The 72,089-nt window shown below is 38.8% G+C and overlaps 1 protein-coding gene across 1 annotated transcript; it reads right to left on the bottom strand.

Annotated features, from left to right (window-relative positions):
* Positions 1-41,185: 41,185 nt before the first annotated feature.
* Positions 41,186-52,288, bottom strand: STK33 (serine/threonine kinase 33). The gene is given in 5 exon segments (XM_075427129.1): positions 41,186-41,265; positions 48,134-48,218; positions 51,008-51,129; positions 52,163-52,256; positions 52,259-52,288. Coding segments are annotated over 5 exon segments (411 nt in total).
* Positions 52,289-72,089: the final 19,801 nt, after the last annotated feature.

The raw sequence follows: 72,089 nt of genomic DNA on the forward strand, positions 1-72,089 counted from the left end.
GTGCGACAGACAGTAAATCTGGTGTCAGTGCAAAATGCAAGTTTTAAATCTGGGGCCAATTTATACATTAATTTTTTTCAATAATTTTTTTATGAAAGTCAAACCGCCTTACAAAGAAGTTCCTGATGCTGAAGTTACAAGAATTATCCTCTAGTAACTGAAAGCTGAACATCACCCTGCATAAGGCATGTCCTGACAAATCAGATGAGCTGTCCCTGTCCATGGCCCACACCAACTGCGCTAGGGAAAGGAGAGGAAACTCCCTTTTACCTATCAGGAAAATTTCTTACAATGTCTTGCAAGCTGTGTGGCCTGACGACACCCAGCTCTTGGGGAAAAGTATTTCATCCAACCTAACTGTGGATTTATTTTATCTGTATGCATGTCTATTCCACTTTTTCTTATTTAACATCATGGACTCAGTAGTATGCTCCACCAATGGGGTCCACAGGCCAAAATATGCTTTAAAATTTTACTGCTGCTTGGGTTCTTCAAAAATGATAATCAAAGAATGAGTTAGGTTGGAAGGGACCTTAGAAAATCATCTGGTCCAAATCCCCCCAATTCCCCAAACAAAGCCAAATTTGATGTTGATTCAATGATCACTAGAAAAGTAAATAAGCGTTCCTAATATTCTATACTTCTCTCGTGACCCCTTACGGAAACTAAATAATCTGTTTTCAGTTTTGTGTGATTAAAATATTTGTCCTTTATGCTTTTTTCATACCTCTGAGTACTTTCACCTTCCGACTTATCTGATACTTATAGCGGGAACTGATCACCAGGAATAATTCCTTCCTAAACACACACATGACAGCATGCAGCACCTGATGAGCCAGAGTGCCTCTGTGATGCTTTTAAAGCTATCATTTTTCTCCTCATCACTACAGCCCCATCTCGCTTCTTCCAATATTGTTTCGTTTTGTTCTACAAGATCCTGCAGGTTATGCTTTAAAACGATAACATGACTCAGTGGCAAAACTGCCTACAATGTCCTCGTACATGAAAGTAGCATTTCTCAAGTCACAATCCTGGATAGCCAAACAGGTCAGACTCGGCAGACAGGAGGAGGCAAGCAGCCAGCAGGCACTTAACGCTTGATTTCACAAAGGTTGTTTTACCACTGTCTCACATACACTTTGAATTCACTGCAGTCCTGTTCTCACATGTCAGTGACTCAGTCCACTGACCATATCTTCTGCAGATTTCACAAGTTCCAACTGAAGTCAGCCTCTTCCTTTAGCCAGTGGCTTTTGGTATTGCATATCCCAGATAGGAAAATTTGCAGGGGTAGCTATAAAACAAACCATTAGTCACCATAAACCCCATTCTCCAGATGAACATAGTCCTCTCAGGGATCATCTCATGCTGGAAGCACCCACACTTTCTAAGACTTCAAGGACATCTTCTAAATTTCACTGAAGTGTTCTGTCCTAAACAAAGTCTGTTTTATAGTAATTTTTCCTGTTTTGTTTCATTTTTATTCTGTGTCTCCCTCTGCAGAAGTGGGTTTGCAGTAAAGTAAGACTTACACAAAACTAAAAAAAGATGAAAGAATATTTAAGTAACTAAGTAGTAACGAAGATTAGGGTTTTTGATATACCAGTTTATCTAAAAATTCAGAGGGAGAGACAACACGCAATCAATCCCTGAGAAAGAGGCAAAGGAATTCAGAGAATGCAGGAAGCTGGCAAATGGTTTTCTGATGCACATCAAGTTACAGATGGGTGAAAATTGTATAGAAAATTAAAAAAAAGTTAAATTTATTTGCACCACATATGCTCATTTTCAAGTTGTTGAAGTTTTCCTAACAACACTAGCTACACGACTTTAGTCAGAAATTCTGATCCTAAGAAGTGTTCCTACGCAATGGTTTATCTCTTAGGTTATTCCTCAGATACAAATAAATTTGTTTTATGGAATTTCAAACACATTTGAATATTTTGGGTCACACGAGGGAGAACAAGGAATTAACAAACAATAAAAATCACAACTCCGATACACACAAGTGCACCCCTTGCTAAAATATGGCATGGCATTTCTTTTGCCACGTGGAATTACCTCAATCACAGCAAAACAATAAGTTTTCCCAATAGCCAGAAGATGGAGCCTGACTGGAAGCCCACAGAACCCTTAGTGACCACAGAAGTGTTAAGGTCCTATAGCTAAACTGCTCCCTGGCTAGCACTGGCATATTAGTTCCTGAAATACCGCCAATATTGTGTTATTCCTGTAGGAAGACTAATGGAAAGCTATTCAAAATGAGAATCCTTCCTGCAGGTGGGAAGGTATTTCTTCAGTCTCAGGGTTAATTACATCTTGGCTGTGACCCGGAGCACACTTGTTATTTAAGTCCACAGCCTCCCAGGATCATAGAAATCATGCTAAGTTATGGTGCATTTGTACTGTGGAAAATGACTGCTAGGTGTTAGTGCTGAAACTATGGCACTCTTATTCGTGACATAAAGAGCACTTGAAAACAGATTTCTCCCTTCTCCAACCACAAAAATCTTGCTCACTGACTCACTTCAGCCCTTTTTCTCCCCTCACAATTTTCCCTGAGTTACATGGAATTTCAACCACTTAGAACCAGAAGTCATGATTTCCTGCTTTTAACAACAATTTAAAAGAATAGCTCCTAGAGCCAGGGGACACATTCTGCTCTCAGTTACATCCAGATACTACCGAAGTTCCACCAAGTCTCTCCAGCTGCACTTGCAAAACTGAGTGTAGAATCTATACTTGGAGGATTTAAGTCTGCTCAGTATAACGAGCCCCCCATGCTTTGATTATTATGAAGAATTCTTTATTGATTCTTTCACTGACATTAGCTGTCAGCAGGGACATAACAGTATAAATGGAGAAGGGGAAAGTAACAGAAATTAAATGATAGCCTGCGACCAGGCAAAGAGAGACCTGTGCTGACATTATACTTTGGAGTTTGAAGGCTTGTGGCCAAAAACCATAAAATGTCTTTCAGCTTACACAATACATAACCTAATGAAAACCCTAAAGTGACACTTTTGCCTGCTCTGTTTCTCTTTCTGTAACCACCTTCCACTTTTCATAGTTTACAGGTCTGAATGAACAACCTCAGAACAGATATTTCCTCACTTCTATTCAGAGACCTTGCTGTATTCTTCAGCATTTTAATATTTAGTTTCAAAAATGTTTCTAGCCTATTTGATTGCAAAGCTAGCCTCACGTCTTTAAATCAATACCCGGCTGTCTCACTGAGTCTGCTGGCAGAGCCCAGGAAAAGAATCAAATCTAGCAAGTTGCTCCGCTCTCCCTGTTGGCCTGATTCAGGGTAGGATGTTAATGTCAAAATCTAATTGCAACAACTTACAGCAGCCACCATCGACAAGCAGACTCTCCTGCAGGTACTGCCAAGTCAGCAGGTTCCTCCTGTACCAAACAGCACGGCAAAATGGACCTTCCCTGCCGTGCTCGCAGTACGCAGGGCCTGTAGGAATGAGCCCCACACTCTGCAATGATATCTACTTTATATGTTAATACTGTCAAAACAGCACACTAGGAAAGAAACTATGGTCTGGATTCTAACTCCAGCCACTGTCTAGAAGTAAGAACAAAAAGACACAATACTGTCAGCCTTGCTGGTTGCCAACTCAGTGAACCAAAGCAAATCTATTGCATTGTAATTATATTTACACTGTAAATCTAGGCAATAGCTCTTCAGGTGGTATAAATTGGCATTAGCCCATTACAATCAAGGAAGCCTTACTGATTTACATGAGCTAAGGCTCTTATAAGAATTTTCTATCAGTTACCAACCTAAAGCTACCTCCATACTTGAATCGACCCATCAACAGTACACTTCTGGAATGTCTATAATTACTCTTCACTGTGTATTTTTTATTACTGAGAGCTGAAAGTTTTGCCCATGGCGTTCAATTTCTGATGACTAAAATCTGTGCTAGGAACAGGTGGCCATAACTTCAGGTCTCTTCACAACACCAGCCTTAATTATAACAGCAAATTACATGATTTCAGGCAAGTCTGTGTCAATGCTTCTGATTTAAATGTTGAATTTTCAGCAATCTGAAACATGCCCATAAGTTTTCCTTGACAGTGGAACTTTGTTTACAAGCTCAAAGCTGGCACTTTACTTACTTGTTTTGAGAAAACAATGGCTTTCACATGCTCCCACAGAAGCAGGCAGTAACCCACCAGAAACTTTTTTTTTGCTCCTCAACAAATTAAAAACAGCTGAGACCCAAAGAAAAGTCATATGGACATTGTGTGTTCCGTATTCCAAATCTGAACTATTAAGCTACTGAAACTGAAAACACGCCAACGGCATCGGAACAATATGTTTTCTCAGTCAAAATTTTACCAGGTTAAGCTCACGAGCCAGAGGTAGTTTTCCAATACTTCTAGTATCACATGAGATATGAAACTTTCCTGGGTAGCTCATTTACTGCATGCACAGAACTTTTGCATGTGTCAACAAATTATTTTCTCTTCTAAAAATACATCCTGAAATACTCACTTTAAATATGTACGCTCCAGACTGTGTACATGTACCCAGGGCAGAAGACATCTTTCTACTTTAGTGTACCCTGCTAATCACATACCATCTGGTAATATATTATGTATTCAAAGATACACATAATAAAATCAAAACACATACTGTAGGCATATTATGGCGTGAGGAAAGGAGGAACATATCAGATGTATTCACACAAGTGTAAATAACTCCTCATCCAAGAGAGCAGAACAGCTTTAAAGTACAATGACATTTTGAAAGATCTGCATTATATCTAGAAATTAGATTTTTTAAGTGAGTCTGAGCACTCAGTGATGCAGTAATTAAAGACTTCATCTGATACCCATAAAAATAATTGCAAAGATCTGCTGACTTCACCCATCTCCGAATCAGGCCCAGTAGCACATTAATTGAGGGTGAGTTTACATCCGTAGCAAGATGAAATTAGTTCTCAGGACAGTAAATCACAGTTTCACGCATTAAATACTGATGTGCAGTTAATTTTACTTTTTGAAAGATCTCAGTTAAAAAGCATGCATTCAAAGCTGCTCAATACTTAGTGTTTTAACACTTAGAAAAGCTTTATTATATTGGTAGGTTTCAACTACATGCACGAGCAGGCAGTGGTCTCTTCACAGGCAAACGTAGATGTTAAGTAATTTGTCCATAGCTAAAATATGAAAAGTGGTAGCAGTTGCTCTATTTCTCTTTAAAAAAAAAAAAACAACAAAACACAAAACAAAAAAGGCTGTGATTTTTTTAAATCGGTAGCATTTAAACTCTGTTCTATAGTAAACACATAACTCCCATCTCCTTTGAGATTCTTATAGTGGTTGGACAGACACTCAAACACTTGTTTTCCACCTCCGTATCTTTTGTTGATCCCATCAGATATACATTAATATGCAAAGAACAGTATTGTTCAAAGAACAGCTGTGTAGGATTTTGATTTCAATTACATTTTCATTGCCACTTATTTCATCTCAAAGAGAGGAAACTTTCCTGCTTACATATAAATACAGTATAACAGCTTACAAAATCACGGAGGACTCATTAGCATAGAGCAGAAAGGAAGCTATCTGAAGGTCTTTTTAAGAGAAATAGAGCAACTGATACCAGCGTGAGCAACTCCGGGGCACCTGTGGGACAAGAGGAAATGGTCCAATTCCACTGAAATCTCAGACTTTAGGTTTACTTTCCCTCTGACACTGCAGATTGCTCTGGAGTTCATTGGTACAGATAATAACAAAACAAGATCCACTAAGAAACTACATTTACCTCTGCAAGACAATATGGAAATATCGCCGAGGACAGAGACAAGCACCAATAAGCTGCAGCCACGGAGATCAGTATAAAAGGAAACATGTACAGTACACTGGAAAACTTTATTTCCTAGGCATTCACTTTTAACTGTCTTGCTGGGAGACAGAATTTTTAGAACAAACCAGCCTCCATTTGCAGATGAGTTTACTGATGCCTAATCTAATTTTTAAGTGACCTGCTTGTGACACCATAGAGAGGGCTGATTTTTAGTGGTGTCTGAGCAGTCCCCAAATCTCAGCCCCTTTTCAGGTTTTTCACAGTGGGCTTCAAGCATCTTACTGTCACTTTTACATTGCATCTTATTACTTACAGCAGAGTTAACCCATTTCATCTTCACACCAACAATCCACGCAAATGCTGTCTGCAATTCTAACATCAAGGGTTAGAGATCACTCCTTAAACCAGCACAATATTGTGGTAAAGTAAATGTGGGAAGAACAGAGGAGATCAAAGAGCGCAGCCATACTGTTTAGTTTGGGTGAAATACTGGACTGATCAAACTACACCTGTTTATGCCTGGACTATTCCTTTTCATGGGTTCAATTTTAGATAAAATTTGGGTTATAGATATGCAGTTTCATTAATAGATGAACCTTTGAAGGAACATAACTGATGCTTATTAGATCTTTGAGGAAGACACTGTCTCACAGTGTTCATTTCCTTCTTCTCCCCCTTCCCGAACCCATCTGCCTTCTTACCTGTCCACCATCAGCAGATTCAATTGTTCAGAGATCAGATTTTGATTCCTACATATGCCAAATTTTAGCATCTCTAAGTACAAGCAAGACACTCCGACACTCTGCAGGTTGCTGGCTTTCTCGGTAATTACTGTTCCATCATTGTCCCTAGGGGGAAAAAAAAAAAAAAGATCTGCTGTTGCCCCATTACCAGCTGTCTTCTGATATTACTGTAACTCCCGTCTCCCTCAAGGTATTCTTGCTACTGTTGACCCTGTATTTTCTGATATAATTTGTGATCTTTTTGATATGAAAAAGATCACAGACATGTATTTGTACATACAGCTCACTCATCTCTAAGCCAGGTCTATAACTTGTGTTCAGGCTGCCAGAGTCTGAAGTCTGCTTCTAATATCTCCTCTATATGCTGCATTTCTTCCATAAATCTTTGCTAAAATAATACTTTTGCAACTTTAACCTTATTGTCACAGGTTAAAATCTTCAATGCAGTGAGCCTTATAAGGCTCAGAGCATGCACCATCCTCCCTGGAGTACAGGGGAACTTGGATTCTCTTTTAATTCTGTTTTCTTCCCTCTGCTCCATTCCCAATTCTCGAACCTTGGAAAAAAGAAGTTTGCTACCTTTGATATGAGGTAAGAAATAGAATCCCTTTCTTTTTCACTTAAAAGTGCTGTTTCCTCACTTCCAGTTTTCCATTATCCCCACAGCTCATTCTTAGAAGATTGCCACGATGCTAGGGATGGTGGAGTCTGAAGCCTGACAATGGGCCTGTCTTGGTAGCACTGCAAGACAGCAAACGTCAGTGTGTGAATCCCAATCATGAAGGCTGTTTTACGTAGAGGACTTCATAAAAACCTAGATTTCTCTTCTGTTTTCTGCTTGTGGAACAGGTCAGACACAAGTGTGTTCAATATCCTAAAGGAAATCTACCCTTGGCTAAGATCAAACAGTCTTTCAACAATCTCAATCTCTATACTGAGAATCAACACGGGCACTGAGTCCAACTTAAACCTTCTGCATCAATGCTTCAGTAGCATGCAGGCCCTCAGCACAAAGGCAAGTTTTTATCATTAACAAAGCTAGAACATTGCATTAATTATTTTAAGAGATCATTTTTCTTTGGATTATCCTGGTACGTAAACTTTAATGATCCTGGCTTGTGCTAATTATCTCTAGTCTTCTCCTCTCGCATGCCTCATCTGGATACTAGCCATCTATTTTCACAATTGCAAACAGTTTTTCAAACTGTGCCTGCTGAAATACAGAGGTGAAGAAAAGGGGAAGAGAATGAAATAAGGTTGTCTTCCACTAAGCATGTTGCACCAGGCGAAGCAACATCATCTCTTGTCATCTCTTCATATTGCATGTGTATTGTAGCTTATTGTGCTATACATTTTATACATATATATGAGAAAGGGTCTGTTCCAAGCGCAACCCAGCAGGAAGTCTGTTGACTGACCGAAAGGCACTGTTCATTTTACTGTTGCTTCTGTTGATGGACACAAAATGCAGAGTCTCAATTTACCTTGCATTTAGGTCATTAGATATTATAAAGCATTAAATGGGTCATCACAGAACGGTAGGGGTTGGAAGGGACCTCTGTGGGTCATCTAGTCCAACCCCACTGCCAAAGCAGGGTCACCTACAGCAGGCTGCACAGGACCTTGTCCAGGTGGGTTTTGAATATCTCCAGAGAAGGAGACTCCACAGCCCTTCTGGGCAGCCTGTTCCAGTGCTCAAAGAAGTTCTTCCTTATGTTATGAAATATATTATTTACCACTACAAGGTGCTGAGAGTACAGCTAAAGAAAGGAAGAGGGGAATGCAGTGGTTTCTCTTCAGACTAGTTCACCCTTACTTTTCTTGAAGCAATTTATTCTTTGTGATTATTTACATTTCCAGCCTCTGTAAACAAAGCATTTGTCTCAGTCATGTGCTGTTTACAACCATGTGAATTGTTCCTGCACCTTTTTTGACTGAGCTGAACATTTTAAGCACACCATTACACAATCTTTTAAGACTGGGTTTTCAAACGGGTTTGAAAGGAATAAAGTGGCAGGTATCAACTGACCTCCAACAAAAAGCAGCATCATTTTTCTTGTCGCTTTGGAAAACAGAGTCAGCTGGGTTATACTAAGCCAATGTACTAATACTCATGGAACCCTGTTGTTTCCAAGCATTTACTGAGCAGCTTTGCTCTGCTGTTCAGAGCTAACATAGGGCTCCCAAATCTTATCAGGCAATACAATACTTTTATTAGGAGTCTATTCTAAAATAGATTATTTAAAACTCACCCAGATCCTACAGAGATGACAAATTGCACACAGTGGTGTAAAATTGATTAAAGATCGCAGCCCGATTCATATATAGGCCAGTATGCAAAACAGCTCAAATAAGAGATTTGCACTACAGGGTAGTTTCAAGACTGAAGTTAAATACACTGCAGGAATGATGCTAAACAAGCATTACTAAAAACCGAAAAGAACAAAGCTGGTGAAGGTCCTGGATGTGTAAGATTCTGCAAATACCTCCACAAATAAGAGAAGGAAGCATCTTGCCATTCACACAGAGAGGGAACAGTGCCTATGTCTGCTGACCAATACTGCATGACATCAAGAAATTGGCTGTCTATATGTTTATCTGAAATACCTTGCATGGTGAAACCCTGATCTTGACCATAGCTTCTAGATGCTGCTAAGATAATGGCTAATACCTCTGAAAGGGTTAGCAGCAAGCTCAGGACTTCTTCAGTACAAAGAAAATGCAGCATCCTATTCTAAGCTATGCAGCCTTATTTCCTACAAATGTTTTATATAATAAGAATTCAAAAGCTACAAATATTTCCCAGCTACAATCCTCACTTTCCTAGAGCTAATTAGACCATTCCAGGATTGAAGAATGACGAATTCCAGAAAACAGGGAAGCGGCAATGGTGGTGGCAATAGGATCACATCGAATGCTGATGTAGAAAGATTCACATATAAGCCTTCCCAGTTTTTCAGCTGCAATAGACATTCACTGCATATAAATTCTTCAGTCAGTGCAGGCAGTATGTATTCTTTGAGAACTCAGACTCTGATCTGTATGCAGACTGCTTTTGTTCTGAGCCTTTCTTCACGTTCTCCCTCTCTTCTTAATTAAGAGAAAACAGTTATGAATATTAAAGAAGAAATTAACAACAGTGTAAATAATTTCTGCATGTTTGTAGATTCCATATTTAGTTTTTAATTAACCCCCACTGGTTTCAAAAAGCTGTTTAAGAAAATGATATCCTCTCAAAATTTCCCTTGTGTTTAAAAAAGGAAGAAGAAATAAGGTAAGACCATAAAATGGCAGTTTGACATTGCAGACACCAGTATCATATAAGGATGTTACTCTGACGTTATTTCTCCTCCACTTAGCTTGGTTTAGGACCAGGTTTCAACAGAATAATTGACCTACCTCCTCCCTCTTTTAACAAGCAAAATGCAGGGGGTCTGGCCAAACACTGTGTAAATATGATAGCACAATTCTACAGAGTTAAAAACATCCAACTATTTGATTCCTGCTGGATAAAACCAGAACACAGGAACTGGTCAACTTCAGAGGTCAGCTGAATCCCATGATGTAATCACTGACCACAGCTAACACCAAATGCTTTTGAGGAAGATGCTAAAGGCCCTGAGGTAGCCATTACAGAATCTACCTTTTTATGGGAACACCCCTTTGTCACCCAAACATTTTGGTTCTGTTTGTATAATTCTTCACACGGCAAATTTGTATGTCCTTGCTAGCCATTTAAACATTCAGGCTTTACAGCTGATCTGCTCAATCTATCCTCCTTCAACTCTTGTCAGCAATCAAAGTTACAGAATAGGCTCTTCTGGATTGAAGGAACGGAAATTTCTCACCAATTTCTTAGTGGTCTTATTTTTCCAGTGTTTTGGCATTCATGTAACCTGAAAGAGCATGCCTTGAAGTGATTCACTACCACATACACAGGCAAGCATCTGTATATCATACCAACAAGAGCAATTTACCTCTGTCTATATCATACCTCTTGGAAAAAATACAACAAAGAAGACATGCCTTACCATCGATCTGTGTGCAGCAAGCCCTGATGAGTCAGTGGGAGTTCTGTGTGTGAGACAACTCAAAGACAGATGCTCCAAGAATTCTAATTTAAAGATGCCTCAGGAAGGCTTTAAATTGCACTTCCCAGTGCATGCAAAGGGGTAGATCATTCTCTCCCTTGTGCATAACACCCATTAGTGTTAATTTGAGTTATCCATGTTCACAGGGAGGAGAACACGGCCTGGTGCTGCTAAAGGAATTCCTCGGTTTCTCACCAACACGACTTATCCCCTCTGCTTCCTCACAGAGCCGTTGTGCACGCATGTACTAGAGAAATATTCCATGTTCTGCACTCAGCCTGGAAACTGCACAACAGGCAGAAATTTCTAATATGGCAACCGAAAAGATACATTTAGACTGACTGACAGATACTGATGGGTCTTCTTGCCTCTGGAACAGAGAAGTGACTGTATACTCACATAAAGATGACACATAGAAAAAGATATTACATTTGAAATACTATTTTAAAATACAAATGTTGAGGTCTTATTTTTAAAAAATTCTTCTTGAGGGAAAAAAAAAACCCACAACACCACACTGCTGGGTCTATACAAGCACTTCTTCCATCAGGAGGAGTCAAACAACTGCATTCTTTGACCCAAAATTAACACATTTTATAAAAAGGAAGATAAGACATGTATTTTATCCCGTCTCCTGCTTTTTTTTTTTTTTTTTGAGATTCCATTTTATCCTAAGAGGACAGTTATATAGCAATATTAAAACAGCATGCACTTTAGTAAGAAAGTGGATTAACTGCACAACTACCAACACAGAGACACAAATCAACAGAAACTACTGCTGAAAAGGAGGGTGGAGGCTGTCATTCATGCAGCTGGGACACACACAGGTGCTCTGCCTCCACACCAGGAGAAGCAAAACACTTTAGGTAAGAAAGCAGCCAGGAGCTGTGCCCTACGCACAGCTGAGCACACTGGAGTGGTTTTCCAGAGAAGGAACCAGGAGCAGAGCAAAAGCCCAGAAACACATTTGGGAAAGAAATACAATCAAGACTAAATCCCAATAAAGATAACATCCAATGAGCAATACAGAACCCTGTGGCTAGTGTTCCCAGAGAATTGCCACCCACACTGAATCTACCTCACTGCTTGTGTGAAGAAATGCTGTGAGCCCATTTCCTCACCTCCCAGCTGGAGAAGGGCACATGGGAGCAGGGTCCCATGGGAACCTACTTCTACCCAATACACTGGGTGCACCAGAGAGCCCAGCCACCCCACCACAACAGAGGAGAGGACCAAGAGCTGGGGCCAGGCCTGGAAGAGTGCATCCTCTTATCTCCATCCTTCATGACGTTTACCACCCTGATAGATGCCCTCTCATACTGAAAAGCCTCAGTGCAGCAAAGTGAATCTCCTAAACAGAAGCACCACATCCCCAGTCAGTGCAAATCTTTGCCATTTTCGTTGGCATTCACTGAGTGACAGCGAGTACAGGTCTGGCCGAGGAAAGTAGCACTAGCAGCTCAAGAAGAGAGCGAGCCCAGGAAGGCAGTCAGTCATACACGTTGATTTGGCCTCATACACAAATCTCACCACCAGCAGCATGACTGTGCCCGGCCTTGGATCTGGCCGATCCTGCGACAGACCTCGTGCCCACAGAGGAGCTGGACATGCAGCCAGAATATGGTGGCAGGTGCTCAGCATAACAAACCTAGCAATGGCCAAATAACAGATGCAAGTACACTAAGTCACCTTCCCACACAAGCTGGTTTTCAGCTAGCTAGGCCATTAGCAATCTTCAATCCCTACACATTAGAAGTTAATCCTGCCTCAGGCAGCATTAACTTACACATTAGCTCTTTAATGTAACACCCGCAGTGCTGGAAGGGAGTCATCTGGTACAAATATTTTCCCATATGACTCCACTGACTTCCCGAATTACTATATTCCCTATTCCCTTCTGAAGAGACCTTTTATATGTCGCTTTACCTTGTGAGGCTGGAATTATCATGGCAATATCCCACAAAGGTGTTTGTATCCTGTGCATGGTAACTTTGAGCCTGGTTTTGTGATATCTCCAACAACACTCACTTGGTGGTGCACAGGGAGAGAGTGATGCGGCACACAGCCAAGGCCACTGCAGACCAAAAAGCAAAAACTTTGAATATTCTTATGAAAAGCCCTCCATGCAGTTTGTTGTTAGTGGTGGGGTCATCATAAAGGTGCTATGTATTTGCAAAAACATGCACAGATCAAAGCATCCAGAATTTCAGGACAAGTGATGTTTTATTAAAAAATGCATACTAAATGCCTAATTTATAAACTATTTATAACCCAGCAAGGGAGCAGAAGCTGTACTGTTTTACTTACAGATTCTTCATGCCAAAACTGCAAAACAAGTATTTTAAGAACATGCTGGATGGATTACCAACTTGTGCAAATCAAGCTAACTTCACTGGCTCTAGTTTTATATACACAAATTCTTCTGTGTTTAGGAATAATTAATACTCTTTGTTTCCCCCCAGATAATCAGAATGAGATTATCTTTATGAAACAGATTTTTTTTTGTTAGGACAGAAAATATATATACTGTCTTAAAATAGTTAAACCAACAGTCCTTTAAGGTACACTTTTAGATAACACTTACAGGAATATCACAGGAAAAAAAAAAATCATTTACACAAATTAATGCTAGAAAGTCAGTAGAATAAGAAGACTAAAATTGTTGTAAATAGGGTTCTGAAACTGTTTCACAGGAAAATCACTAATGAAATCAGAGAGACTAGGCAATCTTTAGTTCAACAATTCAACTCCAGGGTGTTTTGGTGCTCCCTTTTCTTCAAAGCAAACAAAACGTAATCCTGGAGATAACAGAGGAGAAAATGGCCACTAGACCACAGCACCAGGGCAAGATCTTCCCACCGTTACGTACCCAATCGCTCAATCAGCATAGGTCTAAGTTACTTCATCAGTAAGACTGCTATTACTCCCCTCAGTGGATCATTGCACGTCCTGATCGACCTAAGGGACATGATCTCCCCTGTGCCTCTGTAATTTATTTTTTTTTTTAACTGTCTCATTATGAGCAGATAGGTTGATATTTCAACAGAGAATAACAGAATTAAGCACCTAGCATAACTCTTAACTATGATCTATGCACTGCTGAAAGACAACAGTATGCCACAGCAAGACAAGTACAGTCCATTCATCGCACAAAGTGCTCATAGCCTCCATTATCACTGGGATAATCTGCTGCGCTTTTAGTTTAAGAGTAGTGTCATGTGTTGATGCCTTGCAATTTGATGGGATTTCCATTCATTAGCAGTAATAAAAGAACCACTTTTTATTCACTAAATTATCCTAAGTGACAGAAAAAAACCTTTCTTAAGACAAGCATATGCACGGCTGCATTTTTTTTCTCATGCAGTTGGGATCACCCCTCTCAGTATATTAATATTGTATTAGAAGATGTAGATTGTTTTTTCATTCTTAATTGGTACTTAAAAATTTCTCTCTAGTGAAAATACTGATTGATTTGGTGTTTAAATGAAGTTGTTCATTGCAACTGCAAATATCCTGAATACTAAGTAGTTTAAAATAACTTGTCATAATAAAAAGATACTTTGACCATACCTAGAAAAAAGTGCTATTAAAATTAAAATTCCAACTTCATTGCTATTCTGTAGTATCATTGAAAAAATAACATTATGGAGAAAATCTGGAATAAGCCTGCTGCAATTGTGCTCCATTTTTGTGCACTACCAGATTTCAGGGGTGAAAAATTATGAAACTGTTAGAGAAAAATGATCAGACTATTTATGATAATAAAATCATACTTGTTATATTTTCTTTTTTCTTTTCAGATTTTGTATTTGCAGTATCTTCTCTGCATCCATAAGTCCTAGTGTTTGGGGTTTTTTTACAAAAACACATCTGTGTGAAAAGGAAAGTACAGGCAATTCTGATCTAATCACATTACCTAAGATAAAAAGAAAGAAAAAATTTTGGTAAGAGTCAAGAGATGGTTGCATTTCTATTCTCTCCCCCCCAATCTGATAGTGTTTGTTCACCAGCCATTACAGGTGTGCATGACAGGCGCTCCCAGGCACTACGGCAGCAGGAGTTGCAGGCACAGGAGAGGTTCCGAAGACTAGTGCAGAATGAGATTTCTTTCCCCTCCTTCGCGTGCCTCAGTGATCTGCAAAAGAGAAGAGGGACGGCACACCTCTCTCAGGGGCTGCTAACATTGCTACCCTAAGCAACCTGCATTAAACAGCAGTGACAACACGGGAAAGCTGCAGAGAAACAAGAAAACCCCACAGTCAGCATTGTGTGTGGATGAAACGCATTGAGAAACAGCAGCGCAGACACCTGCCAAGGTGAGGATCAAAAGGAACATGCAAGAGTTACCCGTGGGCAGGACCCCATGGCTCTGCAGGTGCTGGGGGTTGCAGGCAGGCCAGGGAAGGGTGCGAGCTGCCCAGGCACCTTCAAGGCCCCTCTGCTTATCTCTTTCTCTCTCCTTCTGCAGCTGTGCTTCACCGTATGGCCAAGCCCAGACAAGGAGAAGGCCTGAGAACGATGGCTTGGCTGCCTAAGGAGGAGGGGAGCTGGCTAACACCTCTTTATGGGCTGGCATATGACCAGAGTAGTTCCTAGCAGCCCACCCACCAGCTGGCTGTGGTGAAAATGGATTTCAGCTGCCTCCTGTACTTGGGTGTGTTCGTTAGCATTTCACAGTGCTTTGCTAGGTGTAACGCATCCTTGTCTGAATACTAGGTATAAGCCTAAAAGACAAAGCTTGTGATTTAATGTAGGTTCTCTGAAGACTAGAGTGAAAAGGTGCAAGTTTATGGTCCTTATTATTTTTCTTCAATGTAATCTGATCCAATTTGTCTATTACACAGAGATTTAGTAAATAACTCATTTGCCCAATAGAAGAATATGTGGTCTTTATTTAACAACCCTTGAGGTTTTTTAATTTTGTGTGCCTTATTCAATGTCTACTATAACAGAAACAAATGTGTATGACAGCCTACATTTTCTACTCATTCATGATTTTTTATCCACGATGTAAAGTGCCTTTGAAAAGTCGGAGACTTTCAGGCAATGCTGAGACTGAAGATTCAGCTTTTTAAGCGAGGTCTCAATACTGAAGATTCTGCCTCTGAAAGCATAGGTTATATATCAATACTTCATTTTTATCTTCATTTTGCAGAACTGATTTAATTCTTAATGTGGTTCAATGTTTTTCTTTGTTTTTTCATTCCCTATTCTGCTCAGCATCATTGTTGATTGTTTCATCAGAAGTGGTCACAACTCATGAGAAGAGGGTTTAAGCAAGTCAATTAGTGTTGCTGTAGAGCAGAGCCCAGGAGAGGATGGACATATGGCATGTGATGAAGTACAATTTGCTATTTTTTAATTTATTAGTAAATAGAGTGAGGTAGAGGACATTCTTGGTCACATTAAAATGAAAGACCAACTATAAAACTTTTCTAATCTGGCCTCACTTAAAATTCATAGATGTTTCACATGTCAGGTAGCCTAACCTCTTGAAAATATACAGGAATGAGATTTGAAAAACAAGATTCTTTTGCTATACCAAATATTTGCTTTCATTATACATTCATTAGACTGGGAGAAGTGCTGGAGGGCAGAATTTGGGCTCAGTGTTTAATGTTTATTAAAAAAATTCTTTGTTAGACACAAAAACGTCCTAATAGGTCATCAAGTTCATATCATTGTGCCACTACAGCCTGATCCACGTTTATGTCCTCATATGCATCTAATCAATTTTTATTGCTGCTCTAGAGTAGTCAATTAAGAGTTCTGTTAATAGTAATGAATCCACAGCTCCAGCAGGCAGGAAATATCTGCCAGGATTTGATTGTTGAATGTTTTTTTTTCCACTGTGTAATGAAGAAGTGCACTCACAAGCACAAGCTTCACAGGGCACTGGCCCAGATCAGCATCCCGCTTTGCGATCCAGGACGCTGCTTTTCTGGCCATTCACGGGCGTACATAACAGGTCTCGGCACGAGGAGTCAAAACAAAGCACACAGACCCTTACCAATTCCCCCTGAGTCCTGGGTAGAGTTAAAAACAGGGTAAGCTGTAGGAGTCGTCAACCTCCATTTGAACACCTTTTTGTTTTGTTTCAGTTACTAATCAAGCCAGGATCCAGGAAGGGAATGAGTATAGACAGAGCCAACCATGTGCAGGTTTGGCTCAGAGCAGCCCGAGGACCTTCCGCCCTTTCACAAGCCACACTGAAAAGGTTTCCGCAGCTTCCTTAGCAGATACACCCAATGAATGGAAGTACAGCAAAGAGCAACCAGGGCCTGTACACGGTAGGTGTACTGCAGGTACCTGTAGCTATAAAGCAATATTTCTTTCCCATTTTTCCATGGAAGGAAGCTCCCTTAACATGAATTTCATTAATTTAACGCAATGCCTTTTTACGTCCATGCGGACAGTATTGTGCTTTTTCTGCCCGTGAAGGTTTTTTAACCAGCCAGCCAATCTCACTATTTACATATGCACTCTTCCTCACAAGTCTAACAAAGACTGAAAAAAACACAGGCTTTGACCTTTCTGGCTTTCTTATGAAATTGTCCCCTCTCAGGACTTAGCAAGGAAGGCCACCTATTGATCAACAAGCCGCAACAGCAATAGCAAGATAGGACATGACAGTGGTTCTGGCAGCTGGAATGAAAAATGAATCTGTCTCTAGCTGGCCAATTCAAAACCAGGTTAACAGTACCTGAAATTCATCACCATCTAATGTCTTTGTGAGAAGAGACTGATGTCAGTTTAATTTAATAGGCCAGGCTGAAAAATGCGCCAGTTCAATAATTGATTCATGAGTGGATTAGACATCACTGCCTCGGGGGTGGCAACATCCACCAAAGGGTGGGGACAGTGGCTGGGGCAGTAACAGCTTTAGCTGCCTCATTTTCTAGTCCAGCCCCCAAGCCTGTCAGACACCCCAGCCTGTACCCACACCTCTGCAGAGGTGGGCAGACAGGCCCGTGCCTGAACACGCCTTGGAAATAAAAGCATTACCTGTTAGGAGAGCAAACAGGGAAAACTGGTTCTGTAGATGCCTGTACCATAGACCCTGCTGGGAATAAACCAGGGGCTACAATGTACAGACCTGTCAACCAGGTGCTTTCTGCAAGCACTGAAATTCACTGAATAAATAAAGGGGGAAAAGGGAGATGAGAGTCTTTTTATCTCTTTCAGAGATGTTCTTCCTGATTCTGGATAGGTGCCATCTTCTTTTCTTGTTGGATACCTATAACAGCAGTCACCCTTGTACTGATGTTTTCTCTTCCTGCTCTTTCACCCCATAGTCTCCTTTTCTTTGATAGTATCTAGCGATGTGCCATCTTTTCCAAAATATTTCCCAGTTAATTCTAAGAAGCCTCCAACAGCTCCATGATGCATTCTTCAACAGACAGTCACACTTCGATTATGACTACCCTATCCTTGTATCTTTATAGATAATCAGCAAACAGCTTACTTATAGGAAGGTAGCAATTGTTTTTTTAATCAACATCTTTTATTTGCAGGCTCTGAATTGGGTAATAGTAATGTTAGCACAATACATTTCTGTTTTTCATACAAATTATAAGCATAGATAAGCTACGCTGCACTTCTTCACAGTATCAACATGAAAGATAAATTCACTTCTAGCACATATTTCAATTAAACCTTAATTCTACACTAAGTTCAAATTTTGTCACAAACAGTAGTTAGTCTGATGAACACTGCATCATTTATAGTGCTCCTCCATACTTTTAATTGGGACAGAAAAGCAAAGTAACTCCAACAGCTAAAAATCCTCCCTGGACGTAGGAGAGTAGCCTAAGCTGATGTCATAGAGCTCTTAGCAATCTAGGAGTTACCACAACTAACTTCCATCTTTGGAAAGCAAATATTTTAGATGGGAAACGGGCAGAAGCTTCAGGAATCTTATGGTACTAGCTGTTGTTAAAAAGTCCCTGCTGAGGCCTCATTTAAACTAAAAAGGGGACAAACCCAGGAAGAGTGTGCTGCCTTGAACTCACTTCCACCAAAGACGTCCTCTCATACAAACTCCTGTCTGTCTTCCGAGAAAGTTCTTCCTGCCGCCCTGGTTGCTCCAGCACTCCTTACCAACCAGCAGCTGCTAGCACAGGTCTGGTCACAAGCAGCTGCCTTGTCCAGAGCACCTGGAAGCATCCTGTTCGGATGTCAGGGATCCTACCTGAACCTATCATCACTACTGCCATCAAAAGAAGTAAAATGACATTTGTTCATTTAATTTTCAGAGGACATAAACATTTCTTACACTATGAGCATAAACCTAATATAAGTGGATGAGAGACAGAGACCAGAAGCAGAAGAAATTCATGAGCTTATTTCACTTTTTCTTAAAGTACAAGAACAAAAGTGATCAAACTTGGGCACTCCTGAAGCATATAGGTCCAATGTATTCAAGATAACGTAAGTACAAAAATGATCCATAACCATTATAACCCTCCCCCCCCCATTCTCTTTTTAAATATGCCTGGGCATATTCTTTTCTTTCCAGGAGCTACTTTCTCCCTGGAAATGAAGCTGGGGTTAGACTCAAATGTGGATTAAGCTTTAATATCCAGACAACGTATGAACAGTAGTCATTCATTAACCCCTCTGACTGTAAAGAGCCAGTGTACCACATATGGATTACTAAACAGAAACTTCTAACTATACTAACACTGAATCCATGCTGGAAACAACACAGATGCCACACAACAGGTGTAGCTGCAAAAAAATAACTAGTTTGCTTCACACAGCAGGAGTTAAACAGCATTGCCCTTTTAATTTCCATTATACTATGTATTACAGACAATTAGGACATACCTGCACGCTCATAAATGAAGAGCTGCTGTATCTAGACTTGGATTTACTTCCAAAATTGAGACAGCATTTTAAAGCCACTGCTGGCCACCACAACCATTACCATGACTTTACTAACCTCAGTGTTTATATTACATCAGTGCCTTAGGCTCAAGCCAGCTCAGGTGGCACAAGTGTTCTGCAGACCCTGAGAAAATGAGCATTCCTACTCCCCAGAGCTCACAGTGTTGTGGATAGCTGGACAACACCATGGGTTTTTACAGCTTATAGTCTCCTTTTGGACTTGTTGGCCAATGCCTTGATCCCTCCTCCTTCTCCCCCCCCACCCCTGCTTAAAGCACATTTGGAGCACTTTTTTCCAGGAACACGTTGCTCAAAGGAAAACAGTCTGTTGCCTAAAAAGTGCAAAAGCAAACCCGGGGGCTCTGGGTTTGGTTTGAGAAGTGAACCCTTAGATTCATCTCATGTGGTGATCCAAACAAGAGACTGTCTACCATGACCCTCTCTTTAAACTGCAAGAGGCAGATCCTCACCTCATGTAAACTGTCAGCATTTCACTGGAGTCCTTGGTGTAAACTGTCAGGGCATCAAGGTCAGGATTTGCCTTGAGTCATCGTGTCTCTCAGATTAAAATATAGACTGAACACAGCTCAGGTAAAGACATTTTTATACCTGTAATGGTAAATAAAAATATTCATGCTTGACAACACTCTGTCGAGCAGTAAGGAATTAGTCTGCCCTCTTACATGGCACATGCTCCTTATCCTCTTAGCAAAGTAATGATCCAGCAATTGTTTGTGGTTACAGAAGATCTCCAGTTTAAGTAGTGCCAGGTAGAAAGCCAGATTAAGAGATTTTTCAGAGTACTTCTCTCCCTTCTTCAGGCATACGTGTATACTGCTTGGCTCTGCTCAGTTCTAAAATAATCCAACACTAGCAAAGACTTTTAAATTTCAGTTTACCTGCGAGGCCCATTCTTTCTCACAACAACTAAGTACTTTATTAATTCCAGTACATGCCCAGAGTCTACTTAGGCAACAAGGACCTTTTTTGTTGCATATGATGTCATACATCTCCACTTTCTCTCACACCAATTTAAACACTAAAATTAATTTCAGTAATGCTTCTGCTGACACTGAAAATACAGAAAATAGACTTCAGACAAGAAAAGAAGTAAGAAAGAAATCCAAATTAAAAACACTGCAGAAAAAATTTGGAATTCTTTTACAAAGCCAAAGGAATAAAATACGGTCAATGTAATCACACAGCTTTTCTGTAAAGGAAATATTTCCCGATGTCTTGGCCCCGTATCAATGGCCCCATCTTGTGTCCCAGTAATTTTTAAAGCAGGCTTCACATAGTAAATAAGGATGGAGGTGGGGAAGAGAAGGGAAAAAAACCCCACCAGTCTCCTCTTAGGAAAATAAGACTTAATTAAAAAGTCTGCCATTGCTCTGCACTTAATTAGGGCTAACACAGCTGTTAATAAGTTTCTGATTGATAGTAAACCTGATGTCTGCACAGAAAACTACTTACTTGGTTCAAAGATGCTGATAGTTTCATACAGAAAAAAGATCCTGTTTTGTAATTGTGCATAATGTTAATATTTGAAACATCCTTAAGGGTGATTGTATCCATTAAAATTTCATATGTGAAATGAGAAATAAATGAATTGGTGTTGCATTTTTAAAGGATCAGATTACTGTTGATTAAAGCTTTGTCTACACTTGAAATTTCCCAGTAGAACAGCTCTACTGGTGGTTGTAATAATAGGAGGACAAGCAGAGATAGGCTGCCAGCAACCGCTATTTAAATTACAATGTCATACAGCCCTGACCTGTAATAGGTTATACAAGACCGTGGTTATAATGTGGCTAATGTAACAGTTAATACTGCCAACCTAGCTATTGTTACTGAGTGTGTAATAGAAAAAAAAAAGGAACAAAGCCAGTATAGATGAAGTTGGAAAGTTAGTGTTTGTCAGTAAAGCCAAGATACCGATCAGGGTATTTATCCACCACATGGTAGTCTGAATGCTACTATGAATTCTCACTCTACCTGAGAAGTTAAATATCAAGCAACAGTAAGTGAAGGGGAAGATGAAGTAGAAGGACAGAGCAAGAGAGGGAAAGATAAGTAAAATAATTTGGAAGTAGAGGAAGGAAGCATCTGAGAATGGTAAACTTCATAGAAATAGGAAGGAAGAGAGATGGGTCTCTAAAGGAAAAGGAGAAATAAGAAATTCCCATGCAATCTACTTTTAATTTTTCAATAGAGCTCCTCCATGTAGCAAATACAGTGAAGAGACTAAAGTAAGCTCTGAGGGTTGAAAGGGAAACACAGAGAAAAGCCACATCAAAAGGAGAAACAAGAAAGAGATTTGAGGAAGAAGAAAAGAAATCTTTTGACAAATGAAAAAAATCAACAGAGAAAATGTAGGTATTGAAAAGGAGTGAAAAAAGGCATAAAGAAAAAAAGAGGATAAGGAAGAAAAAGGAAAAATGCATGGAGCTTATTGTAAGAGCTCTGGTTTTTTTTAACAAGAGGTTTAACGCTAGGAGTCACTGACATAATGAAAGTTTCTTCTCCAGCCTTTGGGAAGATGATGTTCCGCTCTTCCACGATTTCAACACAAGCTCAACTGCTTACCACCTGGCAACTGCTCCTGTGCACAAAGAGTCTGGCAACATTGCCTTCAAGATACATGCAGCCTGTATCCTAATTTCTCACCCCTTTCTTTTCCTGACACGACTCAGCTTTGGGCAGGAGGCCGGTTACAAGCCATGGATCTAACCTCTTTCACGTGAGGCCCACAGCCCTCCACTCTACACCATCAAAATGGACTGCTACGTCAGGGCAACACTGGACATACACGAGACGGGGCAACACAGGGCATACATCCGGTCAGTGGCAAAAAGCACGAGGAGCTGTGGAAACAGAAATGTGCCTAGGCAAAACAGAACAACGTACAAAATAAATCCAGGAGTGCAGAGGAAAGAGGAAAGGAGAACGAAAATAGAACAGGTGAGATCAATGTCAAGTCCTTTGAGGACCCAGCCACAAAAGGTGTGCTCTAACCAAAGTATCTTCAGATTGACAGAGCTGGGAAATTATTTAATGCCTCAGGACAGGAGAATGCACCTATGACAAGTAAATAGCTCACCCTCTAAAGGTAAATTATACTTGCTGTGTTCTGCTAGTGCTGTTAAAATGACATAATCCTTTTTTTTGTGAAGTAGTGCATTTTCAAGCTTCCTTGGTTCAAAAGAGCAGGACTGGTAGAAAATGTCAGCATGTCTGCTGGGCTTCTCAAAATTTTATCCGTGTTACAAAAAAGTGCGTCTGATAACAGAATACCAGCACCCTCAATACTGTGCCCCGACAGGGAAAGAAGTTTACCACTGTGCAACGGTGGTGATCAGGTAGGACTGCTGCAAGGGTGGCTAATGATGCAGCCACTGTTTTAACAGTGAGTCCAGACATGCCCTGCGACTGACTGTCTCCCTAAATGAAAAGGATGAGCAGTGTCAGCTAATAGCCGAGGAGATAGTTAGTCAGGCCACAGTCTGACCTAACTTTCTGGTGTCATGAGAACCAGAAAGCAGTGTGGGCTTTGTGAAAGATTTGAACCACATCAAATAAAAAGCAGTGTGACTATTAGAGCTCATATGTGAAGTAGACTTCGCTACTGTGTGACTGCACAACAAAAAGAGAAAGAACAACTTCTTGCTTAAAGTGAAATTCTTACTGAATTCTGTGAGAAAAGTATAGAAATCTGTTACTTTCTTGCACTCACTGCATTTTGTAGAACCTCTTTTTTGCCCAGCTCCTCAACCGACTTGACTTTGATCTCATCTTAAAAACAGAAACTAGAAGATTAATATTCCCCAAAACGTGCCTGATTACAGACAGGTATGTTCTTCAGTGATAAGGAGAGTGATTACTCTTTTAATATTATATGATGTCAAAAATCTCTTAGTTTACTGTAAATAAGATCTTTCCAAGTTTTCACATACGTACAGAGAAAGATTTTTACCCTGTAATAGAAATACTTCACACCTAAATAAAATCAAGGCTGTAATGACTGTAACAGGAATTTCACGATTATTGTGTGGGTCAGAAGATATTTAAGTAGGTGGTGTTTCCTCAGACTGATATTCTTAGCACAATTGCTTGAATAAGCCATAACACAGAATGTACATATATTTAAGGATCCATACATTTTTATATATTTATGTAAATATATGTGTGTATATTTCGCTCATACCATGTACCATAATGCCAGTCTACTGGTAACACCTGTCCTTAGAGAATGGCTTTGTCTTTGCAACAGTGAATCATGTTTCAATTTACACATGTATATAACAAACCTAAGCTTAATGGTAGCTCATCCTTTTCAAAATGAAGATTAATTAACTTGTAAAGGCCATTACTCTAACACCTGTTTTATTTAAGGAATTTAATCAACACACCAGAAATCCAGTAGTGGGCAATAGCACTGTACTTAAAAACACATTTCCTATTTGTCAAACTTAAAATAAGTTCTCCTTAAAAATAAGCAATTGACAGCAACCTAAAATAGCAGTAACAAATTCCATAGACTGAAGCACTTGTGCTATAATGCCTCAAGAAAGTTTATAAGCAATTTCCTAGAATATTTTCTGAGTGTAAAGCATGCAGTTCACAGGAATCCCTGTTACAGATTCTGACCTCATTTTTTCCCCCTAAATGTTTGTGACAAAAGTAAAGAAAGTAAATGCAAGTAAAACACAGCAAAATGGATTTGTGAAAGCAAACTGCCTAGCTGGCATGGTGCCTATTAGTATAGAACAAATAAATTACATACATTTTTAGGCAATTCTGTAATTTGTACTCTGACAAAAATACTGTCAGTGGATGTCCTCTTACAGGTTAGGAGTTCACACTGCAGTTAGATTTTCTTCAGTGCTAAAGGAAAGCTAAAGCTTTCTGATTAAAGGGTTCAGGGGAGTAGAGACAAACATTTCAGGATATATTTGTCCATCTTTATACAGTCTGCTCATTTTGGCACAAGTAATAGTTGTTTACTCTTAAGTTGTTCAGAGCTGATGGATGCCCTATGATTTCTTTTTGGTTCTGAGTGAGACAGCAGACTTCAGTAGGCTTTTATTTTACAGTTCCTGAGTGGAAAGCATCGAGGACTTGTCCAATTCTCCCTTCTTTTCTTGCTAGTCCTGATTCCACTTTGAATTTGATGCTGGAGATACTGACCTACCTGCAGAGGACTACAATTTAAAAAAAAAATTTAAAAGACTACAGCTTTGTAAGCACACTAAAAAGGTAGAAAGAACACAAATATGAACAAAGCAGTACAACAGAGAACAATTATAAAATACTATTGTAGTGTAACTCTACTGTAGTGTATATCATAAATTATGTAAAAATAAGATCATAAATGAATAAAAAAGTTGCATTAGAACAGGTAATTTTAATGTCTCCTACAGTACACAGAGACAAGCTTCTTACCTTTACAATCAAGAAAGTCTGGATTTAAAATCAAGAAAAAACGGATTTAAAGTTTAATCTTCACTAACTAGGCTTCTGAATAAAAATCACATATATTAACACATCATAATATTTAAGCACAATTTAAAATGATATCTCCATCTTATAAAAATGAGAGATGAAGAATTTTATCTTCATCTCTCATAAAAATTATGCTCTTTGGTGTCCCTTTCTCTGGTCTGTTTCATGGTTAAAATTCAGCCAAGACAGGATCAATGGTCACCACTGGATGAAGTCCAACATTTACTATAAGATTTATCTCTTCAGAAAACAAGACAAAGGTAGCAAATTGTACAGATCTTTAACTGATAAGAATCAGTGCTTTTAGTAATAATCATAATGATGATTTATACTTACTGAAAAGCTAAGCCTTTTGCTTCAGTACAATGACAACTTCTTAACTTTAAAACTTATTATTCTCTGAATGCTCTTGCTAACACAAATAATATTCAGTTCTAACAGATGAAGTAGTCCAATATTTTTAGAGCTTAAAATCACATTCCTAAATACACAGGTAGAAACCCAAGTGTCTAAACCCTGGTCATCTCAAAGGGAAATACTTACTCCTCTGCATTGTGTTTCCTCCCTGAACACAAAATACTGTTTTACCAGGGAAATATGAAACAGCTGGTCTTTTGTCACACATTACATTATCTCTTAATTTAAACAAACTTTCAGTATAAGGTTAGCAAGGGCACTTGATAAGGTATGCACAACACTGTAAGTTTTGAAGGTTGTATTCTTCTTTCCAAGTGTTGTATTTGGTAAAACAAGTGTGCTACATATTTTCTTGCCAATCTCTGAAACAAGACTGAAGGGGCTGCAGCAGTCAGCTGATACACTTTGGAGGCTTGAAAAGGCCCTAGAGAACTAGCATCAATGAAGTAATTCTGAACATGGCTCTATTTGGGGGAAAAAAAGCAGTCCAGATAAGTAACAACATCTGTATGTTTGTCATCAGTAAAATTCTTACACAGCTAAACTCCTGGAAATTTTGGACTAGATGATCCCCAGGGGTCCCTTCCAACCTCTGCCATTCTGTGAAATGTTCTATACACGCTGTTACCCTTGGGCGAAGCCATGTTTCTTTTCTCTTGCAGAACACAGAGAAATAGACTTCAGAAAAGAAGAAAAAATAATGCAAAGAGGAGAAAAGAGAGAGAGGGGAAAAAAGTAAAGTGATACACTTCGGGAAAAATAATCCAAAGCAGGTCTACATGATGCTCAACTCAATCTGGCAGTTAGAGTCACAATTCAGGAAAGCCATCACTGAGGGCTTTCTGCCATCAGTTGCTGAACAAGCAGTGATATCCAGAAAGCCAAATACATTTGACATTGCCGAGATGATATTGAGAAGACAACAATACAAACTGTTTTCCTAATATACAAAACCGTGGTGCTTCTGCATTGTTAGCACTGTACACAGTTCTGGTCTCCACATCTCAAGAAGGACATAGTGGAGACAGAAAAGGTACAAAGAATGGCAATTAAAATAATCAAGTGATGGACCATCTGTATCTGAGAAGAGATTAAAAAGTCTGGGACTTCGGTTTGGTGAGAAGGTGACTGAGGAGGAATATGAGTGAGATTTTACTTAACAATGAATGTGAGCTGTTCACCACATCCTGTGCTTTTAGAAATAAAGGGTCATCTGATGAACAGAGTAGGGGATCAGTTTAAAAAGGAAAAAAAATTATTTCTTTACAGAGTAAATAGTGCCTCTCTGGATCTTGCAGCCACCGGCAGCTGCACAAGCAGCTGGTATCAGCATATTCAAAAGGGAATCAGAAATATTCATTGACAATGGGCCCACGATGAATTCTAAAATGATGAGGTAAGGCTGTTAGAAGATACATCCCAAGGACAATTCAGGATGCCAGGGCACTACATGGGAGGAAACGGCCAGGCTTTTATACTCTCTGCAAATAGCAATTCCTGTTGTCACTCTCGGAGAGAGTACTGAGCTAGATGATCTCAGCCACCAAGTAATTTCTTACATTCTAGGGTTTTGTCTATTTCTCTGTGGCTTTCTATGTAGCTGATGTGGAAGGAAACAGGTCTCTTGGGGAGGCATCCTGTGTAAGCCTGTGAAGCATGGAGATCAACTGCCAACTCTGTGGGAGAAGCCTACACCTCCACACAGCAGTGCTGTGCTTTGGGTATGGAAAGTTTGGGGTTTTTTCCTCTATCACTATTTAAAATGTTTGTGCCTAGTCCTGTCTTTTATCTTGTGTGGGAAAGGAGGGGGAAGCAAAAGGAAATGTAAGCAAACTCCAACACAGGGATTGCTGCAAGTAATCTGTGCATACATGGTCCACATAGTGGAATCCAAAATGCAGCATTTGTCCTCTGTCTGTGGAAGAAGCGCTAGGGTTCTTTGAGTGACAGTAACGAATGATGTGAAAGGAAATACGAAATGATAAAAAATGAAAGAAGAGTCCTCCGTGAGAAAGGAACTGCCTGCAAGCAGCATGCTCAGAAAGAAGAGGAAACCGAAGTCTGCTGCAGCTCATACTCCATGCCTAGGCTAGCATAAAAAAGAGCCGTAGCACTAGCACCACCACCTCTACCTCCTCAGGGCCCATTTCTGAGAAAGAGTAGTTTTCAATGTTTTTTATAAATCTTGTCCTGTGACACTCTGGAAACACTCTCTGACCTAGATCCTGAAGAGGGCCTAGGCCTAAGACCAAGCACAGACATTTCTAGGCATGCTCAGCAGACAAAGGTACCCATGGAGCCTGGAATTAAGGCTGGCAGTTTACGTATCTCTGGTTAGAACAGCATGAAGCAGAATTTCTAGATCTTTGATTTTGGCATATAAAGTGTATTTATATTGGGTTTTTTTGCATGCAGACCCCTCACTTCTAATTCATACAAGAATATCCAGCAGTGATAAATATGTATTATTACTCCATATCAAGAGCTCATTCTTTGCTAAGTAGCCTCTTTGAAAGCAGAAACCATCCAATGTAATGATGATGCTTTCAGACTGCAGCACAGCAAGTTAACTTGTGACTGATAAATCTGAGAGCCTTAGAGGTCACAGCTAATGAAAAATCCCTGGTATTTGCATTACGGTTTTCCTTGCTTCACCTGAAGCATCAAGAGAGGGACTATGAAAGAAAATTCAGTACCTTGGGCAATCATCTGAAGAAAATGAATGACTATCCTAAATGTTAAACTTTAGACTTCAGTATTAATTGGGGGCTTATATGTTTGTTGTTTATGAACAATTATTTCCCTTTATTTTTTTTCTTTTTTTTTCTTTTTCCCCTCTGGAGATAGATAGTGTCACAAGGTGACTACTTACATTATTTGGAGAGCATTTGTACAAAAAAATTTGCTGTCTTGTGAAAGATTCCTCTTCAATGCCCCCAAATATTGCTCTCTTAAGAGCCTATGTTTTTCTGTCACACTCCTCCTCCCCCCTTCCACCCTATACATACACGTACCCCCTACACCTGAAAAGAATGAACAGGAGCCATTGCCTCTTATGGACATGGTACCTAAGTCAAAATGGTTTCTTCTAGCTCACAGTACTTACATGACAACTGTGCAGTGGAGAGTTCACCTTATATCCTAGTATTTATTTCTATTCCTACACTACATTAAATGTTTCATGAAACATCAGTAATTTTTCTCTGTACTAGGTCGCACTCAATTTTGTTGTACGTTACAAGAAAGCAAACCTTACCTGTTTTGCTGGTGTGCAGGATCTGTTGCCCCCATTCTCTGTTTCAACTTCTGCACCAAATTCTATGTTACTGTTGTTACTGGCAGAGCTTTATTGTGCTTCTCTGGTTTCATCCTGTTGACATGTAGTAGAAGGGTTATTTGATTCTTTTCCTGTACTGCATTCCTCACCAATGTCTAGAGTATTATTCCATTCCTTCATTAACTCCAAGACATCATCTCTGCACAACATGTGTTTCACCGTAAATGTAACAGTAAATTTTATTAACATTTGACTTCAACAAAGCTAGGAACTACTATTAAAATCATAACACCAGAGCAACGGCCCCATTTGTTTTAAGCCCTGCACTTCAATCCATAGTCAGACACAAAAAAAAAACTGTTTTCCAAATGCCAATCATCTTTTTTGGAAGTACAACCCTGCAAGCACTACTACTACTATTCTCCTTACTACAGTCAGGAGGGAAGCAGATGATATTTTCCCCATAACTCCTTTAACTATGGATCTCACAAATTTCCAAAGGAACTGTAGCTCCTTCTACAAAACCAGCAACAAGAATACTCGAAGAGTTAGAGAACGGCTCTGAGACTGTCCACTGCTGCTGCCTCTCCCTGTTTCTGTATCCATCAGTAGTTCTTCATGTCACTGAGCAATGAAGTTGCCTAGACAACAGTCCCATTTTACTTAGCCTAATCTGGAATAGGTAATGCAACAATTTACAGGTCCAATTCTTCCTAGACTTCACAAGCTTCTGTCCTCTCAGCTCACACTGGATGATCTGAAATAATTTAGGTTTGACTCCTTTGGCCACTCAGTAAAGCTGGCAATTATGTATCTTAAAGTTTGGAGAGAAAGGCAAATGCATACTATATGCAAAGTTCATACACAACTCTGAAAATCACAGTGGTCCTGTTACTTATTTTTAAAAGATCATATTTCAGGTTAAAACTACAAATCTTTTGTTGTTAGTGAAGTGCTCTAAGGGCATCAAGGACACTTTTTTCTGATGTTAATGATATATAGTTACTAACTAGTTTTTTATCTGCATTGTACAGACTGGTAAACTGCAACACAGAAAATATAACGGCTTTTCCTGAGGCCACACAGTGGATCCAATGGAGGAAAGAAGTCACAGACGAGACTTTTTTTTTAGAGCTTTTCCCCCCATCTTATTAGACTAGCAATTCTTATTTTAAACTCATATTTGTTTTCTTTTACACAAGGACTGGTATTTAGAAAGTATTTCCTTTGCTTGAAAGAGAGAGCTATGTGCACATATATACCAGATGAGCAAGGCATAAACTCTCATAGCCATTAGAAAGGTAAGCTTCGATTTTGCACAAGAACCTCATCTGTTGCAGACATAAACCTGCATCTGCGGGTTGACAACTGTGGGCATAACTGATGACACACATTTTAATTACTTCTTTTGCGTGAACAATTATGTAGTTAAATATGTAGCACACAGTGAATTGCACCCACAAAATCAGAGTTTAGGCCTTTTAAAAAGATCTAGGCCTTACAGAGTGCCAGATAATTGTATACAGCATGAAAGAGAACAGGGAGTTTATTTCCTGACTTTTTTTAAGAAAATAGGACCATTTAAGTTAATTATCTGTCTTGGCTCATTTGAGCACCTGTTGTGTTTAATTCACTAGCGCCTGGTACCAACTGCGGGTAAGAGGAGTGGAGGTTTACCGGCTGACAGACTATGTTGTTTCTTTTTCTTTTGTTTCCATTTCAGCTTTTTTTCTGCTCAATTTTTAGGAAGAAAACTTCAGCAGGATTCAAGACAGAAATGTAGAGCTATCCAACTTCTGATGGAAAATACAATAAAGTATTTTCTACATGAACACCTCTAACATACAAAGTTTCAAGCCTGATGAGCACCTTTATTTCGTTAATCCCACTGGCACATACACCAATTTAAAAACACCAAAGAGGAGGACAGATTGAAGTGATCATTTTCAAGAGCTGTTCAAAGCATTAGTCTGGAGTAATTTAGGCTTAGACAAAAATTTAGTTACCATACTGGGGGGAAAAAAAATGTTTTAAGTTAACACCGGTAAAGTGAGAGCAGGAAACAGAACTGTTCAATTCTTGATTCATTATCAGACATTCATAATCCAATAAGCGTTCCACCAAAACAATTAAAATGAAGAGGTGAACAGAAGAACCTTCCAATTAGGTATGGTACATAGTAAATGGAAAAACAAGATGTCTGGCAATAATAAAAACACTTCTGATACGATGGGGAAGGTTGACAGAGACAGAGAAAAGCCTTGATGCATAAAGAAAGGTCGTAGAGCTTACAAACAACACCAATGTAACTATGGGCAAGGCAAAAAGGAGCAACTGTCTTGCCTGGTTTCTTGATTTTGCTGTGCACAAGAAAGCTAGAGGCAATGCTTTCGATTTCGTTCAGAGAAATCCTGAGTACAATCATCAATTCAAAAAGGACGCTGATCCACAGAAATGGAAAATCTAAAAACAAGAAAACTAAGATGGAATAAACTTACAAGGACAGGGATAAACCCACAAGTAATTACAGACTGTATAAACAAAAGGGAACTCAGGTATTCGAAAAATATCATGGAGTGCAACTCCTATTTATTTTATTGAGATATGATAGCAGAATGCATTATTTTGCTGGTAGCAAAAATGTTGAAGTGGTTTGAAGTTTGATATGTTGTGGAGAGTGAAGGTATATCTGTACTAAATGCACTTGTGTGGTACATCTTTCAGGCCTTATTGTTCTCGTCAAATGCCTGCTCTACAGAATCACAGAAAGTGATCCTCTTGCAAGCCATCCAACCCGGTGTCATCACTTTAGTCAAGGGGGCAAAAAGCAAAGCCGTGCTCTCACCCAGTACAAGCTTTTGTCTCTGGGCAAGTTTATACTGTACATCAAGCCTGGGTCTCCTGCATCTTCAGCCAGTAGTCTGACCACTCGGCTGCCACACACGAAGGTTGTATCTCTGCCAGTTACTAGAAGAAAGCCATGATTTTTACTGCATTCTGTCAGGTTTGGCTGCAACTCGGCTCCTAACCGCCCAACGCTGCCAAGGGGGGGAGGTCTAGGTGCACAAAAAGATCCAATTCCAGGTAGCTCAGAAAATTTATGACTGGAAGGCGAGACACCGCTTTGTCAATTGGAAAGCTCTAACAGATTTCTTCCCAGAATCACTAGGTATCTCAGTCCTTCATTGGATCAAATTTTTCAAGTCCTCACATAACTTTGGAAACATGCTTCAAAAATTTGCAGAACTGGAATGTACACATGTGCTTTTTGCTGAATGGGGGTTGTAAATCATGCATGGGAGGATTTGGGCTTTGGGCATTTTGTTTGCTTGTGAAAATCAATCTACCCCCAAAAGAAACAACAAATCTGACAGGCTGCACACATAAATTTTATATTTAGGGTCTTGCTTTTACTCCTCAGTCAAGCATACTCATGTACCTGTAAATTTCACCAAAAATCACAGCAATAATGCAGAGTTCTAAACCAGAGCCCACCATCAATGCTCCCAGAAGCTCTACTGAGAAAAACTAAAAAGAGTAAAGGAGAGGAAAGAGTCAAAAAACAACTTCAGTATCTGAAAGGAAACATCACCTTTGGTTAAATCAGACCTAAGAAAATATCAAATTCTACTAGTGGGAAGTGAAGTAAATGAGGTAGAGTATTCTTATACTTAAAATATATCACAACCCATACAATATATAATATTAGGAATAAAAAAATAGAATATATTTTTAAAATCTATCTTAAAGTAATTGTAAATTACAGTATCAAACCAAAATATGTTCATCCATAAAAATATTTATTGCAAAATAAGATTTACCCTATACTTCATTAATATTATACTTAGTATATAAGTAATATACTCCTACACACTATGCAGAAACAACATGTAGTCATAACACAATCTTTGTTTTTCTTGGAAAATTAAAAATATTCTGCTATCCTGTCATCTTTTTTGCTCTTACTTTTTAGCAGATGTAAAAAGTTAATCATGTCTGGCAAAGTTTTAACAGCTATAAAGATCAGCATAATCAAACCTAGTAACAGAACTGCGTTAATTAGTATTTTTGGTAAATAATTAATCATCCACTCTTTGCATAGCCCCCGGCCAAAACTATATATGGTCTCAAACTGACAACACATAAACCTCTAGAGGTATCCACTAACTTAAATTGAGCTTGAGGTCGTTTGGTTAGCTGTAAGTACATGGTAAGTTTTAAATTAAAATTTTTATTCTTAAAGTATTGCTCTGGAATATAAAATTACTGCATCTATGTTTGAAATGCCAGTTTTAATCACACAGAGTGACTAGAGACTTCATAAATTTTTGGTACAGATGGCAGGGGTTTCCTGGTGGGAGACCGTGGTGCCAAATGCATTTACTCCTATGCAGAAGCTCACGTGTCACATGGCACCAAGGGGTTAATTTTTTTACACGCAGAATTCTCTACATGATAATGCACTTCCGTGTTCCCCATCTGGCTATTGTAAAATCACAAAGGTTGTGAAGGCACAAGCGTGAAGTAGAACCTGGTGTCTTGATTTTCAGTGGTACTGGGTATCTGCAACTCCCACTGAAGTACGACGGGAGCCACAGGTGCTCAGTAGTTCTGAAAACCAGGCCACATTCGGACATCCTGAAGAACATTTGTTAAAGAATTCTGCATAATGTCACTTATCACTTTCCCTACTTCTTCTCTTTATACGCCTTTAAAAACCTGAAGTTTTTACTGGAAGTGGAAAAACATTTCACTACCAATTTGCAATATGTAATATGTAATATGTAATACATATAAAACCATAAGCAGCATAGAAGAATGCAAATAAGACAACTAGGGACTTCCAGTGGAACATGCAGATGGGAAATAAAAGGTCCAGAACAACAAGCGTGACTCTCCTTCACAGTCTGCCTACTGAAACTGGGGAATCCTTTGCCACAAGTGAATTTCTTATTATTTAAATTGTCCAAATATTTGAAAATATTTGGACAAATCAGTGGAAAGAAGTCAACTGAGCTTTTTTACCATGACTCTTTTTTGATTCAGGAAACCCTGAGCAACAAGTGACTGAAGGCTGGTATAATATTCCAGCACTGAATGCTTTTCCTGTTCTTATCCTCTAAGCATCTATCCTTGGTGACTGATGGTGACATGAGAAAGACCTTTGACATTACCTTGTATGACCATTCTGGTGGTGTTAGATCCTTCTACAAAATAAATTATTTAAATCAACGAAACAAAAATATTATTAAATAAATAAATCAGAAGTGTCACTACTAAACCGAGATGGAGATGTATTTGGTAGTAAAAATGCTAAACAGGTCCATAGGTATTCAAAAAAACAGGCATCTTAGTTGAAATCATTTTTCAAGAAATTCAGCAGAACTGCGCCAGGACACTGGGCACTGCACATGCACAGCCCTGAGCCCATGGAGCAAGTTCGGCCAAGCACCGTCTGCGAGCAGGGCAGCTGCTCACCGAGTTCACACGCAGTAGATCCAAAGCATCAAATGCTGGAGCCGCTGCTCGCAGGCAGACAGCTCCCAAAGTCTCCTATAGAACTACAGACACAGCAACACAAGCCTTAAAATGGCGCTGCAAATCAGCTTATGCTAACATAGAGCTATTTCAGAGACCAAAATGCCTCCTTGCAGTTCTGGTGTAACAGAAAACACTGGCTGGTCACATACAGGAAAGGCTGAAGCATGAAGGCGAGATAGCTGTCTGAAGCACGGTCTCATCAAGGAAGTTTTCCCTTAAGGAAGCAGCTTAAAACTGTGCTACGAGTAGGCCAGCTGGAGGAACAAATGGATTCAGTGTATTTCCAGAGCTCATTTCTGATTTTATTTATTTATGACCTAATAATGTCTGCAGAAGCTGTCCATAGCAGCAGACTCCAGAGTGGGCTCCCTGGCGTGAGAGAATTCTGTCAGCACTCTATGATGGTGGTCTCTTAACATTTAGACACATTCAAACTTGATGAAAAAAATCTAAAATACAGTTCTGCATTGAAACTAATGCTTAAAGGTGTTGCACACTTACTGTGAAAGTGCAAATGGAAGACAACTAATATGGGGTTGCATTTGTAGCTATTTTATAGTTAAGTTAACCAGTCTTCTACCTGCTTGTTAAATCAAGAAAAGCATTGTAAATTAAAATCTACTGTGCCTGAAATGTTGTATAGTATGGAGAGAAGGAATGGTGTACAATGAACTATAGCAAGGTCTTGTTACATGCAATTGTGTTATCATATGGAATTTAGCCTCAAACTTGATGAATATACATGGTGAAAAGTCATGAAATCACACGGAAGGTGTGATTCCGTATGATAACACATGAAGCAACGACAGTATGGTACTCCTAGTATGGCAGGGCAGAACTGGATGAAAACTGTCTCACTGTTCAGGCCATTGTAGAGGGACACATTTGCTTGTGGCTGTTCTCCCCTGCACATGAATGCACTGAAACTTTGGAAAAAAAGCTTCTTGCTCAGCTCCCCCCAATTAGCAGCAAAGAAGAAAGATGGACACTAGTCCAGAATGGTTCTTTGTAGATGAAGGTGTGAGGCAAAACTAGTGTCCATTTTGAATAGAGTGCACTATTTATCCTCCCACATACTGGAATACTTTTCAGTAATTCCCAGGCATTTCTCTTTCTACATGGCATTGAAGCCAGCTAAAGAAATCAGGATTTGCTATCATCAGTCTTTTCTTTAAGCAGCAGATACATCCATTCCCTCTGCTTTAATTTCATCTGCAAAACAGTGCAACAGTTTTGTCAGACAGCTGGAAGTTCCATGTTCTCACAGCAGCATGTCCTGTAGCCTGGCCAACAGCCTGGGAGCTCACAGGTTCCCTTTCCAGCACTGCAATTCGCTTGCCCTCAGAATGGCCAGATTTCCCTGTAGCTCGATCTTCTGTTTTCAAATGAAAAAAAAATACTTTTATTATAGTAATAGGAATGTTGTGAGAATTAACTAAACCTGACCTGAATCATACTTCCATATTATGTCAAAACATGGGAAATCAGGTAAAGTTGGTTTGGGTAAGGAACACAGTGTAAAGCTTCTCTTAGTTAATGGGCTTACCAGAAGCCCACGGGATACAAGCAGAACATGTTCAGGGCTTTGGGAGGTTTGGATAAGGCCCCACATGTGTTCTGTTGCTTAGATTGTGTTTTTTTAAACTTTCCACCCTACTGGGTTCCACTGAGGCAACACAGCATCTTTATGTGCCAAATAAGTAAAACACAAGGTGAAGAAATGATAACTCCTCAAAACTCGCTCTTGTCCACCAGTTATCAAGTAATTCATTAGCTGTGAGCAGGGTTGAGTTTCCAAAGTAGTCTCAATACTTATTTTGCTAGGAAAAAAGCCCACGACTTGATATATCTCATTTCTGCTAATAACTCGACCTATTTTCAACTCAGTGCTTTAATTCAGCAGAGAATATTTTACTTACAGTGCTATGAAATTAGTTCATGACATCATTTATGTCAGTTTATTTTTTAACACCAATTTAACTTTTCAGAAAATTCATACTACTTAAAAGCAAAAAAACCACAAACAACAAACTACTACCTTTGTGGAATTCATTGCAATGCCGTCAGCATTTATTTAGTGAGAGCAGAGCATTGTGTACTTTCCAGCCTCACTAACTGTTTCCCAGACTGGATTTTTAAAGCACAGGTCTCCCTTTCTTACTAGCTCAAAAGCTTTTCTTTTAAGCTTGCTGTAAAAGGCATAAGAAAATTAGGGTCAGTAAATGGATACGTACTATTTTTCAATGGTGAGGCAAAAACTATGTATTATGGGATCACTGTGAAATCAGAAAGTTCACAGGACTGGGAGAGCTTCAGAAGAACTCTACAAAGTGACTCAAGTTCTGAAAAAGGTGTCTCTCAGAGAGATTTAAAGGAAAAAAGGTTATGAGGTTAAAAAGTGATTTAATCTTGGTCACTAGGTATCCACATAAGGAATAGATAAATGATATTGTATGGATTTTTAAAGTAGCACCCAGAGCTTTAAGAAGATACAATAACTGAAGGTAGAAGCTAGAAAAAAATAAACTGAAAATATATGATTTTGCTATTCTGTAACTCAGTCATCCAAATCACTTGGCTAACTGAAAACTAACCTGTTGCCACCATGTGTAGTATTTCCACCAAATTTTGTTTACCACAAATCCTTTATACTTACTATTTGTTTCGATTTCATGTCAAAGTAATATTTTCCATTAAACAATTCAACAATTCTGTCCTACCAACCACTACATTTCAGCAAGAAGAGCCATCATTAATTTGTGTCCCACTGTTTCCTGACTAGTGAGCTAAAACTCCACTGAGTTAATAACAGCCACTGGAACTGAAACAACAACAACAAGACGATGACAAAACAGATGGATCTCAATTTAGGCATTTAAGTCCCAGTCAGATGTCTTACTAAAAAACAGGTTTTGGGTCGAACACAGGTCATTGACTCAGTTTAAGAATTACTAGGTATGTTTAATTCTGTAGCCTTGTCTGGTATAAGAAGTCAGTTTAGTCATACATAGTGGTTGCTTGTATCCTGAAAGTCAAGTGTACTGCTGTTCAAAATGTGATAAACTCAGCTCCAAATTCTTACAATCTGTGAAATCTGCTATGAAGTTGCTATTCTTCATTGAATAGTGGTAAATTATAACCAATGTGAGCCACAGAAAAATATAGGAGTGTATAATATCCTTATACTCTTACAAAAGATATATTTTTCAGAACAAAAACAAAAAGCAGAAAATATCATGACAAAACAAAACATTTTTCATTTTTCACTTTTTGTTCTGCCATCAAGCTGTGTTACTTTCAGCTACATCATGTGAGCATTGCCTTATTCGGCCTAATCTAAACTAAGTTGTCAGTAGAAATGGAATAATAAAAAAGCAAGATATCAGAAAAGGCAGGAAAATGTTAAGAGATCCCTGTAAGTGCACATATTAAGAGTATGTAGGTTCATAAAAACACACCTTGACTGCATTCTTGCCCTGTGTCTATTCCTTGTTATTGTATTTGCATAAATGTGGTATCTGAAAGTCTGTAAATTCAATTTACTCTTTCTGTATCATCTGCCTCCTTTATGCCATTTATATTCTTAATTATGTGGTAACAATACAAAAAGATAATGAAACTAAAGCAAAGGCATTCCTAAATAAAGGGTGTTAATATCAAATCCAGTGTTTAAACTTGCTTTGTATTTGGTTTCAGTGACCATTACTGTTTAACAATAGAAGTATTAACAAGAAATATCAACTATAAATGTTTATTCGAGAATATGATTTGAAAGTAATATTGACCTGTGCTCTACTAATCACATAACAAATGAAAAACTGGATCATGTGACCTGTGTTTTCAATCAAAACTAGTAAAGACAGAATCAATTTCTAACAGATTTTGCGTCATACTATTCATGCACAACTGACACACAAAAATTACATAGAAAATACTTCCAAGAAACTAATACACCTATTTGTGGCCATTTAAAAAAAAAAGAAGCTAACTTCATCAAATAAATTATTTGCATCAAACTATGTTTTTAGTTCTATTCCCAAAACACAGAAGCAGCTACTGAAAATGTAATTGTCGCATCCTAGTGAAGGATGCCTGTCACATTTTATCAAAGTAAAATGTTCTGGAGTTTCATTCACATGGCTTTAATTTTTAATTTTAAGGTAAAACATAAAATTAATATTTTATTGCTTTTTCCCCCAAACTTTTCATTTCAAAATGTCTTCAGCAAAAATTGGTGTTTTCTTTTACTCTCCGACTCTCCTTCCCAATCTCCCTCAGGACTTAAATCCACATGGAACTCAATTTAAAGAACTGAAAGTGGGAAGAATGCGTTCATTTCAGGACAGGATACTTTAAGTGTTGGCTGGTGGGTGACAGTGCCCATTGTTCTGTTATGCACAGATAGGACTAAATTCTCTGCAGACTAAGGCAGCAACAGACAACAGATAACTTACGCTAAAGAAATCGAGTTAAGTAGGTGAAACATGTCACGTGGAACCTTGAAAATCTGTGAAGAAATTTTCTGTGCCTTTAGAAAGAAGCAAAAAGTACCACATTTTCTTAATAGGTTTCTTAGTGCTGCAATGCAGGAAGTAGTTTATTAGGCATCCTAGACTTCTTTAGTCACACAAAGGTTTTTGAGAACTATTGCAGGGGCCAAAGTCCCTGAGTACACTTGGAAGAACAAGCAAGAAATCCAATAGCATAGATTGCACGGGAAAAAGAAGCCCCTGACCCTTTGCTATTAGAGAGCAGCGTATGGGCCGTGCTCTCGGGGTGTGACAGGCAGCAGAGCTCTTGCTCGCCTACACTTTCAATGTGTTGCCGTACTTCATTATTTTAACGGATTTTCTTTTTGTTGGTTACTATTGTGTATCCTTCTATTAGTATATGTTAAAATAGAAATGAAATAGGAAGTATAAAGTACACCTCAGTTTAAATTACATATAAAAATCCATCACGCTGGCATTGCCCCATTATGCAGAGGCTACCCTGCTCATTAACATTCATGAAAACAGTTCATGAGTCACCTCAGGGCTTATGCTCCCGGTATAGGCAGAGGCTGAGGCTGTCGTGGCAATAATACCCTTGGTACCAAGATGGAGCATGCAATCTGCACTGCAGAAAGAGCTCCGGCAGCTAGTAAATTACCAGGGAGGCATTAGCTTTAGCCCAGAAGGGTCAAAGTTGTGATGGTAGCAATAATGGCTGTAACAGCATCTTCAAGCCCATTAGAGGAACATCAGGAGCACAAGCTATTATTCAGGGCGGGAAGAAAAGTGATTTGCAAAATCAGAATTAAAATCAGAAGATGGTCTTATAGCTTTTGTATTATTATTTTCAAATTAAGCAATAAAAAGTAGTTTGAATGTATTCTATTAATTCATACACACTGTTTTCATTCTTGCGTAGTCAACACAACAAGGGGTGAATTAATGTTACTTTGTTCTGACACTGCTGTGATTACAAAAAGCTAATTTATAAAAATATTTATATTGCTCATTAAGGAAGAAGGTCAGAAGTTCTAAGCTCCAGCTGCAATCAACACAGTTCATGGCTCTGAATTTTACAAGTTCTGAGCTGTGAATTGTGCTGATTGCAGGCACTGCTCTGGATTGTTCGTAGCCAGTCAAACTCTCCAACTTCTGCAAACCATTTTATAATATACCTTATTGTATTGTGTTGTGCAAATCCTACTACTATGATGCAAACGTTAATACCATGAGGTACAACAATAAAATTCATTCTGTATCGGCGTAAAAAGCACACGTGGGCTTTAGAAATTATAAAAAAAAAAAAGGCGATAAAGCTATGAACACTTCGACATGCTGACATGCGAAGAAAAGTGAGGTATTTGCATAGAAAAGAAACTGAGGAACCAAAACAAAGTGAAAAGAAAAACCAAAGAAACTCCAGAAACAAGGAGGTTATGAAACTGCGTGCCTGTGTCTGCATGCTCATGCACAAAGTCTTACACTGTAAAAGCACTCAGCTGTGTGCAACCAAAGTAAACCAATCACTGGACAGGCATAAGAACAACGGATGCAATGGCAAGTGGCGATGTTCTTAAATGTTGGCACTGAGGCGGCATCATCATGGGGGCAACTGAGAGGAGAAGACGACAAAGCGGGGGAAAAAATATGCAAATCTATTGTGAAAGAAGAAATGTCCCTGCATACAATGTGACATTTTAGTTGCATAAATTCTCAGTTTTAACTGCATCTTCAGTACTTTGCTACAATTCATTTTTAATTACTGGGGTATCTTTTTATATTTTAGCAAGTACAGGCAGGATAAGATTTTTCAGAGAGGATGTATTATTTTGTAACTAAGACAAATGTTATAAATGATGGAAGACTTCAATAAAAATAGGCATGCACTCCTACAAAAGTAAAGTTTCTTTTCTTCCTCTAATAATAGCAGAGTGATAAACTTTAAAATGACACAGATAACCTGTACAGGGAGACCTGGCAGCCCTCGATCATCTCCATGACAGGGTTACCATACACAGCAATAGAGAAGAAAAGACTTTAACCTGGTTGCATGGTTTGTCCCATCCGTTTCAGGATTTCACCAACAATGTGTAAAGCAACACCTTAGTTCTCACACACAGAGCCAGTTTAGTCTCAGTTTAGTTTTACAGTGTTGCACTGCAATATTATGTAATATTCTGTTGTTCCAGCATTATAAAGTGGTTCATAAATAAAATATTAAGTTTTTAACACTGAACTGTATCTTTTACATAGAAATTTGTGATGTTTATATACAAGCAATTACAAGAGTTCAGTCTTTTGTGAAGGTTTGGCATACAGGTTTATTTTTTATTTCAGTGCAAAATTGTAAGTACTTCTATTATAAATGGGTCTGTACAATTTATATTACTTTTACAAACTACTTACAGCATGTACATAATGACACCTATGCTCCAAAAGCCACACTGTTGGCTGTAGTCATAGGCACTGATAACTTCAGAGGCTGCCAACCAAGCAGAAAAAAATAGTATTAATAATACAAAAAAAAACTTTTAAATGCTTAAACACAAAGCATGAAGAATGTGCTGATGTGGTATAATTTATTCCCATATGTAAAGAGGAACCAACAGCAGATGTTTAAATGAATAATGTACAGACCTTAACAATTCATGCTGATGTGTCCTCACTTTTATCATTAAGCTGTTAAGGGGGTTGTGACATCATGACAGTAGCTGTATGATTAAACTTAGTATTCTTTTTCCCCACGGTAAATTATTAAAGCAGTATTTGTAACACACTGACTTAAAGTACTCTTCCAGATATAAATGTAGTATATAAGAACACAGGGTTTTGGCAAAACACAACAGCCTCTGTTTGCACATATTAGCTTGGATATATCACATGATGAACAAAATAAATGCCAAAACACTCTAAAATAAAGATTTTCAAACCTATTTATTTATATCCTAGATCAAAAAGTCACAAATTATAATCTATTCACTAATCACTTCATATTTTTTCAGTCACATATCAAAAAGATGCTGATTTGGGGTCATCTTTGTGATTTTTTCTCTACTGTATCATGGGAGATGTGGTTATGAGTTCACAGCAAAAACTGTGGTCTTCACTTCCAGAATCAATGGAGGTGACATACTTAGCCCCAATAAGAAACTGAAGATAAAAACCTTCACACAATAGAAAAGGAGATTGACAGGGCCGATTTTATTTGGTTTTGTCCCACCAAATCAAAAACCTTGGTTAACTGTCATCTCGTTTTTTTATGTTCTAAGGAGCTACCAAGCTTCAAATATCTAACTATTATGTCAAGGAATTTAAAACAGTTAACTTCATGGTTTGATAATGCCACAACTGGTAAAAAAAAGACTTAAAAGGAGATTTGAAGGAGAACCATTAATATTGCCAAATTGCCAAAGCCCACACTATTCTCTCATTTTTAATTGATCATTTTGAATACTTTTTAAACCAGCAGTAATTCGTGCTATTAACATCCTAGGAAAAGATACAAATTTATTGAAGTTTATATCTTGATATACATGGACCACACAAAAGGACTGAATTGGGAAATTGTTATTACTTTTATAATTTTTTTTTACTAATAAGCCAGTCTGATCAAATTGTGAATTTCCACAAGTCTCATACAGAAGAAAGGAGCATACAAAAGATGGAAATAAGAATCAAAGAAAAACAAGCAGAGAGAGCCAAAATAAGAAAGGAAAAATGACGAGCAACTAGCAAGGGACATAACTAAAAATGAAACAATCTAGAAGTATATGAGTAGTAGGAGGACAACGAATAAAGATGCTGGTGGTGTATTCAACCAAGAATGCGACTGATAGATGATGCTTAGAAGGAAAATGTATTTAATATCTTCTTACATCAATCTTAACCAAAATGTCAACTACAAGCAGTGGAGAGCACAATCAATATCAATGACAAAGGGGCAAGGCCTCAGGCAAAATGTTAGCAAGTACTGAGGATGAAAATTTTAAGATCAGACATAACCAATAAAATTCATTCTGGAGTACTTTAAAAAGTGACAAGACTTTTCAGAGCTATTAGTGGTTCAAGAACTCCTAGTGGAAGGCAGGTAAAATACTTGAAAACTGAAAAAGGCAATCCTGGTATCTATCTGTAAGAGGGTGGAAAAGCTGGCATCAAAGTATTACTGATGCGTCCCATTAATTTTAACACCCAGGACAATACTGGAAATAATAAACACCTAGAAGAAAACAAAGAGGTAAGTAACAGCTATTATGCACCTGTCAGGAACAAATCTCCATGTAGCATGTGTTGACAGGCTTCGGGATTAGAGGAGGAACACTAAATATCACGTCTCTATTTCAGTAAGGCTTTTGATACTGATTCACGTAACTTTTCATAATACTATCTACATAAAAATATCACAGGAACAATGCACACATGCTTATAAAACACTCTTCTCAGAAAGTAGTTGTAACTTGTTGTCAAAGTGGAAGGCTGCATCAAGGGGTGTTTTGGGGGTGCCTGTCCTAGGCACGATACCGTTATAATTGATGACCTGGATGATCCAAGAAAGAACAAGTTTATTAAATCTGAAGAGAACATCAAGCCAGGAATGACTGCAAGTGTATTGAAAGACAAGCTCAGAAAGTAAGCACAGGGAGAAGAGCTGGTCAGGCAGCAGCTCAAGGACTGTTGCAAACCACAAGCTGAACATGACTTAACCATTCCAGTGCTACCGAAAGTCCTGGTTTAACCCGGCAGCTAAGCACCAGACAGCCGCTCACTCACCCCTCCCTTTCCCCCTAACGGGGTGGGGAGGACAAACGGACAGAAGGTAAAACTTGTGGGTTGAGATAAATGGCAATTTAATAAGACAGCAGAGGAAAAATACTAATATTAGTAAGTACAATAATGATAATAATTAATACACAAAACAAGCTATATACAATACATTTTTCTTACCATGCTATGACTGATTTGCAGTCAGTCCCTGAGCAGCAGTTGTGGAACCCTGAAATCACAAATTTCGTGAAATTACCAACACAATTCCAACTCTGGGACAAGAGAGGATTCGAACTCATGGAAATGAGAAAAGCAGATATCTTCCTGCCCTTGGGCCAACCCCCATTCATAAGCTGATCATGGTGTCTATGGTATGGAATATTTCCATTGGCCAGCTTGGGCTCTCCATCATAGCAACAACTGAAAACATCAGTGTTATCAACATTCTGCTCGTACTAAATCCAAAACACAGCAGCTACTGGGAGGAAAATTAACACTATCCCAGCTGAAACCTGGACACCAGACAACACCTCTGCGAGGCAGGATTAGCGTAAAACAGCCATGCTGGTACGAAACCTTGTTGTGTACACCTGACCTTTGTGAGGCGGCCAAGACCAAAAGTCCTCCCCTTGTCTGGGTTAGAACCCTGTTTATATATGCCAGGTGAACAAGAGGCCAATGGCCTGATTCCCAGCGCTTTCCTCTTGTTTTTTTTATGTGGACCTCAGTCTCCTTAAATAAAATCATGCAAAGACAGTCATCACCTGTGTTTTAGACACTGGCCTCAGATCTGCAGTGATATGAAACAATCCTTCCACTCGGCCCAGCATTGGTGAGGCTTCCGCTAGATATTGTGCTCCACGTTGGATACGCCTGTTTTGACATGCTAGGTGCCGAATGGAGCACGGCGAGTCAACCGCAACGATCAGAAATGCAGGAGAGGACTTGGAAAAATCATTTTATGTGGTCTAAAGAACAAGAGACCCAGGGAGAAGTGTGGTATCAGATTGCTGAAAATAGAAAGGTGGCTACTTGTTCTTCATATCTGTGATGGATAGGGTGAGAAATAAGAGTCTGAAAATGTGAAGCACAGTTCCACCCTTTTCCTTACCCCCACACATAGGCTCCCACTGCCTCCCTTAGGTCAGCTCTAGCAATTATATGGCTGCAGGTGAGATAGCTGAAAATTTATAATGAAAAAAGTGATTAGATCATGGCCTGGAGGTTTAAGCTTAAGCTGATTGTCAAACCGAAGGTTCAGGGCAGACAGGAGGAAAAATTTCTAGGAGGATAATGAAGCATCAGAATAGAATGCCAGGGAAGATTATGGAGTCCCCATTACTGGAAGTCTTTAAGTACACTTTGCACAAATACTCATCAGAAGTGACTGAAGTACAGCTGCTTCTTTCTTTGGACAGAGAAATAAATCAAATTATTTGAGGTCCCTTCCAGTGTTGAGATGCTACTTTTCTGTTATCATTAGTAAATCGGAAAGGAATTTCAACCCATGCAACCCCCTCATTTAAACAATTATTTAATACTACTAGTATTTCATCAACCAATGTGTCAGAAGGACTAATTATCTTCCTCCAAAAGGGATTTATTTTTTGCTTCAGCCTGCTATAAACAAGCTGTGAAATGCATTGCTGGTATATAACATTAAGGAAAAGAACTTCATAGAATTCAAAAATGAATGCTATATTGAATAACGAAGCGAAGTCTGTTATAGCATGCAGTATAAATCAGAAAGGAGTACAAATCTTTATATCATGAAATGCAAAGCAATCATTGCCTAAATAGGCAAAGAAAAAACGCTGAAAAGCATGTCCTTTGGACAGACTACATCATAATTATCTGCTTTCATGGTTTTTTCCAACTTCCATTTCGACATCAAATAATCATCAGTGCCCTACACTGGAATAAACACATTTTTTGGATGGAAATTTTCTAAGAAGAACCTGGTTTAGAATTTAATCCCATTGTTTAGCTGGAGTTTCCTGAAAGTTTCTGCAGTGTGTCAGAAGTTACTAATTAGCTTTATGTACCCAGAGGGAGGTACTGGGATTCAGGCAGCCCTGTTGGCTTCAAAAAAACACCCAGCAACAGAGAAAAAGCTGATCTTGTAGAAATGGAATATGTTACTTACAATGAACTTAACTTAGCAATAATATAAGGTAGATTGAGGCAGTCTGAAGACAATAACATGTAGAATGGAAACGCGAAGTGAATGTTGCCTTCATGGAGGGCATGATAAAGCTCATGAGAAAATAAGAAGAAATTGGTTCTGTATATTGCTGAAGAGATTATACAGAGTGCCTGATGGACTAGGGGAGCAGAGACAAAAAAAACCCCAAAAACCAGCAAAAAAGAACTGCCTGACAATGAACAGTACAGCACCATTAAGCAACATCATCCATCGAGAACCCAGACTTCTCTACAACAAATTCTAAGATCTGAACAAAATGTTGCCTAACTGCTGCCTGTTGTAGTAGACATAGAGTTAATTTCACGCAGCCTGTAGGTATAGATCAGAAAGTGACTCCCCACCTGACACAGCATGTCACTGCTCGTGCTCTGCAGAGGTACAACCAGCTGGAATAGCTCCTTGTCCTCACTGCAGGGACCCACTTGCTCATCCCCTTTAGGGACTGGACAGTGGATGGAGTGACAGCACTCCTCAGTCAGCTGCCTCAAGCTGTGGTTGGCAGCAGACCCCAGTTCTCCTCTTTTTCCCATGAGTAGCTGAGAAGTACGGAGTTGTTCCGTCTCTCTTACACAGAAGGGGGTTTGAAAAGAATTAGTTACCTTGCATTAAAACTGGCTCTTTGAATCTCTGACTGCCTCTGGCCACCAATATATGCACTTGACTTCAGATTCTTTGGTCAGTAACATCTCCTGTCAACTTTGTCTAGGCTTTAAGTATCCATGAACCTTCCAAAGCAGACTTAAAGGATTGCACAACCTTAAATACTATTCAAATTCTTAACTAAGGTTTTGAACTTCCAGAACAGCAAGAGAAAGAAGGAACACGCGTAGGCAAACATACCACAAGTTAATTTAAATAAATCAATGCTTGTATTCTTCAGAGCCCCATTTATCTCCACTCCAGTTAACTGAGCCAGTAGAGGCAGGCTGTTAAAGCCCATGACTGTTAGAAGAAACCTTATCAGAAAAGCACTACTCATCACCTGTCTCTGAAAAGGGGATGTAAAGAACCAATGCAGCTGTTCTGCTTACCTACCAGAAACACATGCCTCAAAAGAACTATGAAGCCTGACTGAATAACAGCACAAAGAAACAAAATTATTTGCAACAGATCTTAGGTCATCTCTCATGTTATTTGACAGAGGTGCCATCCAAACGAAAATGGTGATTCTATACCCTTTCAACAAAAGCTACAAATAGCTGAAGACATTATATTGTTCTGTAGGACAAAAACTGAGCTTGCAAGGCACGTACCTTAGCTTCCTTTCCTTAGAATAGATCTCAAAAAAGGAGAAAGAATCCTATCTGAAATTCAGAATACACAAACTGGAAGTGAAACCTGCATATTGCTCTTTCTGTAGCCAACAGTGAAAGATAACTCTGTCAAATAAGCCTAGACCGATTTCAAGAAGTTGAGGGGAAGCGGAGAAAAAAACCCATGCAGCTATTGGGTCAAGGATGGTTCTATCATTCCCTTCAGAAAAACCTTAGGAGCTCAGAAGACGTGTGATTCCTGGCTGGAGGTACAAGGCCTTTGTGGAACCTGGCTACCATCACAAGAGAAAGAGTTGAGAGACCTGACCCTTGCAGATCTCGCAGCCAGTCTACATATTTTTAACAATTTGTGTTGGTATCTCAGATGAAGAAAGACTATAAGGGGTCACTCCTACTGCACAGCACTAAGCAAAAGAAACCAAATGGCACGTAGAGTGGAGTGTATATGGGCAAGCATTTGGAGAAGCCACAAAAATCCACTGTTTTTTCATGTATGTAACACGTATTCAGCATGTTTAAAACCCCAGCAAGTATCAGGATTTTGCCAGCTGGCTTGCCCTCATACCTATCAATACCTGTTGCAACCTGTCCCCTCCAGATCCTCAGAAGAAGGCCTGATCTCTGGTAGACCACAAAGAGAGAAAGAGACAGTGTGAGCAGTCTGCCAGGGATCCAACGGTTGCACTGTACTGTGAAGAAACACAGTGTTAATCTGTGGAATTCGCTGCAAAGTGGAAGCTATAGCTTAGTAAAATGGATTCATCAGAAACAGATACTATGAACATTCACATTTATATGATGCAATATGCATATGAAACATGAATTCTTATAATGATGGACAATTTATTCCACAGCAGCTACACAAGATTTGATGAGTTCCACTAAAGGGTTGTTACCAGTTATACCTCTGCCTTTCTCTGAAGCTGATGCTTTGCGTCTCAGAGATAATCGTATGAGATTAGAAACATATGTTGTTTGAGCTTGCATGACAATTCCTATGAGAAAAGAAAAGAAAAAAAAGGGGCTTAGAGGTCCTATGACTCCTTGTGATCTGGAAGGAATCTAGCGAGTTGTAGCTCTTAAAAAGACCGAAGTGCTGAACTTACCCATGTATGTAGGGGTCCCACAGGTAGACTGAAACATGTTTTCACTACTGCCAGTCTTTTGTACAGCTAAGCTGAAGTCAGCCACCTAGTAGAAAAAAAAAAAAAAAAATGTTGTTAAAACTAGCAATAAAGATGGACTTCTTAGTGCTTTTGTTGAGTGCAGAACTTGCTGTTTGTAGTCAAAATGCTGCCAAAAGTCTGAGAAAAGACAGTAAAAATGAGACTTTCATATAATGATCTTCGGTCTCTTCCGTCCCTCTTCTTCCACAAAGATACGCAAGCTTGTGCCAAACCCCACTAACATTTGTCCTGTAATTACTTTGCTGGTCCATTTGTTCCACTACCTATGTGTTTTTTTAATATAACATTTTTCCTTGACATTCAAGCTCACGTTAAACTAAGGGTCCTCCAAGGACACAGTTCAAATCCCTGCCGAGCATTTTACTTTCTCTATGAATAAAGCATGTTGGAAAGCCCAGCTACAGCAGACCGATGGTGGAGACGCTACGTTGCTGTGAGCAAGGAGGTACAGAGACAGGACTTAGAAGGTCAAGATAAATAAAACCAAGTTGCTGATAGATCAGCGTGCTGCTTGTTAAGAACCTAAATGAGAACCTAGACTGTTATATGGACATGGACAACTCCTCAACTAACAGCTACAGCACGCTCTCGGTGGGTCTGTTCCCCCTTACGGCTGTTGGGACATATAGCAGCAGGAAAGACAAATGGCTGGAAACGTGCCTCCATCGTCTCCACCAGAAAGAGATGCTCCTTGTCGTGGCTCAAACCCAGCTAAGCAGCAGACCTTGCCCCTCCGCCTTCAGGGGTGTTTCAGGGCCAGCCACTCATTGGGTCACCAGCTTTGGCCCACTAAAATTTTCATCTCACCTTATATCGCACAAATGCATGTGTGCTTGTCCATTAGACTGCTATGGATTTGCTGTCTCTCAAAATGCTCTTTAAGAAAAAGAAGATGGAAAATGAAAATTTCACTTCCTAGGGGTTGTTTTCTGTTTGTTGTTCTGCTGGTCTGAACCAGACAACAGAATACAACACCTCCTCCAACATTCAACCAAAAGGTGATGGCTAGAAAATCTTAACTAAAATCAGTGTTACTTTTGCTTTGATTTAAGATGAACCACACTAATTTTATTCTATACAGAAACAGAGTGAGCAAATTGAGAGAGAGAGAGGATACACCCACATTTAGAAACTCTAACTTTTGTCTTTTGTCCAGTTATAGCCCTGTAGTTCACTGGAACAGACATTTGTGTGTCCACCCTCTCCCAACCCTCAAAAAAGTCTTTATAGTGGGCAAAGTTTTAATTACAAAGCTGGGGAGGGTTGAGGGCTTTTTCTGGGTTGTTTTTTCTGTTTTTTTTTTTTTTTTTTTTGAAAAAAAGAAACTTAGCTGCTTCTTTTCATTTTACTGGTGTCTATGAGTGAAAACTCCTTCCCCCAGTTTACATTACTTAATATATTAGGTAGGAATACCACTGTTGGATTTTGTCTCCTCACACCTTTAAGCACCTTGTATTTGAGTTATTAGTGAAACGAAAGTGAATTGAAATGAGACAAAATTATGGTTGCCTTTAAAAGTTACCTGTAAGGAGACAAAGCTAAAAGTCTGTGTCTTTCAAATAATTGTCACGACATAAGAAGCCCAGCATCAAAGCCCTGGAACTAAGAAAAGTTGACTTAAAATTTTAGAGTTGTGCTGTACACCATGAAGATTTACGTCAGAAATCTAGTGTATCTGCATTCCAGGGTATTACAATTCAGTCACTGTATCTCTTTTCTTAACAGGAGGAAAAATGAAGGGGAGGGGGGAGGGTAGCAGCTCCTATGTTCTAGCACACCTTTGCAGGCATTTTGGGTGTTCTAGAATAGACTGTCATTACCTAAACTCACTTCCTTCTTCCCTGTCCTTTCCCATGTGACAAAACCATGAGAAGTGCTGATACTCAAAATGAGATACGATATCAAAAAAAAAAAAATAAAAAATCCACTCACAGTATCTTCCATACAGGTATAACACTCCACAAACAGCAAACTGGAAACACAACTCTTTCCTTTTGGAGAGTCAGCTTTCCTGATAAAAAGTTACTTAAACTCTGTCTTTTTTCTGCAAAAAACTGGAAGCAGCCAGGACCTGCATAAGAAACACAGCAAACAGAGTTCTGTTCTCTCAGTTTCTCCCACCACGAGTTACTGAGTTGTCCACACTCTTCAGTGCCTGAAATGCTTCCCAATATGGACTTTTCTACCCAAGATAGTACATTCATGATCCAATAATTCAGTTCTACAAGGTTATTTTAGAAGATGCCTACATTTTCACAGTAGCTACTACTAAAACAGCAAATCAGCAATGGATAATTAGTACATGATTTATTAGGCATCAAACACTGTTTTTTTTCAATAAACTGATGTAAGCATACGGCACATTGTGTTTAGGTAGTAAATATTTATTAAAATCAAAAGACTCCTTTAATATATTTGTATTTCAATCAAGGGCACAGTCTAAATAGGCTTTTTTTTTCTAAATCACTAAGATTTACATTTAATCAACAATATTCCTAATTTAAAAATTAATTACATCTTACAGCACCTGCTGGCTTCCTGTAACTAATGGCTTGGGATTATACTAATATAGATCTAGATGAACAAGGTATGGTTACTTTAAGGATTTTTTTTTTTTTAATTGACCTGGAAATATGCTTACCTTTTTTTTAAAAAAATAAGCCTTTTTCAGCAGTGGCACTTAGCTTCCAAAATGAAGGGGGTTTTACCCTAATAACACCACTAGTAGCTCATTTCAAAAGCTGCTAATAGGTATCAAAGTCCGGTCTCCCAGTAATACCTGGATATTAAAACCAGTTCTTGAAGCAGAACTGCTACAATTGTTGTCGTACCTTTATGTCTAATTTCATTTGCTTCATCGATGTGACTGCTTTTAACTAAAATGTTTTCCAGTTTTAGATCTCTGTGAACAGTATCTGCCAAGAGAGCATAAGAAATGAAATCTTATCAGTTGCAGTGAAGATATTCTGACAGAAATGGTTTACACTCTTTCAATAGAGTAATTGCTTTGAGCAATTCCAGTGCATTTTACGCTGAACTACAGGAAGCCTAACCAAAAACATCCTTCCCATTTCATCCAGGCAGTCACATAAGTATTTCACATTTTCAGATCTCATTGCTCCCCATAATCCTGTAAAAAAGGAAAAAGTTCATATTGGTTCAGTCTTTAATATCAGTAGATCACATCATCTAACAAAAAAGTAGGGTTTATACTGTATAATTATCAAATTTGCGCATATTTTCATACCTGTGGTTTATTTTTAGATCCAAAAACAACAGAAGTTTTTGCCCTTTCAGTGAGTACACAGAAGAAATAAGGGTCTAAACAAGGCACTATTCCACAACCCTGCATATCTCTACGGAAAACAAGGTAAATGAAGGATTCCTGGAAGTAGTATGCTGTAATAGAGATGAATAATTGCAGTGTAAAGAACTCCAGAACTATTCCCAGTCCTATGCTATCTGCCAATTCCAAAGTTTTGGCTGGATATGTTAACTCTGTTGTGGAATGTGCAGAATTACAGTGCTTTTGTGTGGTGGATGATAATGCTAAGGTTTCCTGAATCCTAAATGCAACACACACTGTTAAGAAGTATCAGAAACAATCCACTTCTGCATTTTTACCTCCTCTAATAGACTATACACTTAACAACTAAACTAAATTAATGTTATAATGCAAAGCAGTTGCAAGTTAGGAAATAATAATACATGTTATTATCCATAGCTGGTACAGAAAGAGAAATGAAAGAAAAACGGTAGCAGTTACTGCATCAGTAAGAAAAATAAAGCTCTAAAAAAGCACTCATGGTATATTTTACTTTTTCTTTACCGGGCTGTCTTTATATTATGAAATAAATAATAGATAGGAATAGCAATCAGTAACTGTTGTTAAATGTATGAACACTCAAAATCAACGAACATATGGGAGAGACAGAGGAACTTAATTACCATTTTTGTGAAGATATGCTATTGCTGAAGCAAGACTCTGAATGATGTGCCTTGTCTCATTTTCTGTAAAATGTCCTTTACTGCAAAGAATTTCTATTTAAGTTCTTCATCCTCACACAGCTCCATTGCAAGATATGTCTGCTAATATTAATAATGTAGTGATTTTGTTATTTCTGAGTTGTTTTTTAACGTAATAACAATATATATAATTAATAGCAGTGCTCCAGATTCAGTGATGACCTAGAACCCTGATGTACTTCATACTTTATGAACAGAAGGCAAAAGACAATTGACCTGCCCCAAATATTGCCAGTGCTTACTACAACAAACTCTCAAGCTTTCAGAACACATACATTTAAAAAAGGTGTAAAAATACTATGATTTCAAAACAAGTACTAAGTATGGATTTAGATTAAAGCCTCTTCCATTTAATGCATCATCAATGGCTTTTACAGAAAGCATAAGAAAGTACCAACATTTGAAAAAATATAAAATCCAACTTTTCATCAACTAGGAATGAAAACTATAATACATTACTCAAATGAGACTTCTGACCAACTCCATGCCCCAAGAAAAAATCTTACACTTAATAGCTAACAGCAAATATTATTTTACATGTTTTACTGCAGTATTTAAAATATGGTGCTGTCATAAAGTCCTGGGATCTTTTCTGTTCAGCTCAGCAATAACCAGCACTTTCTACGACCACTGAAAGTAAGTTGACCACTGAAAGTCTAGTTGTCATTAGGTGCAAGAATTCAACAACATTCTCTGAGGAAGAGATTTTACTCTGTTATATTATTCACTTTAAAGAATTCATTGGAAATACAATCCTTGCTTTAGTTCAGAGAAATTAGCACTAGTAACTGTAGAATACGGAGAAATACCTACTCTTGAAAGCACATCTCAAAAATACATAGCAAAGAAAGATAGGTCCAGTTCCAGTTTGCTTACCTCCTCTACATGTGGTGGATCCTTCAAAAGATAAGGCTATTTGTTATTCTCTCTGTCACTGGCTGCTTGGCTGGATGCCTCTGATAATGCACCTCCAAAACACGTGTGATCTTTGTTGCAAAGGGGGGAAAATAATACCACATTTCTTGGTTCAAATAAGGTTGAGCACGTGGTACATTTTATGGCCTTCCCTTCACTGCTTTCAGCCATGTGTTCAGTCTTATGTAGGCTCTGCCCAAATGAAATAAAAGCACAGAGCCTGGCAGGAACGTGTCCACTGCTTGAAGAAATGGCGTAAAAGCCGAGAGATAAGGGGGCTGGTAGAACACAAAAGCCTCGTACGCTAACTACAGCTGTCTCCTGCACTGACGACGAAGTAGCTTGGCATATCACAACATACTGGTTTGGACAGCAGATCTGCAAAAACCAGAAAAACTTAGTCAAAAATGATACTTCAGCTTGTCTGTCTACAGAATGCTGGTTGCATTCAGAGATGGGAAAAAACCATTTTTTCCATCAGACAGTACAAAACTATAATAGATTTTTCCTTCAAAGCAAATGATATATGACATATTTTTAGAGGTCTTCAAAATACTTCATTAAACCTGGGAAGTTGTTGATCTGGAGTGTCGAATAAAAACGAACTTTTGCTTCTAACTGGCACCATGTGAGGACATACTTCAGCAGTACTGCCAAGGCAGTGATAATAAAAGCAAGTATTTCTGGGTATTCTTCTGCTTGCTCTGGAGAGCTACTGGTCTGCACATGATTCCTCAAAGTCTACTCTTCTCAAAAAAGAAGCTGTGTAAAAAGACTCAGAGGGAGTTAAAAAGCACTAAAGAAAAAGCATGCTCATCTAAATGTTTTCAGGCAAGAAGGCTAGAGCTCAGTTCCTCCACCGTGGAGAACTGAGAAGAGGCAATACCTGAAAGTGTTAGGGGATTGACTAGGGAACCATTAACTACCTTGAACTCCTAGAAAACTGTCGAGTTGACGATGCCAACTTTATAAAAGAGAGTTGTTCCTGCATTCCAGATGGCTAGCTCGAGTGAGGCACTGAAAACTGCCTTTAACTACTGATCCTGGCTCACTTCCTGCAGGTCAGGGACCAGAGTGCCTACACTCATGGTCATCCCTCACTGAGCACCTGCTGCCCATGCTGAAGCAGCTGCTGCCCTGCCCAGCTGAGAAAGGCAGCGCCCCTTATCTCAGGGAATTTGGGCTGCAGTCTGTGGGGACTACAGGGTTGGTGGCATTTTAGAGACAGAGAGAGAGACAAGTGAGCTAAAAGAAGGATCCAAATTTCAAGAAAATGGAAAACAATGGCTTAAGCCGAGAGTGTACAACCTGCATGTCTGCAGACAAGGAGGACCAAATTTTCAGTAGGCATTCTGCAAAGTCTTCTCTGCTCCAATACCTCTGATTCACCTCAGAGATAAACTCAGGAGTCATTTGAGCATCCTTAAGTCCTTCGGTTCCTCCCTGTCCCCTCACTTCCCAGATCTAGGATTTTTCTTTTTGAATGACAGATGGCTTATTAGAAAACAATAGTACAAAATCCTTACACGCAGGCAAAAACTACTTTAGAGAACATTCTTTTCTGATATAGTGCCTTTATAATGAGAGATAGTTTCTAATCTCACTTGATAGCCCACATTCTGCAATTTACATGAAATGTGATTAATACCCTATTTCCATATTTAAGTCTCTGACAATATTAGTACTCTTATTCCTACCGTCTAAGAAATTTTTAACTATAATATGATAAAATTATTACAGTATTGGATTATCTGAAACTTGCCAGGAAAAAAAAGTGATAACTAGCACAGAAAAGAGATAAGCTTAATGATAATTGGAAATATTTTTGTTCTCTTGAAGATATTCTGAAAATATAAAAAAAGGCTAAAATCCTGAATTTATTTTACATTTTGCTTCTGGGCAGAATTTTTGCATTAAAAATTTCTGAACTGTGTAAAGTCTTCTCTTGACAAATCGTTAAACTGAAGGACACATTTTTTAACATTATTAATATGACTATGCAAGAAAAGAGAAGGATTACTTTTCCAGAAAATCTTTGTGAACTCTTTGTCTAGCCGCAAGAAAGTACTACTACTAAAAGACTGGAAATAAATAAATAAATGAATGAATGAATGAATAAATAAGGCTGGTACCTACAGCTGCTTTAAATCAAACTACTGCCAGTAGAGAAAAAAAGAAAAAACTCTGATCCTACCTTAGGTTTTGTTTGAGATTTCCTATCCTCAATACTTTAATCATCTTCTGAGAGTCATGTGGCCTTCCTCAGACCTGTACGCGTGCCAGTACCATAGGACAAGACATCAGCCAAACCCTACCACAATGACTGTGTAGAAACTAAAACAACAGATATAATTAACCAATTAAAGAACAGATAGCATGGCAGACAGCCCTATGGATAGATAAAAATGAGAGTGGTTGGGAGGAATTCAGTGTACAGCAAGACTAGAGAGCACTCTGGAATACACAGTATGATTGTTAGATATCCTGTGGTAATAAATGTTCAAAATCTCAAATGCTCCATCAGTGAATTGTCTGCCTTAACTACTCTAAGTAATTATGACAAATGCACGTTTTATACAATTAAAAGCTGTACAGGAGGAGCAGATAAATATTTGCTTTGTTTTTAATAAACAGGGACAATATAAGCTGCATGTGATAGAAGCAGTGAAATAGCAGAGGAGGAAATGTTACATGACAGCTTTATGAAGCACTTCCCTATAATACTTGCAGCTTGCTTTCTTTTTCCATTGTGAATTGACAATGTGATCAAAAAGCAATTTCAAATTATATTTTCCTTTCCAACCCAGAAGTATTTTTAGGTGCTTTTGATCAAAGTTACAACAGTGAGGGATCCAAAGGGAATACGAGCTCATACCAATATATTTAGCTGTTACTGGTCAAGGTGGATATACTAATAGACACGGTGTCCATCGTGAATAAAGAATGGTCACACACTAGGAATTCCCACTTTCAACTTTCTGGTATTGAAAGGTAGGAGCTACTTGGCCCGTATACCAGAACCTAACATCCCAGATCTTCTTTTATTTCAATTCCTATACGATTTTTAGCATCTACAATACCGGAACTTGATTAAAAAACAAAACAAACCAGAGTGCTGGGTTTTAAGCCTTACTGATTACTCATTTCTACTTTTGGTATAGCTGCTTCTAAACTGAGGCAGAAATTAAATCTCTCAGACGCAGCACCTCCTTTGGGAGCTGAGCAGTTACATCACCCGCCTGCTACAGTTTTCCTTACCTGTTAAATTAAGAAAATGTCACTTATCACAATTAATGCTATAATATATTAACACATGAAAAATAATTTGTACAGGAAGACAAGTACTGCAAGAGCTATGAATTAATCCTGTGGCCTCCTCCTGCAATTGTTCTTATAAGAGAGCAACACCTAGAACACACAAAAGCAAGGCCAGGACCTCATTGCAGCTGGCAAAGCGTGCATACAAAAGCAAGACAACAGTCTCTGCCTACACATAGCTTACTACAAACTGTTCTAATAAAGCAGTGAATATCTTTTCATGTTATGTAGGTTTTCCCAAAATCTGATGGGGCACCATTCTTTAGATAGAAAGGCTAGAACTAATCCTACCCTCCTGCAAAAAGTAAAGGCTCAACACAAAAGGCCTCAAATATAAACCATAAAATTAGTTAATAAATTAATACACAACCATTTGTAAGAAGTCTGTTTTTACCATCTATTTAAACAAGAATTATGTAATTCCCAGAAAGTGAAAGGTGAATTCCAAGAGCCCATGATAAATTGCTAGAAAGAAGAGTAATTCCTAAAAAAAACATGGAAAATTTCTATAAAATGCATATGAAACCTCTTAGAAAGCAGAAAGGAAATTCCTCGAATTTACAGGAGGAAATATCTGGACAGCACAGAAAATTCCTAGAAGGCAGAGGGGGATTCCTAGACAGCTCAAGGAAAATTTTCTAAAATGCACAAGTTAAATTCCGACACAGGACAGAGAGAAAATCTGCAAAGCCCCTGGAGAATTCCCACTTGGAGGGGAGATTTCTCAGAAAGCACGAGGAAAATTCCCAAAACACAGGAGGTAAAATTCCTAGGAAGAGGACAGGGAGAATTCCTGGAAAGCACAGGGAAATGCCTGGAAATAAGAGGGGAATTTTTAGAAGGCACATTCCCATTTCCTGGAAACTGGGGGGAAATTCCTGGGCAGCATAGGGAAAGCTCCTAGAAAGCAGGTGGGAAATAATCCTGGAAAGTGATGATGAAACATAGCTAGAAAGCAGAAGGTGGGGTTTCCTAGAATGTACAGTGTAAACTCCTAGAAAGCTGAAGGGTGAAATCCTAGAAAGCAAGAGAGGAGTTCCTAGAAAGCACAGGGAGACTTTGCTAGGGACTCACACGGTCAGGTCTCTCCCACACAGCACCGCAATAACTTTAGCAACTGCATCACTTTTTGTCTGCAGAGACCAGAAGTGCTACGACGCATGATCACCCCTTCCTGCAGTGACAAAATAAGAAATAATAACTTGGCAGTGCAAACACAGATAAAGCCATGGTTTCGGTCAAACGCTTCTAGAGGCTTTCTCTTCTAGACTAACGTGTTTGTTTTGTTCTGCAGCCCCTAAGGGCCAGACACACGGAGGAGATGAGGCAGTAGGTAGGAGTGACCTTTCATACTGCGTGTTGCAGGCACCTGAAGTCCAAACGCGCCTAAAATTCTGCTTTCACTCCCAACTGCCATACTTGTGCCAGGAACAACACAGCTCAAAAGTTACCTTGCATCTCAATCTAAACCAGGTTTCCCTTGCAGTCTGCCCTGGTGGCTGCTCGGCCGCCTGCGCCCAGAGAACAGTCAAAGCATTTCTGCGGGTGTGCTTTCACCCGTGGGAGCCCGAGTCGCAGGCTGCTGCCCCCCGCACGTGCCTCCTCGTTTGGTCATGTGTTAAAAGAGGGTGTAGACCTCAATTCTTTGAGGGGAACGGTTCAGGGCTGTCCTGCAGCTGAAGCCCTGGGAACAAAAAGGACCGAAGTCACATCCCTTCCTGAAGAACAAATGCTGCTGTGAGGCAGACGCATCTCCCCGTATACAACAGACTGAGACCTGTAGCTCTCCTCTGCAACTTAAACACCTAGAAGTACTGTGACGTAGCATTGACTGTGAATATACTTCAAGTAGCTCGTTAATCTAGCTCTAAATATGCCAGTGTTTCAGGACGTTAGAAATACTTACAGGTAATGATTTCCCCGTATTCATTCCTTAGTCAAATCTAGGACAGGTGTTCAGTTAAACTGCATTGCCACGTTACAATAAACAGGCATTTTTTGGTATAAAAATAGAGCCCATGCTCACCTTTTTTCATGCTCCTCCTTTCTTATCCTATTGGTTGTGTTTAACATATCTGCATTATTCCCAAATAACACTGAGGATGCATAAAAGTTACAGTGGACCAATTTGTTAACAGCGATAACAGAAACTAGTTGCTACTTATAGTTATGAGTAACAGTCAGTAGTTATTAACCCAGATATCTCTGACCTTCACTGATTAACACCTTTTATTCAAAACTTTAAAATACTGAATAGGGAAATTTTGAGAACCACAAATAAGAAACAGGCACAGGATTCCCATTAGTTTTCATTGATCAGTAAAATACAGGAGGAAAAACGCATGTCAGGCTCAGCACCAAATTAACTGGTCTTATCACATTAAAAAAACCCCAATGCTACTGAAAGGTCTGCCATGGCAAGTTTGGCTTACCAGACTGAAAAGCAAACTCCCAGTGTTAAGAACATGGCTTCACTGAACAGCAAACATTCCTGTCTGTGCCGCTGAGGACATCTGTGCTACAAGATCTGCTGAGAACAAGCTGCTTTCCTGTTCTGCACAAGCCTAACACCTTAGCCCCTGCTGTGAAGACGGATCTCCCATTGACAGTATCAGAGGTGGAAAAAATGATTGCAGGATTAGATCTTACATTTCAGTAGTTTATTATACTTATGGTCACTTACCAAAAAGTATTCTAGAACGTGTCCAATTACACCATCCATCCAGATACACTAAAATGTACTCATATATGTTCCAAACTGACTATAAAGCCAGTGCAAAGAGCTCATGAATAATGAGAAGATCTAGTGACAAGCTGCAGGAACCTTAAAGCAATTCAAATTGGCTGTAAGACAATGAAAAGTCAACTAGCGTGTGCATTTAGCCCAAGGACCTGGAGTTGTCAGTACAAACACACAGACAGATACACGACAGTTTTAACAACTGGTCAGAGATGAATGCTATTTGAAGAAGAAAGCTGTCACAAAGAGATGGGAAAAGTGATCCACATCTTGCTTTCGTTAGTGACTTCTGAAGATCCTATAGCAGAGCCATAAATGTAATGAGATAAATTCAGATTTCGTTTACACTGAAATGTTTGTGGTAAATCCAGTGAAGTCAATGAAGTTATTCTGCATTTACACCCAGGTCAGTGGGATGGGAATCAAACCCTAAGTGATTAAAATCAACAGACCACACTATCTGCTGATACCACTGCCCAAAAAATTGCAATAAGCCTCAGGCATTCTATTACCAGATTACACAATTTCACTATCAGGTTGCTGAGTTTGAAAAGCAACTACAAACTGTGAAGGATTTAATTTTCAGAGGCAAAGGATCCTTTCTTTCAATTAAGAGGACAAGACCATGTCATTTCTTGAAATTTAAAATAAAGTTCTGCTCTTCACCTGTAAAATTCTAGACAGAAAGACGCTTGCATGTATTCTACCAGAAAAATTATCTTCATCTGTGACTGGAATTTGAAGAACATGAAAGTTCGATGTCGCTTAAGAATGCCATGCAGTGCTTACCGTGCAGCACCCCCAGAGACCACAACACTGTTGATTCCACCATGACAATTGACGTGACACTGTGAAGTGATTCTGCAAATGGCAGAAACAGTGGCTGTAAATGTATTTAGTTCTTAGCAATGGCAAGACGTAAAAACAGATTCATCCTTCCAAGTTCAGATGGAAGCTTGTCTCAACAAAAACTAATGGGATTACAAAAGTTCTGGTTCAGGAAACTTCTGAGAGATAAATTGATGTGTTATGGTATCAACTCAGTACTGCTAGATATCTGACAAAGATCTCTGCTGAACTCCACCAACACTGAAAATTTGTTTATATTTATATTTATATTTTTAACCTTTTCATATTTTGATTGCAACGTCCTTTCCGCAATCTTCCTAAATGCTTGCTCTCTGTGTTTCAGAGTGCTAGGGTGCTCGGTTAATTACTCCAAGTTAGTACAGCAGACATGAAATTTCACAGCTTTCTAGCTGAAACAAAAAGTAAGTGAGCATGCAATCTTTATTAACTTGGAACGGTCTTTTTTAGATTACTTGCAGTTACTAGTTAGGTAAAATTTAGCAACACAGAGGTCAAGTTGGTAGTTTTTGGCAAAACAGAGTCCAGCATCACAGACAAAAGGAAACTTCATTTTTCACAGCTCTGATTCAAGATTTCTGGCTGCCTTTCTGCACGCGCAGTTGTCCTACTCCAATTTTGGCAGGAATACAGGGTGAATGTTCACGCTTACCACGTGCCAAGGCAGCCTGCAATGCTTAAAAATCAGAATTGGAAGTCTTGCCAGGAAAAGGAATTTATTCTGATGGCATCAAGACTGGACCAGCCAGTAAGACCAAATTCAGTAGCTGCTACTGACCGCTACATTTGAAACTATCGGAGAAGCATACCAAATATATGGCTAGGCCCAAGGGACTGGGAAACAACTAATGGAACACGTGGGAAAATCTCCATGTTTGGCAGCCAAGAACAAGAAAACAGTAGTTCAGACAAGCAAAATGTAGTTAATTGTTGCCTGCCGAGTTGTGTTTTGAATTCCTTCCTGTACTCAGTAACTAGAATACCCTATCTGAAGCTGTGACTGAAAAATATCTCAGTATTAACACCCACGTCTCAGGCAATTCTGTTTGACATTGTAACATTCGTGTAATCTGCTAGGCAGTTATAAGCGCACAAGCCTGCAAAAAGGACATTCTGTTAAATAATATTGTTTTTATCAGCAAAATAATGAAAATCTTTAAATAGGGCAATCTATGCTAAGTTGTTACTGTATATAGTTACAACCAGTGTTGTAGACAGTTACAGAAAACCTAGCAATTTACATTTTGGTGTATATGAATAAAACATGATTTTTAGACAAAAAACCCCAATGCCTAGGGTAACCATCAAGACACACACTTACAAAATATACAAATACACATGTGAATATATATAATTGCAAATCCAGCATAAGTGCCGCTACACTCCAATTACATACTGTTCCTATTTTTTTTGAGATTTTTTGAAAGTGAAGTATTTTGCATTTGTCATATTGCATAGCTATTTAACTGCTTAAGGATTGCATTAGAGGAGGTAAAACATTGGAAGCTATTGCTGTAATTTATTCGGTCTGGTTCTAACATATTATGGAGCTGCGCACAACACTAGCTGCTGATAATACTCATTTCCTTGTATTTAACGTTACTGAAAGACTACATCGCCTTTATTAATAAGAAAACTTGGGTTTTTCCCCAGTCTTTTTCTACAAGACTTTTAAAAAATAATTCGTCAGCTTTTTCTCCAGTGAATCAGTATAGCTCTGTAATGTTATTTCATGTCCTGCAATGGGCACCTATAGCAGTTGTCCAGGTAGCATTTTATTTGAAGTACACCACATTGTAAGAGACAAATCCGTCAGTTCAAAGCACTGGGAATGGCTTTGCATAAAAGAATCAAATGCAAAGAAAGACCTTCAGACCAGAAATATGGCTGACTACATGTACACATACTTCACTGACAAATGCACTCCAAAAGAAACCTTTATCACCTATTTCAATTTATTATTTGATGCGTACCTTTATGTTGTTATACATAAAAAAATTACAAAATTCTAAATTACTTTTTTATCTTTCATTTTGTTCAAATGTTTCACAACTTAAGCCTATCATATTACAAGGCTCTTCAGGAGACTTAAATAGTATTAAAATACTATCTTCAATTTGAAGGGCAAAATACCTGGAAAATTAAGGTCACATAATGTTACAAAACCTAATGGAGTATAGATTTCTGTTTGAAGTGCTTCAACCAGAAACCTCAGTAATCTTAAATCTGTCTCTCCTAGATGTAAGAAGTTTTAAAAGTTTGAATGAATTTCGGAGTATGTTTCATATACTCTGTAATTTCTGAGCAGGGTGCAAAGAAGTATTAAATTCAGAAACTGAGCTGCTACGGGAAAGACAGATCTTTCAAAATAAAGGCATTCTTACCAGACATTAGGAATTGATAGATGCAGTAATATATTTTGAACCAGTAAATATTATGTTAAATTCTTGCACTATGTTAGAGTTTAAATACACATAAATGCCACAGTAATAATAGGTCAAGGAGTTATAAAGTAGAATTTGGCATGCTTAAAAGATGTGCACAAGCATATACAAAAAAGGTTGCATCTGACAGTTATTACAAGAGTATTTACCAGGCTTCTTAGATCATTCTGATGTCATCGATTATTTTCTAATTTTCTAATTTTCTGTTATGTTCTATGTTATGCTTAAAGTTCTATTAATTAACTAATTAACTTTAAGCATAACATAGAACAGCCTTAAACATCTTCAAACTAGGGTTGTTTTTTTACTATGCTGCAATAGAGATTTTTAATACCTGACCTTTTATGGTCATCACCAGCCAAGAAAATCCACCACACTACTCTTCAGCCCCCAGGAGAGACCAGGTACAGCACATCTGACAGTCTGAGCCCTGTTCAGTGCAGGGAAGAGCCAGTGCTGCTACAACCGCCCACAGCCTGTTCAGCAATTCATGATGACACCATATGAGCAAGTGCCGGACACCAGGGTCCCTCCAAAGCTGCTCTACCACTTCCCTTCCTCAGCTGGATAGGGGAGAGAAAAAATGTAATGAAAGTCTCCTGGGTCAAGACAAGGACAGGGAGAGATGATTCACTAGTTACTGTCAGGGGCAAAACAGATTCAATTTGAGGAAAAAATTAATTTAATATATTACTAATCAAATCAGAGTAGGATAATGAGAAATGTAGCCAAATCTTAAAAACACCTTCCCCCCACACCTCCCTTCTTCCCAGGCTCAACTTCACTCTCATTTTCTCTACCTCCTCCCCCCGAGCAGCGCAGGGGCACAGGGAATGGGGGTTACGGTCAGTTCATCACATGCTGTCTGTGCTGCTCCTTGCTCCTCACACTCTTCCCCTGCTCCAGCATGGGGTCCCTCCCATGGGAGACTGTACTCCACGAAGCGCTCCAATGTGAGTCCTTCCCACAGGCTACAGTTCTTCTTGAACTGTCCCAGTGTGGGTCCCTTCCACAGGGTGCAGTCCTTCAGACACAGACTTCTCCAGTGTGGGTCCCCCACAGGGTCACAAGTCTTACCAGCAAACCTGCCTCAGCATGGGCTCCTCTCTCCACGGGCCCACAGGTCCCGGCAGGAGCCTGCTCCAGTGCGGCCTCCCCACGGGGTCACAGCTTCCTTCAGGCATCCACCTGCTCCAGCGTCGGGTCCTCCATGGGCTGCAGATGGAGATCTGCTCCACCGTGGACCTCCATGGGCTGCAGGGGGACAGCCTGCCTCACCATGGTCTGCTCTACAGGCTGCAGGGGTATCTCTGCTCTGATGCCTGGAGCACCTCCTCCTCCTTCTTGACTGACCTTGGTGTCTGCAGAGTTGTTTCTCTCACATAGTCTCACTCCTCTGTCCTGCTGCAGTTTTTCCCCCCTCTTCTCAACTACATTATCCCAGAGGCGCTACCACTGTCACGGATGGGCTTGGCCTTGGCCAGTGGTGGGTCCGTCTTGGAGCTGGCTGGCGTTGGCTCTGTCAGACACAGGGGAAGCATCTAGTCGCTTCTCACAGAAGCCACCGCTGTAGCCTCCCCACTACCAAAGCCTTGCCACACAAACCCAATACAGCAAGCAGCAGCTTTCAGAGCTGTTACCTGATGTCAGGAATTCCGCTATCTTTCCAGCTACCAAATAAAGAAGGTCTAACTCCATCACTTTCCTCGGAGTAAAACCAGTCCTTTATAAAATAATATGAGATGCCAGACACGGAGAAAGTAATTGCCAGCCATGACTTGCTCAACTGCACAGCAGAACTCCCACCTGCGTTACTCCAGTTATCTGTACAAAAGCAAGTGCACAGAACTTGCCTTTGCCTAATCTGAATCAAAGTTAGTGACGGAAAAGAAGAAACCTACCTAGGTACTTACATAACTTATATAATCCTATAATAAGGATTGTTATGTATCCTCCTGAAACCCACAGATGAATCAGCAAGGACTGAATCCAAGGCCAAAGGAACACTATGTTGCTCATAGATACTTCAAATGAGCAGGAAGACCAGCTGCTACATTTGTTTTGTTTGAAGACATTGCTAAAGCAAGCAGGTTTAAAGAACTTCCCCCCCCCCCCGCCATGACTGAGCCTGGAAATTTTTAACCCTTCCTTTAGGGGCTCATCAAGCTTAGCAGCCTGGTTTCCGATAGATACTGATGTATGCATGATACATTTTAAATGGAGTACAGTCTTAGGCATAAAATCTCTGAAGTAAAACAAACAAACAAACAAACAAATCTATGTTAAAGTAACCCTTGAAAGAATGCTACCAATAAGACCTCATTTGAAGACTGTAAGATGAAAATATCAAAACATTCCAGCCTCTTTCCAGGAACAGTCTGGCTAGCCATCTCCATGAAATATTAGAAATGCTGTCACAAAATCCCACTTCATCACATGCTGTGTTCATGTAGAGCTTGATCATTGTGCAGTGAGATTATAAACACATCAAGCCAGGGACCTATTACCTGTTTGGCACAAGTCTATTACTCTATGATCAACTAGAAAGGTAAAGTACTTTATTTATTTGACAAAGTTGAAAAGAATGATATCATATGTTTGTGGATATCTCTCAATGAAATACAGACAACGGAAAACCACAAAAACCAGCTACTATGATAAAAACGCACTTACCAGTCAGATTACTGAGGCTACTGAGACTGCGGCCACACTGAGGGGCAAGCACTCACAGAATCACAGAATCACAGAATCACAGAATAGTAGGGGTTGGAAGGGACCTCTGTGGGTCATCTAGTCCAACCCCCCCGCCGAAGCAGGGTCACCTACAGCAGGCTGCACAGGACCTTGTCCAGGCGGGTCTTGAATATCTCCAGAGAAGGAGACTCCACAACCTCCCTGGGCAGCCTGTTCCAGGGCTCCGTCACCCTCAGAGGGAAGAAGTTCCTCCTCATGTTCAGACGGAACTTCCTGTGCCTCAGTTTGTGCCCATTGCCCCTTGTCCTGTCACTGGGCACTGCTGAAAAGAGCTTGGCCCCATCCTCCTGACACCCACCCTTCAGATATTTGTAGGCATTTATAAGGTCCCCTCGCAGCCTTCTCTTCTTCAGGCTGAACAAGCCCAGTTCCCTCAACCTCTCCTCGTAGGGGAGATGCTCCAGTCCCCTCACCATCCTTGTAGCCCTCCGCTGGACTCTCTCCAGTAGCTCTTCATCCTTCTTGAACTGGGGAGCCCAGAACTGGACACAGTACTCCAGATGAGGCCTCACCAGGGCAGTGAAGCACTCCCTGCTGTGAACCATGAAGCCCTGATTCTTTGGTAATTCACATCAGGAACTGGACTGTGTCATGACTGCTTTCCAGTACACACATCAGGTTTTTATGGAAATGGATACTTCGGGAAAGGCTGGGTCTTGCTCTGCACATGTTGGAACATGCGACGGGGCAAAGCAGAAGGCAGGAGCCTTCTCTGGCTTAGACACCGTCATGGGGAGGCAAGTACTTGTCTGGAGACAGATGAATGAAAATTCTCAGTTGCATGTGTGCCTTATCTTTGCTATTTGTCACCAAGCTCTGTAGACAAATAGTATTTCACTGACTGCTCTAAGAAATCCATGATATGCAGCTAAGAAAGACAAATTAATACATATAACATGGTAATCTGGGAATTTAGCGAGAAGTTGTCCAGCACAGGAACCTTAATGCATCACCATTCTGTTTTCATACAGGGACTATCTACAAAAGCATTAATTTTTACCCACTCAGGTTAGGACGACGGCATTAATATTGTGCTTCAGTACATTTAGAACAATACATTGAATTTGATGCCAAAATTCTGTTGTGATTAGGACTGTGAATGAAATTACATTGCATAATTTTTAGCAGTTATTTAACAATTAATGTGGTTAAGACCGCTGCCGAATGGTCCAGCTGCAGTTACTTAGATACCTCATACAAAAATGCAGAGCATAAACCCCAAAATAATTGTAAATGATTAAGAAAATACAAGCTCAGATTCTAGCAGCCAGTCACAAATGCACAGAATCTATTTGGTAAGCCAGTTATTCGGAGCATGCCTACTGCATCATTTATTTCACCCACAAGGTGGCATCTTTATTCTATGTTTTCTTTCTTTACTAGCCTAGATAGGGGCAACCTATCCTTTACATACTGTAACCTCAGATGAAAAGTGGAGGCCACTGTACAAAGACATGTTAGAATTTATATTCATAAATTGTCGATATTTCTTCCTTTAAGATCAAGCATTTACTGATTTTACCCTCCAGATAGGAATCAATTTGCAAACCACGGCATCTGGTTCAACATTTTTCCAACTCAATTTATCTACTAAATATAAAAGACAAATTCCTTTAGACGTGATTACAGAAAATCTCTTTGTATTCTGTGTGCTAATAGTTGGTATTCTCAGTATTAAAGTTTTAAAAATGAAAACTCTATAAACACATATGAAGCGAGTTTAACCTGTAAAGCTAGCTTTACACCTGTTTGATACTGATCAAAACAGTTCAGTCATTCAATACTTACACCCAAAGACCTGAATTTTAAAAGTTATATAAAGTGTATCATTAAAAAATAAAATCAAACATCAGCTAAGTATGTGTCTGCCAAAAACGTATTCTGCGCTGCATGATTACATATTAGTACATGTATTACATAGGTAAACAGCTATATCATTATGTATTTAACATAAATTATAAAATTATAAGTGATTATTGATTTTACTGTGTCTGTAAAAAAAGGACTAAAGGTAGCACTAATTAAAGATTAAACATGAATTACAGAAAGATTTCTTAGATGACAAGGCCGATTTTAATGCAAGGTCACAAATAATTACATGAAGAAGAGGAAAAAGCTGAGCAACCAAACATGCCTTTCTCTACAGAAGTTATGTTAAACCTGCTGTCTTGTTTTCATCGTTGTTCTTTTGTGTTTGGTTTACTTCCATAATCAAATGTATATATTCCTAAATTCCATATTTTGTTATCACGATCTGGGAAGGTACCAATTTTTCTTTTACATTAAATAAAAAAGTTCACAGGAACACACATGGTTGTGTGCACACAAACACATGTTAAGCTAACTATTTTATGCAAAAAATATCAAATTATCAAACATAATTTCAAAGATTGGCTCTCAAAGATTGGAAGGGGGGAAAAGGATACAGAAAACTGCTCCTAGCATATTCCTGAGTATATCACATTCATGCACTTTACTTAAAGCTCTTGAAAATGAAAACTCAGTGGTAGTAAATTAAATGTCATTCATTTTTATACTGCCGTCAACATGCAATTTGAACAGTCATAAAACCCAGAAATCTATCAAAATTTAGAATACAAACAGGGGAACGTGAGTTATATGTACTGTTGCAAGATTATATTTACTGAATAGAAATGTCAAGAGTAGAAGTTAATTCTTACAGTTACTCTACTTTGCCCATCCAGTACAACTTTCTATATTTCTTCTTAAAGACTGCCTACCATTAAATTTAATGCACCTTTTCCAAACTTCTTCAAGCTGAAGGCCCCTAAATGTTTTTCAGTAAGAACACCAACTATTTCAGAAATTTTTCAGACTGCTGTCTAAATGAATAAGAAATTGTTTCCATAGTTAAAAAGCTAGTACAAGTGAAATACCATATGCAAGAAAAAAGTGCCTTCTTAAATAAACAATTGTCTTGGGCATCAGCCTGTGGCAATGAAATAGCCACCAATCATCTCTATGCACTTGTTGTGATGGTTTATTAAAGACTTGTTCTAATATAATTTCCTGCCTTCTCGCTAAACTTCTGGCTTAGCCAACAGTAAATGAAAAGATAAATCATCTCAGTGAAAATCTATAATGTGTCTACACCTACATGTTAAAAGCATGTGAGAGATTAGGCAAGCTCAAATCAAGACTTTTCAGCCTTGGCTAAGGAAGCGGATGAAAAGCTGTACTGTTTCAGCAAAAAGTAGCAAACAGACCAAAAACCAAATGAAAAGTCTGTTTGGTTGGTCCTTTGGTAGCAGGTACAGGAGCATGAAATAATCGGCAGCTGCCGACTCAGCTTAGTCTGAGACTTTAGTCTGAGTTTATAATGTATTATTTGATGAAAATTGATCAGAAAAAAAGATGAACACCTGTCAAATTTTTGAGCTGGACTAGTATGAGCACAGAATAATGGAGATACTGTTACGTGAGCAATTGCCCTGTTTGTCCAGCCACGGTCAACAGAGAGAGCATTATCTGAAAGAAGGACCTCTATTGATTATTTTTTTTAAATGCATGTATGAGTTAAATTCCCAGAGTATTTTAAGGTGGACTGGAAAACCTTCTCTTACTATAAAAGAAAGTGAGGCTTACAATGTGATGTATCTAGCTGCCATAGACTAAGGAAAGACAAGCAATGAAGGCCCTTCAAAGCTGAAAGAAAAATCTTTTTTCCACCAAGCTCAATAAAGAAGTATACTATGGAGTCAACAGGGACAATGGAGTGCTTTGAAAAATAAACTACAGAAACATTTCTGACACACATTAAATAGGAGCTACTTGTATCAAAATATCTGATATTTTAGTGACATCAAACATGTGTAAAGACAATAGTCCCCTCCCCCCTTCATTGGAGCTTATACCTGGGACTATTTGAATCAAGTTCAATTCCAAGCAGTCGCAGGCAACTATGCAAAGGTTGCTTACTTCAAAAAAAAACACAAAACAATCTTATCCACATGCTAAAATATACCCTATAGGTCAGACCACATTTTTCAAATCCCATGACAAATAGAGCATCTGTTGTAGAAATTAACTTAATTTACCAAAACCACCAACTATAAAGGGCCACAGGAAGAAGGAAGTAATAAATACCCTGTGCTCCTGCAAAACCAAATTATTTATTAAATAAAATCTCCCTTTCCTACCATTCTCTGTTAAGACTTCTACTCCTTTCACTTTTCATCTTTAGAACTATAGATATATAAATTACTTTAATCAAAGGTATATGCTATTTAAATACTATTTATGCATTTGATAATTTGCTGAGAGTTTCTGGGAGCAGGCATCCCCAATATTGGCGATGGACTGAATCGCTCTCAGAGCTCCCGGATGCTCTTCTGAGTATCAATGTCTAACAGCATTGTTTGTTAGCTATTGCTAATTAGCATCTGTAATGAAAAATTCTAGACACAAAATATGTTGCTTCTCCAGCTGAAAACATTTCAACATCTAGAGAAATTAAGCAGTGTATAAAACTTAGAATTTTTCCTCCCAACTGCATGAAATATTAGGCTATCAGGAATGCTTTTCCTGCATCAAAGAAAAATTTACTAAACTGATTTCCCTCCTATGAAATTGAAAGTACAGAAGACATTACATGTAAGTTTCCATTTCTTTTTTTGTTGAAGTGTTCAAAAAATGTTTTAGTTGATAGAAGAAACAAGATATGCAGGCCTGCATATTAAATGTCACACTATGCTAGTGCAGTTTTATAAGAGTATTAATTTATGAAATATATAATTTAGATATTTTTCTTTTCACTTCAGTATTAATTATCGCTGCACCTGACCAGTGCCAGGCACTGCTTCAACAATTTTTTTCACAACTTAAGAAGATAAAATCATTTGGTATATGGCAACCTAATGGACATAAAATTCAGAGCTGTATCCAATATAAAAGCTGAAGCATTAATGATAATGTTGTATATATATAGAAAAGGATAAAATTAACAAATGGTATCATAAAGAATATTCAAACATCTTCAAGAAGAAAAAGCTCAATTTAATGGAAGCTAGGGTTGTATTTCTTTGGATAACGACTTATCATTCAAAACCCACAATCAATTAAAGAGGCACATGCAAATTTTCTGAAAGCTTAAAGGATATATTACACTTTCCGACATGCAAACGTAATTTTCCCACTTATGCATGCAGCTTGACATAAAATATGAAAAAACAAACATTAAAAACATTTAGAATTCCCACTAGTTCTGGACATAATTTTTCGCTTTCAAATTACTGAAGACAGTGAACCTGTTCTTACTTCACCAAACGCAGGGGCTTTATTGTAATTCTGTGAACTGAAATTGTTGTCCAATGCAAACAGGACTAATCCTACTACCATTGCTGGCGTCACAATCATTCCTGACAAGACCAACTTTCAGACACTTTCCCACAGAAATCTAAGATGACCCCCTCCAAAATACAACAAGATGGATGAACACACTTCAAATCCAATATGTCAGAAATTATAGAGAATTTACAAATAATGAAAATCTTTGGGGTTTGAGAGATGATGTTTTCTCAGGCATTCCAAGAGAGGTAGTTTATACCTTGTGATGTTTCAGCAAAAAGAAAAAGCCTAGATGAAAAGTACAGGATCTGATCCTTCTTTTAGCTCAAGTGAGTGAGATTTATTTACCTGAATATGCATTAAGATACAAAATAATAGAATACTAAAATCACCACTATTTTGTGGACTTGTGCTGCAGCTCAGTCTACGTTTAGCACAATAAAACCTCAGTTTAGATTGGCATGTTAGCACATTAACATTTTTTAATGTTAATAAAGATGAAACTGTCAATGGAGATTTTGTACAACACAGAAGTACGCTTGTCCAGCCTTCAAGGTTACTCCACAGTGTACTTGGCATAGCAGGTTGGAATTGCACTAAGACAAGCTTCCACATCAGGAATCTCATGAACCTATAATCTCAGCAAATTTCTCATTCATCAACTGATCAAAAAAAGCTTGGAATTTACTTGAGAGGAAGAAATGTTATCACTAGCATTCAGATAAACAATACTCCACTGTGCAGCCAGCAATATTTATAGAAATATGAACCAAGAAAAAGTGACATAACACAAATTATTTGGAAGCTATCAGTATTTCCTGATTTTATACACAACTGGGTACTCTACTGTAAAAAGAAAATGTCCATACAGAAATTAATAGAGGCCTCTCCTTCAAAAGATATTTGCATAAGAAACAGTAGTGGGAAAAACTTTCTATTCCATCTTACTCCCACCTTAACTATCGTATTCTGCTAAGTATAACAGCAAAGCTGCCATGAGCAGATGCTAACACTGTAATTAATTCTCAGAACCCTTTTTTTTTCCTATAGGGAAAGAACATGAAAGAGCCGGGTGAACTAAATTGAGCATCAAGAACATTCAGTTTGCTGATGGCAAATTGATTTTTTCACAGCAGGCTATCAGTACAATTTCAGACAAGCATTTCATTAAGATACGGCATACATAACTCCTTGTAACTTTGAACTACCTTCAACACAATGTTAGGATCAAAGAGCAATCAAGTCTTCAAGACTTTTCTTAAAATAAAAAATGGGCACTTGAAATCATGTTCTCCAGACAGGCTAAAATAAAAATCAAGCTCAGAAAGCTTGCTTGTACAGCATTTAAGCTTACTAACAACATAACTGGCATGAACTGTTGCATGGCAATTTCTGTGTGCATTTCCTAGCATTTCTTTAAAACATTTTAAACACCTGATGTCAGTTCTAGATGAAAACCCACACAATCCCTGTTGCTTTTTTTTTCCAAATGGCTTGTCACAGC

The sequence above is a fragment of the Opisthocomus hoazin genome, chromosome 7 (genome assembly GCF_030867145.1).
Source record: "Opisthocomus hoazin isolate bOpiHoa1 chromosome 7, bOpiHoa1.hap1, whole genome shotgun sequence".
Lineage (NCBI taxonomy): Eukaryota > Metazoa > Chordata > Aves > Opisthocomiformes > Opisthocomidae > Opisthocomus > Opisthocomus hoazin.